This window comes from Lolium rigidum, unplaced genomic scaffold (assembly GCF_022539505.1).
Source record: "Lolium rigidum isolate FL_2022 unplaced genomic scaffold, APGP_CSIRO_Lrig_0.1 contig_11274_1, whole genome shotgun sequence".
NCBI lineage: Eukaryota > Viridiplantae > Streptophyta > Magnoliopsida > Poales > Poaceae > Lolium > Lolium rigidum.
The window spans coordinates 275136-347224 of record NW_025899806.1 but is presented as its reverse complement, the minus strand read 5'-3'; the positions used below and the strand labels follow the sequence as shown (position 1 = coordinate 347224).

Here is a 72089-nt window from a genome sequence, read left to right as displayed (position 1 = left end):
TAAGCTCCTGGAAAAACAAGTCTTTCATGCTTAAGATTGATCTTGCAAAAGCATTTGACAGATTAGAGTGGGATTTTATAGTTGCAGCTCTCGCTCGTAAAGGGTTGCATGGTCATTTCATTAATTTAATCCACTCTTGTGTTTCTTCACCAACCTTCTCTGTGGTAATTAATGGTCAACCATTTGCGAAATTCCGAGGTAATAGGGGCATCAGACAAGGTTGTCCACTGTCTCCTTACCTGTTTGTTCTTGCAATCAATGAATTATCTATTGCTATGCAACAGGCCATGTCCCAAAGCTGTCTCACAGGCATCACTCTCGGACCAAGTTGCCCTCCCATTCATTCTCTCCTTTTTGCAGATGATTTGTTGGTTTGTGGAAATGCTTCACTGCAGGAGGCGGAGAAAATAAAAGATATCCTTCAGCATTTCTGCAATCGCTCTGGTCAAACACCAAATTGGATGAAGTCTGGTATTATTTTTAGCAAACATGTTACCCATGAGATTGCCCAAGCAATCACTCATATTTTTCCTGTCCCTCTAATTGACAGCACTTTCATTCATCTAGGACATCCTCTCATTTTGCCTTCAAAGGATAGAACCTCAGCTTACAACTTTGTGATTGATAAATTCAAAGCAAAACTTAGCACTTACAAAGCGGATAAGCTTTCCCATGCTGCCAGATTAGAACTTATCAAATCTGTTCTTGCCTCTATTCCAGTTTATTATATGTCAAACATTCTCTTCTCTAAAAAGTTTGTTTCAAAGCTCACTGCTATTATTAGAAATTTTTGGTGGACAGGAGTTAGGGAAGAAACAGGTTCTAGATCTCTTTGTCTCAGAGCTTGGAAGGACATCTGCTCTCCAAAGAATGAAGGAGGCTTAGGTATACGAAACTTGCAAGCCATGAATCAAGCTCTTATCCTTATGGCTGCCTGGAGGATTGCGGAACAACCCAACGATTTTCTTCACTCCGTTCTTAAATCAAAATATTTCCCAAACTCCTCTGTTTGGCGCCCAAATTCCAATGCTCCTAAATCTGCCTTCTGGGCCTCCATTCTCAAGATGCTCCCGATTCTAAAAACACATTCGTTCTACCAGATCACCAAAGGTCATATGTCTGTTTGGAGCACACCTTGGTGCAATGATTGGGCCAACCTGTATGACACTCTCATCATTCAACCATCAAATTATTCCTATCCAGCTCAAGTCAAAGATCTCTGGCTTCCCAATGAACAAACTTGGAACACTCAGCTAATTGACACTCTTTTCCAAAATCCCACAGCTGAAATTATAAAATCCACTCCTATTATTCCCACGTCGGATGAAGACATACTTTGCTGGAAACTCACTCCCACAGGTAAATGCAACACTAAAAGTGCATATAAGGCTTGTCTTCAAAATTTGCAGGAAAATGGTGAGCCGAAGCCAAGAGAAGTAGACCAAGATACAGTTCAATTATTAAAAAAGATATGGCAGAGCAAGCAAATCTTACCAAGGATTCAAGCTTTCGGTTGGAGATTCCTTAGAAAGGCCCTTCCTACAGGGGCACGAGCAGGTAAGTATTCTAAACATATAAGAAAATTGTGCTGCAGATGTAATTTAGAGGAGACAGATTGCCATCTTTTCTTTACTTGCAATTATGCCAGGGCTGCTTGGTTTTCAAATCCTTGGTTCATAAGAGTTGATATGCTTATCATAAATGCTCACTCTCTCACAGATATAATCTCCAATCTGATAAATATGAACCACCCGAATGCCACTCTTCCTAATGTCTTAACCTTCATGTGGTGTTTATGGAAATCTAGAAATGATCACCTTTTTAATAGGCAACAACTTCATCCGGCTCAAATTCAGCACATGGCAAATGCTTTAAATCATAACTTGGAATTGAGTAATATTGGGCAGGTTACAAATATGAATAAGAATGTGCAGACCAATAAGACTGTTCTTCAAGACGTACAGGGTAATACACAGGTTACAGGAAGTCAGCTGCCTCTACAAGGTCGGACTCTCAAGACGGACTTGATGATTAAAGGAACAAAAGTCTTCTCGGACGCGGCATGGAAAACTAAGAAAGCTCCAGGACTTTCTTCGGTCACTGGAATTGGTGTATTCATTCAGATTCAGGAAATCCACCGATCGGGGATGATCATGATTCAAGCTTCAACACCCATGGCACCTTCGGTCCTTCAAGCTGAAGCGGAAGCATTGCTTGTTGCAGCTAGAATTGCTTTAGCTCTTCAACTCCAGGGTCATACTTTCCTAACGGACAACAGCACCCTTGCGTCTTCAGCAGCTACACAGTCAACTTCTCTTGAACAGGTACCCTGGGAAATCAGAAGGATCATAGCAGACTATAGAAATCTAATCAGATACTCTACGACTGCAGTTTACCATATTAAAAGAGATATCAATGGAGTAGCTCATAATTGTGCACATCAGGCTCTTAGACAGAATTTGTCACAGCCTATCTTTAGTTGCTCTTCTTCAGCTCATAGATCTATAGATTGCCCCTTTCTGTATGCAGTGCAACAAATGCAGATGTCAAATCTTGTAATTCATGCTGTACAATGTCTATGAGTTGAATGAAACTTTGGCGCCTCCGGCGCCTCAAGTTGTTCAAAAAAAAAAAAAGTAAGAGGATCAACGAATCGAGAAATTCACTAACAGAAAAGGTGGAGCGACGTAGCCTAACTCCAACATAAAGACACCCATGGAAAAATTGGGGAGGATGGAGGACACACTTGCCTATGAATTGGAGCTTTCCCGTGGCGTGTCGACTCTCTGGTGAGATCTGGACAAGATACAATCGGCGTGGACCTCAAGGGCCGCTGCGAAAACCCTCCTTGGCTCACACCAGAGTAGAGCAATGTCATGCGGATATTTTCATGGCTTCTACATGTCAACTTCGGTGGTGTTTGCTCCAACCAGAGTAGAGCAATGTCTTCCTTGGAAGGACTTGGGCGGTCGGTCTTTGGAGCATCAACACATTATGAAGAGCGATGTCTCCCTCCCCTGCTATTACCCAGCCGTCGCCACCAACTCCACACCCCACCTAAACCGCACTGATACAGTCGTGTGTTCCCAAGGCCGAGGTCTAGCACAAACGAGGCGAACCACCATACACAAGGCATGGGACAAGGAGGATGCCTGAAATACAATTATTCGGGTTCACTGGAACGTATGAAATAATAACAATGAATCCAAGGTAATGACCCTTTCTAGTATCTCTTTTGAACAAGGCGGGCGTTGGGAGAAGCTCAAGTTAGCATCTTGACATCAGCTGTGATCGTAGTCGCTCGACAAGCACCGCTTCCAAAGCCGCGCTTGTGGTCTTGAACTCCACTCCCGCGGTCCCACCGCCTGCCAGGCTGCTGCACAGCAGCGGTATCACCTCGCCCCGCTTCAATTGCACTGGCGCCAGTCTCTTACCTACCCCAAAAAATTACACTACAATTTAAATGCAAGTAATCGAAAAGAACATAAACAGTCTAGTAAAATCTGGATTATGATCTCAAGACAAACACAAATAAAAGGTGGACGATGTAGAAGCTAATAATACCATATGTAAATATTCACTTTTACACCATGATCATCTTTGATAAGAAGCACATATCAAGTACTCCCTCCGGTCTCTTTTAATTGACTCGGATTTAGTACAACTTTGTACTAAATTTGAGTCAATTAAAAGGACCGGAGGGGGTAGTATTTTTTCTCCAGTAAAGATGCATCGGGTTCATCACTAAGAAGCACATAACAAACACATATATGTACATAATTTAGGTTTCCGAATTAATGGAAACCTAAGGACACTAAAATTAAATTGCAGTACAACAGATGCAGAAATATCAAATCAAAGTTTAGGGAGGATGATTACAAGAGACTGGCCATACAATTCACGCTCCTTTCCAACCTCTCCAGCTATTGCAGCAATAAGTGACCTGAAGAACCGAGGATGAAATGACCTGTATATACCTCTAAGAATGCGGAATAAAAAGTAGAGCATATGACAATACCAAGGAGAGAGGGAAAACAAATGTGAGTAGGATAAGTATACCTGCGCCACGGTCATAACCGTCATTGAGGCAGCCTGATCAAACATGTGATGGACATGTTGTATGCTGCAAACCCACAATACAAAATGTCATAACTCCAGAAAATAAATCCTCCACAAGACCATAATTAACCAAAAGCATTCACAAATGGCCTGATATTTTATCAAATTAATCAAATATAACCAAGAAGGTTTCACGAATGGAGAGGCATACACACACAATTGTCGACAGTCGCAACCACCGGCACCTGTGCGGAGAAGCATCACTGCGGCAACCAGTACAATGACTGTGATGCTGAAATCTGGTGTACTGACCCTATCTCCTGCAGCTACAATCCTCACAGAAGACCTGCCTCCGCTAGAACAAACGGGACAACCTGAAAGGCAAATATAGGGAGATGAACACGTTGGACACAATCCCAACAGAAGAAATGTTTCGTTTGCCCCGGTTGCAGTGTTTCAGCATTAGTACAAAAAAAGGTGAGAAGAGATTGTAATTAAGCACACAGAAATAGTGACCCAATAATTATTCTAGCACATTAAGAACAACACAGATATCTACATCAAAGACACGTTTACCTCAAGTCATGTAGATGGGCAGCAGCACGTGGATACACAAATCTCATCCAAAAAGGGCATGCAATACTCCAGTGCCCTACAGGAAAATAGAGTGTAAACAACAGACGATATACGACTTCGTATACAAGGCGCTCACCAGAAGGAAAAAAGAAGCCGCACCAGCACAAGGTGCTCACCGGAAGGAAAAAAGAAGAAGCCGCACCGGCACTCGCCCGAGACGACGCTTGCCAAGCCACAACCAACAAGCTGCACCTGTTGGTGCCTCGACAGACACCATCCTCCACCACCCGAGGCCGCTGCTGTACCCCGCTGCCGCCGCCATCACCCGCCTTGATAAATAGTACCAGCAAGCAATCTTACAGTAGTGCATTCATTAAGTTATATGACAATCTGCATGGACAACTGAAGCAAGTGAGTTGCTAAGAATGTTTGATTACGCAACATCTGTTTTGTCTGTTAGAACATGTAGCTCATATGAGGGGGTGGATCCGGAGATGTGTGATACGTCCAATTTGCATCACTATTTTATATCATAATTTGCTGTTATTCATTGATATATTTCATATTGGGGCACAATACTTATGTTATTTCATCTATTTTGCATGTTTCATCATTATTGGAGGATTGAACACCGGAGCCGAGATTACTCGCTGGAAAAAGCACCGTCGAACGCAATATTTCGGAAGATCAACTACGGAAGGAAATTATACTAAAAATCCTATTTTTCAAGATGACGAAGGAAGCCGGAAGGAGGGGCCGGGAGGAGCCGGGGTGGGCCCACATCCTAGGGCGGCGCGGCCCATGCCCCGGCCGCGCCGGCCTATGGTCCGGGGGCCCACGACCCCTTTCGCCTCCTTTTCTTCGCGAAAACCTTCGTCCCGAAAACCTAAGCCGGAAGGGGTACCTCGCGAAGAGTTACAGCCGCCTCGCGGGGCGGAGAACACCGAGAGAGAAAGAGCTCTCCGGCGGGCAGGAATCCGCCGGGGAAATTCCCTCCGGGAGGGGAAATCGACGCCATCGTCACCGTCATCGAGCTGGACATCATCTCCATCACCATCATCATCATCTCCACCATCATCATCGCCATCTCCTCCGCAGCACCTCGTCACCGCCGTAGCAATTTGGGTTTGATCTTGATTGTTTGATAGGGGAAACTCTCCCGGTATCTATTCATACTTGTTGTTGATGCTATTGAGTGAAACCATTGAACCAAGTTTATGTTCAGATTGTTATTCATCATCATATCACCTCTGATCATGTTCCGTATGATGTCTCGTGAGTAGTTCGTTTAGTTCTTGAGGACATGGGTGAAGTCTAAATGTTAGTAGTGAACTATGGTTGAGTAATATTCAATGGTGTGATATTTAAGTTGTGGTGTTATTCTTCTAGTGGTGTCATGTGAACGTCGACTACATGACACTTCACCATTTATGGGCCTAGGGAATGCATCTTGTATTCGTTTGCTAATTGCGGGGTTGCCGGAGTGACGAAACCTAAACCCCGTTGGTATATCGATGCAGGAGGGATTGCGGGATCTCGCAGTTTAAGGCTGTGGTTAGATTTATTCTTAATTACTTTCTTGTAGTTGCGGATGCTTGCAAGGGGTATAATCACAAGTATGTATTTAGTCCTAGGAAGGGCGGTACATTAGCATAGGTTCACCCACACAACACTTATCATAACAATGAAGATTATTTAGCCGTATGTAGCGAAAGCACTAGACTAAAATCCCGTGTGTCCTCGAGAACGTTTGGTCATTATAAGTAAACAAACCGGCTTGTCCTTTGTGCTAAAAAGGATTGGGCCACTCGCTGCAATTATTTCTCTCGCATTTTACTTACTCGTATTTATTTCATCTGTTACATCAAAACCTCCCGAATACTTGTCCGTGAGCATTTACGAGTGAAACCTTCATCGAAACTGCTTGTCAACACCTTCTGCTCCTCGTTGGGATCGACATTCTTACTTATCGAAGATACTACGATACACCCCTATACTTGTGGGTCATCAAGACTATTTTCCGGCGCCGTTGCCGGGGAGTGAAGCGCTATTGGTAAGTGGAATTGGTAAGGAAAACCTTACTTGTTGTGCTGATTTTATTTCTGCTCGCTACTATAAGTCATTATGGAGAGATCTTCTCTTCATTTTCTATTTGGGAAATCTACTACTACTGCAACGGTAGTGGATGAGGTGCCAGGTGAGGAAGTAATACCATATAAAATACCTACGAAAATTATTGAACATGTTATGGATAACCGTTATGAAGGGGATGGAACTGTCCATCCCGGTGATCATTCATCGTTTTTGCATGAATTATGCGGGTTATTCAAATGTGCAGGTATTGCTGTGGATGAAGTGAGGAAGAAATTATTCTCCTTATCGCTGTCCGGTAAGGCGGCGCATTGGTATAAATTACTTGGATAATGGGGATTCTCTTGAATGGAATGATATTGTGCCCCGGTTTTATTCTAAGTTCTATCCTCCAAGTGAAATTCACAAAGATCGGAATCGCATATATAATTTTTGGCCTCATGATGGAGAGAGTATTGCCCAAGCGTGGGGGAGATTGAAGTCTTTGATGCTCAAATGCCCCATTCATGAGCTTCCCGGTAATATTATTATTGATAATTTCTATGCAAGACTTTCTTTTCAAGACAAGACCTTGCTTGGATACTTCTTGTTCTGGATCATTTACACGCAACAAAGAAGAGTTTAAAAGGGACCTTCTTGATCGAATCCAAGAAAATACCGAAGGTTGGGAGAACGACAAAGGTAGAGAATCAGGTATAATTTATGATTATAAATGCATTGAAGCTTTTATGGATACTGATAAATTTCGTAATATGAGTGCTACATATGGTCTTGATTCTCAAGTCTCTGTAAATCTTTATAAAGCTTTTGCCTCTCATTATGAATTGCCAAAGAAGAATTTTGATAAGTATCATGAACCGTATAAAGATAAAATTGATTCATCTATTAATAAGTGTGTTGTAATTGAAACTCGCTGATCGCGTTATTCTCGAAGCTTATATTGAAAAAACTCCTTTTCCTGCTAAAATGAAAGAGTACTCGTTATAAATAGTGCAGTTCATAAAAGTGAAAAGAAACCCGTAGAACCCGAAGAACAAATAAAAGTTGAACTTCGTTGTTGCAATAGTTAAAGATCTTGTGACTGAAAATGTGGAGGATGGTCATATTATTTTCCGTGAAGATGCTTCTAATATTTTTTCACATCCTAATAAACCCAAACAAGCTAGTGTTCCTATGATGTCCGTTAAAATTGGTGATCATTGCTATTATGGATTATGTGATATTGGTGCAAGTGTTAGTGCTATTCCGTATGAGCTTTACACGGAGATTATGCACGAAATTGATTCTTGTGAACTTGAAGATATTGATGTGGTTATTCAGCTGGCTAATAGAGAAACTATTTCACCAATTGGTATTGTTCGAGATGTGGAAGTCTTATGCGGTAAGATTAAATATCCTCGCTGACTTTTTGGTACTAGGGTCCGCTGCTAGTGATTATTGTCCTATTATTTTTGGTAGACCTTTTCTAAATACTTGTGGAGCTATTATAGATTGCAAGAAAGAGAAAATTTTGACTAAATTTGCTGGTGAATCTTATGAGTTTAACTTCTCTAAATTTACTAAAACTCCTTATAAAGCTGATTTGCCTAGTAATGATTTTAAAATGGAGCAAGTGTGCATCTATTGTTCTTGTTCCTAATAATCCTTTGCAAGCAACATCTGGAGGATAGCGAGAGTGAAGTTTTTAGGAAAGAAAGAGAGGAGCTTGAGGAGATTTTTCTTCGCCAACCTATTCTCAAGCATGATTTACCGGTGGAAGATTTGGGTACAACACCGCCACCAAAGGAAGATCCTGTTTTTGATTTAAAGCCTTTACCCGATAATCTTAAATATGCTCATATTGATGATAAGAAAATATATCCTGTTATTATTAGTTCTAAGCTTTCGAGTTTGAAGAAGAAAGGTTATTGGGAATATTGAAGAAACACCGAGGAGCTATTGGCTACACTCTTGATGATTTAAAGGGGATTTCTCCATCTATTTGCCAACATGCTATTAATATGGAAGATGATGCAAAGCCTCGTTGTTGAACCTCAGCGTCGTCTAATTCCGAAGATGAAGGAAGTGGTAAGGAATGAGGTATTACGACTTCTTGAAGCTGGTATTATATATCCTATTGCTGATAGTAGATGGGTTAGTCCCGTGCATTGCGTTCCCAAGAAAGGAGGTATGACTCGTTGTGCCTAATGATAATGATGAGCTCATTCCTCAAAGAGTAGTTGTAGGGTATAGAATGTGCATTGATTTTCGAAAAGTTAATAAAGTTACTAAGAAAGATCATTACCCTTTACCATTTATTGATCAAATGCTAGAAAGGTTATCTAAAAATACTCATTTTTGTTTTCTTGATGGTTATTCGGGTTTTCACAAATTGTCGTTAAAGCTAAAGATCAAGAGAAAACCACTTTTACTTGTCCCTATGGAACTTATGCTTATAGGCGTATGCCTTTTGGTTTATGTAATGCTCCTGCTACTTTTCAAAGATGCATGTCTGCTATTTTTCATGGTTTTTGTGAGAGTATTGTAGAGGTATTCATGGATGATTTTTCTGTCTATGGGAATTCATTTGATAGTTGTTTGCGAAATCTTGATAAAGTTTTGCCGAGATGTGAAGAAACTAATCTTGTTCTTAATTGGGAGAAATGCCACTTTATGGTTAATGAAGGAATTGTATTGGGACATAAAATTTCTGAAAGAGGTATTGAAGTTGATAGAGCTAAAGTTGAAGCAATTGAGAAGATGCCCTATCCGAGGGATGTTAAAGGTATTCGTAGTGTTCTTGGTCATGCTTGGGTTTTATAGGAGATTTATTAAAGATTTCTCCAAGATTTCAAAGCCTCTTACTAATCTCCTTCAAAAAGATGTACCATTTGTTTTTGATGATGATTGTAAGGAAGCTTTTGAAACTCTTAAGAAAGCCTTAACAACTGCTCCTATAGTTGAACCCCCTGACTGGAATTTACCATTTGAAATTATGTGTGATGCTAGTGATTTTGCTGTAGGTGCTGTTCTTGGACAGCGAGTAGATAAAAAACTGAATGTTATTCATTATGCTAGTAAAACCCTTGATGCTGCTCAAAGAAATTATGCTACAACTGAAAAGGAATTGTTGGCTGTAGTCTTTGCTTGTGATAAATTCAGATCTTATATTGTTGATTCAAAAGTTACTATTCATACTGATCATGCTCGCAATTAGATACCTTATGACAAAGAAAGATGCTAAGCCGAGGCTTATTAGATGGGTACTTCGTTGCAAGAATTTGATTTACATATTGTAGATAGGAAAGGTGCTGATAATCCCGTTGCTGATAATTTGTCTAGATTGGAAAATATTGCTTATGATCCTGTTCCTGTTAATGATAGTTTTCCAAATGAACAATTGGCTGTAATAAAGGTGAGCTCGCGAGACAGTCCATGGTATGCTCGATTATGCTAACTTTATTGTTTCCAAGTACTTGCCTCCAACCTTTTCAAGCTCAAGAAAGGAGGAAATTCTTTTATGATTTGAGGCATTATTTCGGGATGACCCACACTTATATAAAGAAGGAGTGGATGGTATTATGCGAAGATGTGTCCCCGAATATGAACAACAAGAGATATTGAGTAAATGTCATGGTAGTGCTTATGGAGGACATCACGCGGAGAAAGAACCGCGCAAAAGGTTTTGCAATCAGGTTTTTATTGGCCAACTCTCTTCAAGGATGCGAGAAAGTTTATTTTATCTTGCGATGAATGCCAAAGGGTTGGTAATATCTCCAGTACGTAATGAAATGCCAATGAATTATACTCTTGTTATTGAACCATTTGATTGTTGGGGATTTGACTTCATGGGACCTTTTCCCTCTTCAAAAGGTAACACTCATATACTTGTTGCTCGTTGATTATGTTACTAAATGGGTGGAAGCCATACCTACAAAAAGTGCCGATGGTGAGACCTCTTTAAAAATGCTTTTAGATATTATTTTTCCTAGATTTGGAGTACCTAGATATATTATGACTGATGGAGGTTCTCATTTTATTCATGGAGGTTTTAGAAAAACTCTTGCTAAGTATGGTATTAATCATAGAATTGCTTCCGCTTATCATCCTCAAACTAGTGGTCAAGTAGAGTTATCAAATAGAGAGATTAAATCTATCTTGCGTAAAACCGTTAATAAATCTAGAAAGAATTGGGCTAGTAAATTGAAGGATGCACTATGGGCTTATAGAACTGCTTATAAAAACCCCATGGGAATGTCACCTTATAAAATGGTTTACGGAAAAGCTTGTCATTTACCTTTAGAGTTAGAACACAAAGCTTATAGGGCTGTTAGAGAATTAAATAAAGATCCTAAACTTGCCGGTGATAAGAGGTTGTTACAATTGAGTTCTCTAGATGAATGGAGAAGCGAAGCTTATGAAAATGCTAAACTCTTTAAAGAAAAAGTTAAAAAATGGCATGATAGGAGGATCATCAAAAGAGAGTTTAATATTGGGGATAAAGTCCTATTGTATCGGTCTCGTCTCAGATTCTTTGCGTGGAAATTACTTTCGAAATGGGAAGGACCATATGTTGTCGAGGAGGTGTATCGCTCAGGAGCAATCAAGATTAGCTCTCTCCAAGGCAATGCTACGCAAGTGGTGAATGGACAGAGACTCAAGCATTATATCTCGGGTGATTCTTATAATGTTGATGTTGATATTATTCAAGTGGAAACACCGGAAGCTTTCATCAAAGGACAAACTGACGATCCGCCGTAACTCGACTTTGAATAGGTAACAAGCATCGGTAAGGAAAAGTACGCAATTTACTTTCCGAACAATATTTTCGCTGTTTTTGGAAAATATGAGAAATTACGAGTTCGAAACGGAGTGGAAAGGACGCACGAGGGCGTGGCACCACAGGCCGGCGCGGCCTGACCTGGGCCCGCGCCGACCTATGGTCCGGCCGCCCGTCGCCCCTTTCCGACTCTGGTTCGATCTGGTACTTTCCTTTTGTCGAGAAAATTTTTGCTATATAATCCCCCGGACCCCTGGAGGTCCGTATATCGTTTTCTCGACGTGTTTTGTTTCGAGCTGCTTCTGCCAGGATCTGTTTTCAATCTAGGAGCACCATGGCCTCCGACAACAAGGGCAAAGGGCCTTCGAAGGAAGAAGTGAAAAGGGTGTCGTCAAAGCAGGAGCAACAAGCTGTGGGGAGTAAGCAAGTCTTGGTGGGATCTGTTGATACTCGTCGTTCTTTCTCTCATAACTTGCAGGGATCCTTACCCCCTGCTCTCGGCCTCGACTCTTTCCCTGCACTGGAAGAAGCTCTACGGACTACCGATGAGTTTTGTGGTCAATACCGGGCTCTAAAAAGAAGTGGAGATACTCGAGGAGGAGAATCACCGACTCCGTAGAATGTTGGGATACTACTTGATGCCCGTTACGAGTTCGCCATCGCCGACTTCGGATAACAATGAATCTCTTCGAGACTTAGTGCAGATTTGCTAAGTCGAGAAGTCGAAGTCGAAGGAGATCCGTAAGAAGCGCATGAGGGATTCATCACCACCATCACCAAAGGAGTAATCCATCATCGGTATTGGCATCCCCTTGGTTTGTTCCAAGCTTGGGGAGTGCCGCGGTATCACATTATCACTATCTTTTACTTTTATTGTCAAGTAGTGTCATATCATGAGTAGGGAAGTTATCATATGAGATGGGTTGCGTTTGGAAGTATCTCTCCTTTAGTTGTCTATGTATCCCTTGGTGCGAGTTATCGATATGGAATATCAATGAGAAGTCTTATCATTTACATATTGCACATCTTATTTTAGTTTGCACTTTCTCGCCATATGATTCGTCTTGTTGTTAGTATAGGTATCACTTTGGGAGCATTGAATAAATCTATTTGGTTTTGGCAAACTTAGCATTGGTCAATAGCAACAACGCTTTGAGGTTTAAATAGAAAAGAGAAATACATGTAGATGTTTCATTGTCTTTCTTGTTAGCTCATAGCTCATTATTCCGAAGTTAAAATTATTTGTGCTTACAAGGAAGATGCATGATTGTTTCTATCATATGTATATTTGTTTGTTTCCCTCGACTCTTATGCTTGCTAATTAACCTTGCTAGCCAAAGACCTCGCACCGAGAGGGAATACTTCTGTGCATCCAAACCTTAACCCAAACCTATGTCATTTGTGTCCACCATACCTACCTATTACATGGTATTTTCTCGCCATTCCAAGTAAATACTTCATGTGCTACCTTTAAACAATTCAAAACTTATTACTTCTTATTTGTGTCAATGTTTTATAGCTCATGAGGAAGTATGTGGTGTTTTATCTTTCAGTCTTGTTAGGCAGCCTCCACTAATGGACTAGTGGCTTCATCCACTTATCCTATAATTTTGCAATAAGAGCCGGCAACGGGGTTCCCAGCTCCCAATTAATTAACTTTCATTAATAATTCTCTTCACATATTTTGCCCCGATTCATCGGTAAGCAACTTAATTTTGCAATAGACACTCCTCCATGGTATGAGATTGTTGGAAGGCACCCGAGGATTCGGTTAGCCATGGCTTGTGTAAGCAAAGGTTGGGAGGAGTGTCAACCCTTAAATAAACTAAAATACATGTGTAAACAAAAGAGAAGAGGGATGATCTACCTTGCTGGTAGAGATAACGTCCTTCATGGGAGCCGCTCTTTGGAGGTTTGTTTGGCAAGGGGTTTGAGTACCCGCTACCGAGTCGTTGACAACAACAAACACCTCTCAAAATGTTACTTTTATTATCTTTATATGATTTCAAAACCGAAAAAGCTCTAGCACATGATTTAATCCCCGCTTCCTCTCGCGAAGGGCCTGTCTTTTACTTTATGTTGAGTCAGTAAACCTATTTCTCTCCATCTCGAGCAAGCATTTGAGTAGTTGTGATCAAACCATTATATTGTGATTTGCTACATCATGTCTTTTATTCTTCCTTGTTTAGTACAAGTTTTATCTCGAATGAATATAGCTTTGCAAGTTATCAATGATTATGAAGAGACCATTATGATTGAGTATGCAAGATTACCATCAGCTGTTAATATGAGAGCACTGCTCAATAGATGAATATAATTTGTTAAATGTTCTCTGACCAAGAACAAAGTTTGCCATCACCAATTATGATTCCTTATGCACCTTTACTTGTGATTACCTTATACTTGTTTCAAGATTGAGTTATATGAAGAAGTTGTTTACTATAATGTCTTGTGAGAATGAATATGATGCTTCTTGTCCGTATTTTGTTTATCGACTCTTCACTCCGTAAACATGTGGTCATGTCTATCGAGTTCGGCTCGCTTGGGGACAAGCGAAGTCTAAGCTTGGGGGAGTTGATACGTCCAATTTGCATCACTATTTTATATCATAATTTGCTCGTTATTCATTGATATATTTCATATTGGGGCACAATACTTATGTTATTTCATCTATTTTGCATGTTTCATCATTATTGGAGGATTGAACACCGGAGCCAGGATTCTCGCTGGAAAAAGCACCGTCGAACGCAATATTTCGGAAGATCAACTCGGAAGGAAATTATACTAAAAATCCTATTTTTCAAGATGACGAAGGAAGCCGAAGGAGGGGCCAGGAGGAGCCGTGGTGGGCCCACACCCTAGGGCGGCGCGGCCCATGCCCCGGCCGCGCCGGCCTATGGTCCGGGGGCCCACGACCCCTTTCGCCTCCTTTTCTTCGCGAAAACCTTCGTCCCGAAAACCTAAGCCGAAGGGGTACCTCGCGAAGAGTTACAGCCCGCTCTCGCGGGGCGGAGAACACCGGAGAGAAAGAGCTCTCCCGCGGGCAGGAATCCGCCGGGAAATTCCCTCCGGGAGGGGGAAATCGACGCCATCGTCACCGTCATCGAGCTGGACATCATCTCCATCACCATCATCATCATCTCCACCATCATCATCGCCATCTCCTCCGCAGCACCTCGTCACCGCCGTAGCAATTTGGGTTTGATCTTGATTGTTTGATAGGGGAAACTCTCCCGTATCTATTCATACTTGTTGTTGATGCTATTGAGTGAAACCATTGAACCAAGTTTATGTTCAGATTGTTATTCATCATCATATCACCTCTCGATCATGTTCCGTATGATGTCTCGTGAGTAGTTCGTTTAGTTCTTGAGGACATGGGTGAAGTCTAAATGTTAGTAGTGAACTATGGTTGAGTAATATTCAATGGTGTGATATTTAAGTTGTGGTGTTATTCTTCTAGTGGTGTCATGTGAACGTCGACTACATGACACTTCACCATTTATGGGCCTAGGGGAATGCATCTTGTATTCGTTTGCTAATTGCGGGGTTGCCGGAGTGACAGAAACCTAAACCCCCGTTGGTATATCGATGCAGGAGGGATTGCAGGATCTCAGAGTTTAAGGCTGTGGTTAGATTTATTCTTAATTACTTTCTTGTAGTTGCGGATGCTTGCAAGGGGTATAATCACAAGTATGTATTTAGTCCTAGGAAGGGCGGTACATTAGCATAGGTTCACCCACACAACACTTATCATAACAATGAAGATTATTTAGCCGTATGTAGCGAAAGCACTAGACTAAAATCCCGTGTGTCCTCGAGAACGTTTGGTCATTATAAGTAAACAAACCGGCTTGTCCTTTGTGCTAAAAAGGATTGGGCCACTCGCTGCAATTATTTCTCTCGCATTTTACTTACTCGTATTTATTTCATCCGTTACATCAAAACCTCCCGAATACTTGTCCGTGAGCATTTACAGTGAAACCTTCATCGAAACTGCTTGTCAACACCTTCTGCTCCTCGTTGGGATCGACATTCTTACTTATCGAAGATACTACGATACACCCCCTATACTTGTGGGTCATCAATGTGACAGGGGACCAAAACTCACATAGCTTGGTGATGCCACCAGAGACCGTGGAGATGGAGAAGCAGGAGCTGTCTAGAGACGAGCACCCTTCCACCAGCTCCTTGCAGAGATCTCTGGAGAAAGAATCCACCGTGTTAGAAAACAAAATGGTAAACGGCAAAATTTACCAGGCCAGGCTTTTCACCAAACACTACCAGCTCATAAGAGCGCGAAGCGAGCGCACCGGACAGACCACGGCTCGCGATTACTCGAAGACCACCAACGCATTTGACCAATGGAAGCAATAAACATTTTAGTCGGACTCGAAGCATTTTAATTGGACCTGAAGCAATAAACGCCATATCTTGCCGACCAATTAACCACCGTGATGTTTGATACCCTAGAAAATGGGAATCAAGGTGGAAATAACAGACCCTACGAAAAGAAAAATCAAACAGAAAATTACAAATTACAAACATTAGGAGAAGGCAGCAAGGATCCAAATCAATCCTCAAAAATTGTATATAAAAAGTGAAAGTAAGAAAATGGGTTGTGGAATCCCGTAGTGTTCCTCACCCAGGCGAGACTATTTATATTTTACCAAATTCGCTGCATGATTGGCCTCCTCATACAGAATTTCGTAACTTATAAAAAGAGATAAAAACTAACAGAATGTGCAGGCAAAAGAAAACACGCAGATGAATTTAGAATATTTAAATGAACCCAAGCAAAATGCTACATGACTTCCTATGAAATTTAGACCATATACCCAAGTCCAAAAGGGAAACCATATGCATCAGGTCTAGGCATCAACAAACATGTTCATCTCGTGAGAAGAATTTTTCACAAATACGTCTCATCCGCTTTGTTCTAATAATCAAAGCAACCAAGTGAGGGGAGAGAGCCGTGGGGAGGCCGCACCCGCAAGCCGAAGCGCATCGTGGAAGGAGGTCCCATGTCACCTCTCTCCGTGGGGCTTCGATTGGTGCTGGCCATCGGTGATGCTCCTCTTGATGCTCTCACCGCCGCCGGTAAAGAGAGAAAAGTCTACAAGAGAAAGAATTCTAATCGAAGTAAATAACACATAAAGGAACACAATTTTGACTACATTTTAGCACTATATTGTCAAATATGAAAATTACTTTCATGACATGGAAGCATGGATGAAAAACAGAGCAAGTTGGAAGTTAATTACTTAGTATACTTCGTAGTTTACTTACTCATAACTTGCAATCTCAGCTAGCTCTATCATTGGACTGAAATAGAGCAAAGAACAAATCCCAAACAAAATGTTCAGGTAGACATTCCAACTAAATTATATGTCTAGGTAAATGTGGGCTCAACTAACTGCCAAGGTAGGCATATGACCGCATATATTCGATATGAAGAAGGAAACAAAAAGATGGATAGATAATTAACTCAATTAATAATATTTGTCTTAACTCTGAACATACATGATTATTTAGATAAAGCAACCACAAGAATTATTGCTGAATGTAAGGCTACCGATGGACCTGAATATACATGGTAGAAACAATATAAATAGAAAGTGTTTCTCTTAAAAAGTTCATGAGTAGTAACATTATTAAGCAAATCCCGAAACTGAAATAATTCACTAAATAAATCAAGACATCTACACTTAAGCTATACTCGGAAATTCTATGGATAGTCACATAACAGCTATGCAATTTTACAGGCACTATCTACTCTGCAGCCCGCATCTATATTGTTACACAAAATTAAAATAATGTCATATATCATAATCTTAAAAAGGTAAAGCAAACACTTTTTTTTACACTAATCTAACCAAAATATGAATAAGTGCCTTCTTCGATATCTCGTATATCAAATCTACATCCCTAAATCCAGAGGGCAGTAATCCCCGGATAAAAAAAGGAGAGATCCATACTTTCATATTTTGTTTCTTACATTCGTAACACACGACCATATTAAGAAAATGCTACATTAGGGGACCTGCTCCTAGACGTGGAACGCACTGGCTACCGGCTTGCCTAATGCAAGCATAACAACTCAATCTATCAGAGGTGACCAAACTATCTCACTCGTATGTTGTTTACCAGGAACAAAACAGGAACCAATAATGCTATACTAATCTAACGTTAACAAGCAAATGGAAGGATTCGGTAGTTCATTTTGATTCTACCGAGTGATGAATGATCAAAATGGGAGGAAATTTATAGTTTCAGTAACTCCATCTCAGCCTATTTGTCCCGCTTTATCCCTACTTGAGGTAGTATTATAATTCTCATGCCCCATAACATGAAAAAGTTCCAAAATGCTTCTTAACTACATTCTATTTATACAAAAAAATACAAAGATAAACATAGATTGGGATTGGGTAGAGGTTGCCTTGAAAACAAGAACACAAATGATCACTATGCAAATGGACTGTCCCGAGACTGCGAACCATTTATCATGTCGAGCAACGGAGAAAGAATGGCTTCTCCGAAACAATGAGCATAGCACAAAAACGGATTCTAACTTAGGCTGGAAAGCTAAACACCATTGTTTTGGGGCAAAATCATGACGATATAAGACTTTCACTGGGGACTAAGCTGACAATTTGTGAGATCCAATTGACAGAAAATTTTAACCTGATTTACACACAACTTAACATTCTCCAAAAGCTATTGATTGGAAACAATTTTTGTTTCAATGATATATGAACAAAGAATACTGGGGTGCTTGATTTTGCATTGTGATGATAAAGATAAATAAAAGGCGAAGAAAGATTCAATGCAGCTGGAAGAACTGAGACTTAATGTAGCTAAAAACAACAAATAAATAAATGCATGCTCCCAAACAACCTTTTCTTAAAATTTTGAGACCATTCCCATTTGAAATTTCTGAAGGCCAAACCGTAAATACTAACCACATGGCAAGTGGTTTAGCTGGTTTAAAGTGTTCTTATGCATGACACATTAATAATAGGCATGATACTATGATCTAGCAGATAAAGCTGAATGGAAAACAATACATGAGTGAAAAAATAAAAATGGCATCTTAATATCCAATGCAACCATTTGTGAGGAAAGGATCACCTTTTCTAGCCACGATACCATTTTTCCGATGGAGCAAGCCTGTTGTCTGGGTTAACCGTGTTCCATTTACCAACTACCTATTAACCGGAAAAATTACTCCATGTAAGAATTTAGTAGTTTAGAGAATAGGCACGGTGAAAAGAAAGTCAAGGTGACGCCTGATGTGCTACGTGGGTCTATATAATCAACTTAAGCTGTCAACATAGACCTCGTAGATATAAAAATATCAATAAATCCCATGGTGTTACTGAAACCAGGAAGAGCATAAAGAAAACCTCGGCAGAAGCTAACTTTAGACCAGATTAATTATAACTTAATCCTTCGAGTTTAAATGTTATGCATTACCACATGAATTCACATTAGCCCTCTATTCTATGAAGTTGAAATCTTTGTCTAGAATGATTACATTAGAGGAGTAAACAATAATTTACGGCACAACAGGGACCATGCGTATATCTAATGCATACCTCAACCTAAACCCTTTTGACTACGAATGCCATTTAGATATAAACAACCGGATTATGCTCTATTATTTCCTCCATGCACATGCCAACACAAACATAAATAAGAGGAAGGGTCAAACGTAAGTACCCGTTAGGAAAAATTCAAAAATGTGCTTTTCTAGGGAAAGAGCAAAGGAAACTTCTACTCGTTAGTAATAAATATACATAAGAAATGAAAGTAACATGTACTATTTTTGAAGTGTACCTTGCACATGCATCAAGTAGGGCCAGATGAAATTGAATCTAGAACTCCATATATTCCAATATTCCATATAGAATTGAGAGGACATTTGTTGTATCGGTTTGACATCGTAAAATCAGTCAATGACAATCATCTTACCAATCGTAATAGAATGAAGTAGTGCCCGCAAGAAAAATAAAGCATACATTATCTTCATCTAAAGGATAGGCAACCGCTATACATGCCGAAGGTAACATGTGCATACAGATGTCCATATTATTATTAACAATATTTTTCTACTTTGCTTTCATTTGTGGCAACTGGCAAGCCGAACAACTTTCTTCTATATCCCAAAGGTTAAAAAACCGCAACCAGCAAGCATCAATGTAATCTTCTAGCATATAAGGAAATCATCTTGTCCAACATGTAGTACTGAACCAAGTATTCTCTAGAAGCTTATAGATCAAATAAATATAGCATGAGACAATGAAGTACCTTCAGTGGCGCTGCATCCTTCCGACACAATAAGTAAAAGGCAGCCTCATCTTTCTTTCTGGAACACATTGAAGACCTTGATTACTTCCTAGATGGTCACTCCACCAATGAAGGTAGCAACAGGGTGAATCAATGTACCTGCAAACTGACACGATTTTGTAATCAGGTCCTTACACAAACATAAGCATACACTTTTCTGCTGAAAGTTACAACTAAGGTCTGAATTAACCTTTACTTTAGAATTAACTCATTTCCAGTGCTCAAGGAACACATCGAGATTACAACTGAAAACGGCCAAACAAATCCAAAATAGGCACAAGAACGCATTAGCTTACAGCCACTGGTATATCCTCAAACAAGTCTTGCACAGGCCGAACACGGATCAAAACAAGCCAAAAGCTTGTATGCCCACACCAATAGGGTATTATGAATGGAACTCCAAATACTTCGGGACAATACAATACAAAAATAAGTAGGTCATGTAGTATAGTAAAGTGAATTATAACAATAATACCTTGATTTCACTCATGCCTAGGACTGTCTCGGTGTTATTTAGCAGATAACATACTCATATGGGTTAACTGCATATACACAAATATATAAAAGTTTTCTTAAAGCAAAACAATACTGCTCACACCGCTCTCTCTTATCATCTTTGAGACAATAAATCTGAGTTAGAGGCATTGTGGTGGAATGGATATAACATATTTTAAAAAATATAGCAGTGGAGTGTATCAGATACAAAGCAAGAACAATCATTCAATCACCATAGAGAAAACATGCACTGAATGGAAGATGCATTCCTAGTAAGGAGAAGGAAGCGACAAACCTCAACACAGAAGAAGAGCACATAACCAGAGCCTAGTACAGGATGAGACAAGAAGCGAGCCTACTAAATCCTAGAACCTGCAAAGTGAAACAGGCCAGGTAAAAAAGGAACTATCAGCCAAAAATCGCACTGGGAAGTTTATCTAGCATAACATTATTATTCTTTGTTATTGCTACTTCTAGGAAGTTCATCTCCTAGCCATAAAGGAAAAATAATTTATTACCAGGTACCACATGTAAGATATGTATGAATTAAGGTGTATAAACCATCCATAATATATCAATGACACTCCTTACCTCCTTCGTGTTATCTGGGCACCATCCGAGTAATCTTTTGATGTATCACTCCAGGGATGAATCCGTCAGGTAATCGCTCATATCGGACGGATGTCAGGTGCCGACGTCTGCATGAGATGATGCCCCAGAAATGCAAGCATTGTTGCGCGTCAGCCTCAGTGTGACTATGTAACAGCTCGCGCAGCAGCAACAACTACAACACAGATCCTATAAACGCAGCCATAAGCATAAGTTTCAACACATATGCAGAGCCCATAATATTGTTTAGAAAATCAGAAGCACCTCAAGATATATCTGAAAAACTAATAAAGAAAAATGAAAAGAAATTGCACTAATGGACATTAGAAAGAAACATTGGCTACTGCCATCAATGGTTGTAAAATCTAGTGGCAGCCCAAACTCTGCCTATGAAACGTGAATGAAATTAGGGCTAATAGAAAAATAAAGAGGAGCTCACTACCGGAAAACTGCCATCGCCATGGCCAGGCTGAACCGTCTTTGCCGCTTGTGGAGGCTGGCGAGAGTCGACATGCTGGCGCGATGACTCCACTGATGCGCCACCCATCCTGCTTGACGTGGTTATTATGTGGTACATATATATCTATATTAAGGAAAGCTTCGGATGTACAAGGATATTCCGAGTAAATCTTAAATTAAGCAAACAAAATACGGTGTGTGTGGTCATCACACTGAGTGGAAATTGCAGAGGAACTCCAGGAAGGTAGTAAAAAGAAGGAGGGAAAATGTCCTGGTTAGGATATTACATCCATCTCCAAACATTTATTGGTGGAAGTAGAAACTATACAAATTGTGCCCAAACATTACAAACCTGCCTCTTGTTTAGAAAGCAACAAGGGCTACAGCGCTACATAGCTGAGTCATCATTATGGTCAGAGAATCGTGCAAGAGAAAATATACTGGGTACCAATCTATAAATTATGTTTTTGTGCATGATAAACTGAGAATAGAGGAAGACTAAATCACGTACAGGAGAGAGGGCTCCATCTCCAACGAGCTAGAACATGATCCATGGCAAAAAGAAAGAGGAGAGGGTACGCACCATGGGCATCGAGCGACGGGGTGCATCCAGGCGACCGGGCCGTTGTGAGCACGCCCTCTTGGGTCGGCGGTCTTGGTGCTTGCCGATGGCTTGAGGAGGCCGGCGGGAGCCGGCGGGAGCCGACGAGCGCGGCGTGAGTGACTCCACCGATGCGCCGCCGCCATCCTCCGGACCCACTCCTTTAGCGCCTCCTTCCGCCCACCACCGTAGCCGTCGCATCCTCGCTCCGTCCGATCTCCGCTCACCCTCCGCGCCGCCAGCCCTCTCCCGGACGCGCTCCTGCCGTCGGCCGCCATGGCCGTCGCATCTTCTTCCCCGGCCATGACCGCTCGCCCCGCCATTCGCCGCGCGCGCTCGCCCCACTGACACCCCGCCCCGCGCGAGCTACTCGTCGAGCTCGCCCGCCTCTGCCCGCCGACAGGAGTGGGGAGTCGAGGCCGCGGGAGAGAGCCAGAGAGGAGACAAGAGGGCGGCGGCTCGGAGCGAGAAGGCGGAGTGGAGGCCGCGGGAGGAGACGATCAAGATCTAGGTTTTCACAGCGGGACATGTGTGCGACATGCACCTGATCGTTAAGCTGGTTCACTGGCTGAAACACTGGCCCTACATGTAAACGGGCCCAGCTGTCATTGACCTATTCAAACAAGCACGAAGTGAACAAAAAATTACCATATCCGACGGCTCGTCGTGAAAAGTGGGGTTGCAAATTTACTGTGTCAACCGGATTGGACGAACAGGATTCATTTGCCCCTCTCAGATGGCTTGGTTGGCTGGGTAGTGTTAGAACATTTATAGGAAGAATGTGTTTTCCCCTAAATGGGGTAGAACCCATGGGCGGACAAACGGGGTGGGCCGGGGCCCACCCCAAAATTTCAGACTTTGTTTTACTACCCTAAGTTTCAGATTTTTTATCGATTGAAACTGGGAAAAGTATCGCACCCGCACGACGCCAGGAGCCAAGGAAACCTTCGACCTTTGTTGACCAGGAAACACATCGCGTCGTCGATCCCCCTCCTGGAGTCCTCCTGCCGGTCCTGGTCAATCCCCCGCCTCCTCACCGGCTCGCCTCCTTCGCCCTCCTGCCGGTCGGTCACTCGGTCGATCCCCTTCATCGCTGGCGCCTAGCCACTCCATGCATCTGCTAATAATTAGTGTGGGCTGTTGGGCCGGCGTCTGGGCAGCTGCCCCCCTTGCCAGCGTAGCTGCTCCGGCTCGGCTGCCCGCCTAGGCCTTACGGTCTCTCCGCTTAAGTGGACTCTAGACTCTGGAGATCCGATCAAGTTTATTTGGATCCAAGGATTAGTACTGCTACGTTTTTCTGTTTTCTTGTGCCCAGTTTTTTTTTTTTTTGCCTAGTATTAGAAACAAATGAATAGTTCACGTCCATGAGACCTAGTATTGGCAAAGGATCATTTTATATTCCGTGTAGATTGTAGAATTAGAATTCGATGATTTCTGTTTAGAAATGGCAATCCATGTCTTATACTCCTTCCGTCTCACGAAACATCTCTAAGATTTGTCAAAATTTGGATGTATCTAATACTATTTAGTATCTAGATACATTCAAACTTAAATAAATTTTCAACATGTTTCATAGAACGGAAGGAGTATCAAATTTGTTTTTTTCTATTGTCATTGTCGAATTGATTATGAAAAGGCACGATGGATAGCCACATTGCGGCACTTTTCCGGAAACATGAGGCAAAGAAGTATTGCAAAGGATGCCGGTTGCTTTGTATGTTATTTGTTCAAAGCGAGATCTTCATTTAGAAAATTTTATCACAATCAGGGAAGCAAAAAAAATAAAAAAAATAGAGGTGTGCCCACCCTCTAGTTTTTTCCTAGTCCGCCACTGGTAGAACCCCAGCCTCTTTGAACACCATGTACAGTTCAGGTGCACACGCTAGAAAATTATAGGATCAGCCGCTGGCTGAAACAATACAAATAAACCCACTGGACATAAAGAGACGCAGGCAAGACTTTATCAAGCTTTTACCAAGTGTTTAGGTGCGCGGCGTGACACGCGCAGAAAGTGGCTTCTTCATCAGTTTTAAGAACCCGTTGAGCTCCGTGACGTCGACGCCGCCGCTGCAGTCTTGAGCCGCCGGTGCCCACTCGAACTCGCCGACGAGCGTGGCCAGGAAGCACTTGATGAGCATCATCCCCATGCCCACCCCGGGGCAGTGCCTATGCCCAGCACCGAACGGCATCATCCTGATCTCCTTGGGTACTGGCAACGGGCCGACGTCCTCTCCCTCGCCTCCGGCAAGGAACCGTTCCGGCCGAAACTCGTCGGGATCCGTCCACGTTGCCTTGTCTCTCCCAATGTCACCGAGATTGAACAGCACCCGCAGGCCGTCGGGTGGCATAGCGGTGGCGCCGACGAATTCCTTGGCGCCCTCTCCATGGGCCCCGCGCGCGCAAGATGAAGCACACCGGCGGGTGCATTCGGAGGCTCTCCATTACCACGGCGTTCAGGTACGGCATGCCGCGGAGGCTCTTGCTGGACAGCATGGCGCCGTGGGTGGTCTCGTCGTCGATCTCGCGGCGTAGTCTGGCCTGGATTTCAGGCTGGTCGATGAGGTGGGCAAGCGTCCACTCGACGCAGGCAGCGATGGTACCCGTGCCTGCACCAAGGAACTCGAACACGAGGCCCACCATCTCGCTCTCCCGGAGAGCCCGCCGGACATCGCCGTCGGCAACGCGGAGATCGAGGAGCGAGTCGACGTATGGGTGGACCATACCGCCGCGAACCTTGGACCGTGACTGCCTCCGTGCGGCGAAGAGAGGACGGTACAGCTCGGCTTGCCTGTCGAACAGGGCGGAGATCCGGAGAAACGCCCTCCAGTTCACAAGCTTGGAAAGCATGGAGCCATCGAACCTGGGGCTGAGCTCCCCGACGAAGTACATGTAGTCCCGCACGACACGCCCCATGGCGCGCCTGTGCTGGCCATCCACCATGTCTCCGAAACACAGCAGGGTGACCAGCCCAAACAGGGCAGTGTTGGTGGGGACACGGACCGCCACCTCGCCGCCGGCACCGGCTGATGCTCGGGCCGACAGGTTGGCGACGAGGTCCTGGGCGGCCTCGTGGAGCAGCGGGGCGAGAGAGGCGACGCGCGACGGATGGAGGATATGGGCGGTGAGGTTGCACCGGAGCGCTCGCCAGTGCGGGCCGTGGTCCGCCGTGGTGATGTTGTAGTTCCGCTCGCCGTTGCGCCACACGGCTAGGGAGGCGGGGAAGATGGACGCCGGCTGGTTTGCGAAGTCGTCGGCGTTCTGGATGAGTGCTTGGTGGGCGACAGCGGGGTCGCCGATGTGGTGGATGGTCGACTGAGCACGGGCTCGCCTAATGTAGCTTCGAGCAAATACCATTAGGCTGGCTAGGAAGCACAATGCAACGGCAAGGAGAACAGAGAGCTCCATTGTCGTCGTCACTCGATCTCCAGCTATCTGTGTTGGTACGTGTAGTATGCTGTATGCACATGCATATGTGTCTCTGTATATAATGTTTCCTCGGACTTAATATAATAAGCCTTTGAAAAAGCTAAACTAGCTTTCAAAAAATGCATACATCTTAGAACAAAGGTAGCAATATAGTATATAGTATGATACCACTAACTGCTTACTCGGTCTATACGTCTGACGTTGCGTCATCCTAATGACCTCATCCACTCCACTCAGCATTTAGAACAAATGCCAAATATGTCTACTCCACTAAGCAACTGGTGTTTTATACTCATCTGTTCCAAAAAAACAAAAGTAATAAATAATATTTAGATACATTCAAATTTAAATAAATATTTTTGGTTGGAGGGAGTACTTCGAACCACCAAACTTGGTTTCAGATACCCCAAAATACGGTTATAATACATTGTTACACCTATCCACAACCTAAGACCCAAGGTGGCGATTTAATTTTCACGATTAATTGAAGATGCCCTTATTTTCCCGTAAGAAAACTCCAGGTGGTAGACCCGAAAGACTTTTCAGATATTCCATCTCTCTACATACCAATGTTGAAAAACCAGGCCGAATCAGCGATTGATAGGCCGATTAATCGCTACTAGGGGTCTGACTGTGTTGATTACCTCTAATTTCCTAATTAATTAGTCCACTTTGGTCAATAAAGTTCCAAAATTATCAATGCAAATCATCCGTCCAGCCGCTACCCTGTCAAATCAAGTAGTTTTGCGAAGCTTTAACTCGATTATCGCCTCCAGGAGCTCGATTCTGGCCGTCACTGAACAATTGCTGACCGTTGCAAACCAGATCTTGGATACATGAGAATGAGAAGAAAAACTTTAGAGGAAAAATGAGGAGAAGCGAAAGGAAGAAACATGGTGGTGGCTAGTCGCTCATTTGTCGTTCATGACCTAAAATATTATGTTACAGAGGATAAGCGTACATATTTTAATGTGATTTTGGGCTCTAGAGAAATAGTGCAGGCATATAGAGACCCATATACTATTTGTTTCTTTTTTATGTAGACATGCTTTGGGTGCTAATTTGTGTAGGTTGCACCTAGCCGACCGATTAAATTAGTTAATCGTTCTAATTCCGATTATTCACTACTCCTAGGCCGATTGATCGAGTAGTTAACGATTATGGATTTTCTTACCATTTATATATACAACGCACATGAATTATTTCAATGTTTTTACCGAGAAATAGTCACATGCATCTTCATCAGGCTGCTCTCTCTCTATGTGCACGTTACATAACTACATACCAATAATCTTCTTTCATAACTTTTATAATTTAGCAAAATTCTGGGACTGCCACGTGGCCACGTTCCTTTATTGGGAAGGAAAAAGTGAAACCTGATGCAGCACTATGCGTCCATGTATTAACTACCTCTGTTTAAAAATGTAAGATGTTTTATGTAGACTGAATATAAACCACAGTGAGTGAATCTACGAACTAAAAATAGATTAGATACAAACTAACATCTTACATTTTCAAATAGAGGGAGTACTAGATAGATTGCTACCTGCTATAAGGCATCACTACGGCACTACCTACGCACTAGCTGCTAACTATGCCGTTTTTAACACTGCTACCATTTGTGCTTAAAGCCTAGTTACGAGAAATAATGCCCACATGGCGAAGCAGGTAGCTAGGTTTGGTATTGCTACCACGTGCTGCAGTGACCACTTTCAAAATTTAAATACAATTCAACCACTCTGTCTGCAAACTATGCACTTTTTGCCATCGGGTGTAAGGGCATCTCCAACGCGACGACCTAAACCGACGCGTTGTGCCATCTGTTTTGGGTTATTTAGGTGGCCGCGCGGACATGTAGACAGGTGGACCTAACTGTTGGTCCGTTTGGGTCGCGCCCAACGCGCGAATGCTCCCAAAAGTGAAATACAATATAAAAAAAAGACAAAACAAAAACAATTAAACCTAAACCATATTTCATTAAACATATGCCCTATTTTCGGCAAATTTAAACTACAAAAGAAAGCCCTCTATATAAACTTTTAAAAAAACCTATCCTAGGGTTTGAGGAGGACGAGGTGGCCGCTGGTGGGCTTCCTAGTCCCTATGAGCCTCGTCGCCGTGGGCATCGACGATATCCCCAGTCAGCGATGCGCTGTTGTGGCTCGACCGCGCCAGGGACTTCGGCCATGGCGAATAAGGCCTCTTCCCAGGCCGAGTGGGGGTCCGGAGCCGCCCGCTGCTCCGCCTCCACTCTGAGGTGAAGCAGCCTCTCCTGCCACGCGAGGCGACTAGCCTCCTGGCGCCTCTCCTGCTCCGCCAGGTGCCTGGCCTCCTCGCGCCTCTCCTCCTCGCACCGGAGCCTGGCCTCCTCGTTCCGCAGCCTCGCTTCCTCCTCCCGGCGGGCCTAGTCGAGCAACGCCCAGGCCTCGGCATCCTCGACCGCCTGCCGAGCCTCCTCCTCCATCGCGGAGGTGCGGATGACCGCTGATACGTCCAATTTGCATCACTATTTTGTATTATAATCTACTGTTATTTATTGATATATTTCATATTTAGACATGATACTTATGTTATTTTACCTATTTTTGCATCTTTGATGATTTTCACGGGATTGGCTGCTGGAGCTGGAATTCTGCTGGAAAAGTGGTCATCAGGGTACCATACTTCGGAAGATCAGAAAATTCCAGAAACTTTCACGAAGATCTATTTCCCGGATGACGGAGATAGGCAGAAGGAGGACCTGAGGGGGGGCCACCATTGGGCAATACAATGCCCAGGTGCGGGCCCTACCCTGGCCGTGCCTAGGGCATGTATGGCCGCCTTGGCCCACATCTGACGCCGCCCTTTCGCGTATAACATCCCCACCAAAACCTAAGTTCGGGGGGCAGCTCGCAGAAATATTCCACCACCGCTACGAGGTGGAAAACACCAGAGAGAGAAAAGCTCTCCGGCAGATAGGAATCTACCGGGGGAAATTCCCTCCCGGAGGGGGAAATCCGCCATCGCCACCGCCAGCGAGCTGGACTTCATCGTGATCATCATCCTCATCATCTCCACCATCAACACCATTATCAGCACCATCTCCACCTCGTCCCACTATAACTATTTGGGTTGTACCTCCCATATTTCGAAGGGGAAACTCTCCCGGTATTGATTACTTGTTGTATTTGATGCTATTGAGTGAAACCATCGGATTAAGGTTTATGTCCAGATTGTTATTCATCATTATATACCCACTAATCCTGTTCCATATGTTATCTCGTGAGTAGTTTATTTAGTTCTTGCGGCATGGGAGAAGTCTTGTGTTAGTAGTGGAGCTATGTGAGTAATATGTATTGATATGATATTTAAATTGTGGTGTTATTCTTCTAGTGGTATCATGTGAACGTCGACTACATGATACTTCGCCTTTATGGACCTAGGGAAATGCATCGTGTATTTGGCTACTAATTGCGGGGTTGCCGGAGCGACAGAAACCTGAACCCCCGTTAGGGAACCATTGCATGAGGGAGCGTAGGATCTCAGAGTTTAAGGTTGTGGTTAGATTTTATGTTAATTACCTTCTTGTAGTTGCGGATGCTTGTAAGGGATTTAATCACAAGTATGTATTATCCTAGTAAGGGTAGTGCATTAGCATAGGTTCACCCACACAACACTTACATACCAATAGAGATTATTCACGGATGCGACACGAAAGCACTTGACATAAAACCTCCCGTGTGTCCTCAGGAACGTTTGGTTGATATAAATAGAACAACCGGCTTGTCCTTTGTGCTAAAAAGTATTGGGCCACTTGCTGCAATTATTATTGCCGCCTTTTATTTACTCGCATTTTATTTATTTGCAATATCAAATACCCCTGAAAACCCGTTTGCTAGTGTTTACAGAGAATCCTTCACTGAAACTACTCATCAACACCTTCTGCTCCTCGTTGGGTTCGACACTCTTATTTATCGAAAGTACTACGATACACCCCCAATACTTGTGGGTCATCAACCGCCGCGAGATGCGGCCACTTGGCCTCCTCCTCCGCAGCGGACAGCGCCAGAGCGGCGCGCATGTCCGGGTCGTCGTCGTCCTCCGTCTTCGGCTCCAGCGCACGGGTTGCGCCAATGCAGCGCCGACGCGGGCGGCCTCTCCGATGTAGAGACCGCCACGGTGTCCCCCATCCCTCAACGCCGGCGGAGGACGGCGGCTGCTGCTAGCCTCGCCGTCGTTGGCGCCGGGAGCAAAATCCCTATTCAGGGCCATGACGGTGGTTGCGCGTGCGTGGGGAGTTGTCGAGTGTAGTGGGGAAGTGGACTGGACAGGGACAGATCCCTGCCAGTCCACATTTAATAGGACGCGTGCCCCCCACCAATAGCTGGGCCCAGGGAGGAGAGCAGGCGGACGCCGCGTGCCATCCGCGACCACGCAAATAGGGCCCAGATTTGGGCCGGATTTGGGTCGTTCCGGACACCGCTGCCATCCGCATTTGCGACGTGTGCCCGTGTTGGGCCACGGTTTTATCTGTTTCGACCCATCCGGACGCGCGAACGCGGGATGGGTCACCGCGTTGGAGATGCCCTAAGGGGTTAGTTGGTTCACGGGATATCCTCAAGTGGCTAGGTGTAGCTAATGAAAAAAGTGAATGCCATCCGTTTGGCTTGGTGGGTGAGAGGGGATAGAAATAACAAGACTCTAGGAATATGCCTTAAAGTGATGGTTGCACTACTAGAAAAACGCTTATAGATAGAAATGAATTATGTGGCCTATTTAAAAAACGTGCTCCACAAAAATATTTATGTGGTGCGTAAAAAAATATGATCCACAAAACTGTTGAGATTTTGTGGGGCATAAAAAAATATGCGCCACAGACAGGGGCAGAGCTACATTGAAGCCGACCTAGGCCATGGCCCGCCCAAGATTTTGTTCATCCTTGGTTATTTTTGCTAGGCCAGCCCAAAAAGGCTCTCCTTTCCAGAAAAATAAGGCCTTTTATGCTGCATGGCCCGCCCATAATTGTTCTTACAGCTCCGCCACTGGCCACATAATTGAGGTTTTCTGTGGCCAATATAGAAATACACATTTCTGTGATGCATATTGCTATATGTGTCACAAAAATTTATTTGGATTTTTAAATTCTAGATTTTTTAAATTTTATATTTTTTTTAGAAATTTTGGAATCTTTTCTAATTTTTGAACTTCTCGGATTTTTTTAGAATCTACTAGTGGTACATGGCAAAGAGATGCCACACGGCAGCTCGACGTTTCCCGTAGTGATAGGTAATAAACCAGCACTAGCCAAAAGTTTTGTTAAAACTCACCTCCAAAAGCTAACCTCCAAACTACAGACAATTTTTAAACTAGAACTACACTAACTCAACTCCAGAGTTGGGAAGCACCGTGAAGCAATCACAGCACCACATGAATCAACTCATCCTCCTCGGGTGCTCCTGCAGGAATGCTAGGGAAATTGGGTGCGTTTTAACTTGGTTGAGATTTTATCACTGTTAATCGGTGTCAAACTCGCCCATTTCCCGTGAAACGAACAATGTCCTAAAGCTTGTTCGGTTAATTAGTCCCCTACACCAAGTGGATTGGTGAAAATTTTGGCCTGTAAGAGATCACTAGTGGAGAAGAGGCATTTCGTCCCAAGCCCCTGGGAGCAAAATATCCCTGTTTTGAACTAAACCAGGTTCAATGGGGGGGGCACTGGTCCCGGTTTGTGATACAAACCGGGTCTAAAGGCCCATCGGCAGGGCGCGGCAGGCTGTGTCAGGGCTCAGATGCCTTTAGTCCCAGTTCGTATTACCAACCGGGACTAAAGGTCTACCCTTTAGTTCCAGTTCGTATTACCAACCGGGACTAAAGGTTTTACTGGGTTTTTTTTGCTCCCCGCGCACCTCCAACCCCCCCCCCCGCCGCCCCCCCTCCCGTGGATCGCCTTTTTCAACACTGTAAAACAGAAAAGAAAATTATAGAAAAAAAAATGTTTTCAGATTCTTGTATGTTATGCAACCTACTATTAGGGAAAATTAACAAATTTTAACTTTCACTTTTTTTGCAAAAAAAAGTTTGAAAAATGGTAAAACCGCATTAACTTTTGCATACGACATCGAAAAAAAAGTGTAATATATCAAAATCATCGTGGGAAAAAGCAGGAAGATTTTAGTTTTTGCCAGAAATTTAGGACTTTATATTTTTAAATTTTTTAAATTAATAATTTCATCATGCATAAAGATTACTATTACTTAACCATAAAGTTAGCCAATTTTTTAGATTTTCAAAATTTAAAAGTTTGGTAAAAAAATTATAAAAAAATTTAATATTAAAGAACAATTATAATACAAATTAAAAAATAATATTTATAAAAAATAATATTATAATACAATTATCACAACATGTTATTACGTCATTAGTTTTGTTTATTAAAATAATTGTTTGGAATTCGAACAATAAATAAGTGTGACATCGACCAACATATTAATAGGATTGATATGATACTAGTATCACAACATGTGCGCGAAGCACTTGGAAGCGGGACAGAAAAGGAACTGTTAAGCGTGCTAGTGCTGGAGTAGTAGGAGGATGGGTGACCGAGCGGGAAGTTGGACCAAGGGTAAGTAATTTGACTAGAGATTAAGCGTAGTTAGAGATTAAGTGTAGTTAGAGACTAAACTAGTTAAATAACTGAAATACTAAAAATTCTGGAAAAAATAGGAAAAAAAAGGAGCGAAAAATAATTGGGCATAATAAAATGGATTAAACAATTTAACGAAATAACCTTTAGTCCCAGTTGGTGTTACAAACCGGGACTAAAGATCATTTTCTCGACGCGCGCCAGCAGCCCACGTGGCGGGACCTTTAGTCTCGGTTTGTTTACAACCGGGACTAAAGGGGAGGGCCTTTAGTCCCGAATAATTGGTCCCGGTTCCAAAACCGGGACTAAAGGCCCTAACCAATCGGGATTATAGGCCCTTTTTCTACTAGTGGATTGAATACATTTTAATCTTATTATTCAATCCATTTTAAATCTCATCTTACCGAACAAAGCCCTAATGGGAAAAAAAACAGAGAAACCTGGGACATGGCGTTTTGGCTCATAGGTGCAAATGCACCTGTTATGAATAATGCATTTAAATTTCTTTTGAAATGTCACAAAATTCAGGAAAAAAAGTTCTAGGCGTATAGCTTGATATGCTACGTTTACACACAAAATTTTGTGAGAAAAGGATAATTTTTATGGGTTGTGCAAAAAAGACAAAACAACATCTCGTAAAAGGCTATTTTGCAGGACCGAAAATTATCTTTTTTTACATAAGTCACAAAAAATGTCATTTTTTCGTGAAATGTTGTGTGAGGCATAATATCCGGATGTACACCTAGATTTTTTTTCAGATTTTTTTGGCATTTTGGAATATGTTTTTAAAATAATAGGTGCATCTACACCTATGAGCCAAAAGTGATATCCGAAAAACCTGATCGATCAAAAAGACATCTGTGGCCGATGGAAAAGTGCACCTGACGTGCGTGTGGTCACCTGCCCAGCAACGTACGCGCGTAGAAGATGAGCGGACGAGCAGTCGATGCCGTGTACGTGGTCGGATCTTCGATTGATTGATTGATATCTCGTCGGCTGGGCACCGCTGTGACGCTGTCGTCTTCCGGCCCTATTTGGTATACCGCACGTGAACCCCCGCTAGCTCGAGTTGGCAAAATACAAGGTGGCAAGTTGCAGCAATCGTCCTTTCGATGGCCCTGGCGCCACTAGTGCCCTCGATCACGACGCGTCGACCCCCGCATTATTGGCACCCTACCGGCGCTGCCAACGCCATTATAAGCTCACGCGCGCACGCACGCAGCGCACAGGTATATAGCTAGCACCATAGGTAGGTAGGCACAGGCAGAGATCGCGCGCCCAACGATCCATGGCGGCCGGCGGCGTGTGGGTGTTCCGGAAGGACGGCGTGATGGAGCTGGAGCGCAGCCCGACGGCGGCGTCAGGCCGGGGAGGCAAGGCGCTGGTGTACGTGCCGGCGAACGAGACGATGCGGTCGCTGCCGGCGCTGGAGCGGCGGCTGGGGTCGCTCGGGTGGGAGCGCTACTACGAGGACCTCGCCGTCGTGCAGCTCCACCGGCGCGACGGTAGCGTCGACCTCATCAGCCTCCCGCGCGACTTCGCCCGCCTCCGATCTACCCACATGTACGACGTCGTCGTCAAGAACCGAGGCCACTTCAAGGTCGTCGACCTCTAAACTGCTCCAAACCATATCCCTCCCTTGCGATCGATGGATATGTAGTAGTAGACTAGTAGTAGCGTTGTCGTGTGTATCATAATGTTTTTTTTTCCTACGTCTGTGTGCTTACTAGCAAAGTGCGGGTCATGTAGTAGTATCTGTTCGATCGAGAGTGGAAAGGCTGGGTTTGCCAATTAAAGCCGTATGTTGACATCACACGCAAGGTGAAGCAACACCATCGGTTCCTGCATACCCCAACGGAGGACTGTTAGACCATCTCTAACAGTTCTCGTATATCACCTAAATTTGTATATTTTTCATGCGTGTACAGTTTTGCGTGAAAAAAGTGGTCAGAGTAGACACCTAAATTCGCTAAATCTGCAAATCTTTTTGCAGGCATTGGCATTCGCGGCCTCCTTGCCTGCACAAAAGGCGACTCGAGGGGCCTTTGCAGGTCAATCCTCATCCTTGCGAGGCGTTGGCGGGAAGGGAAAATGCCCTCCCCTCTTAGGTTGTCGCTGCCGCAGACACACCGTCCCCGGCCCGATTCCCCCCTCGCTGCGGCTTGCTTGCGCTGACGTGGCCGCTCCAAACCCACCGGATGTGCCAAGCACCCTCGCGCCGGTTGAATCGACCACCACGGCCAACCCCGCAGCTTGATCCGCCACCGCCCAGCTCGCGCCCGACGCCATGGCTGATTCAGGCAATGGCTCGGTCAAGCGCAAGCAGCAGGTCACGTACCTGCTTCTAGCGCGGCCACTCCCCCACCAGCTTCCAAGGTGGCGAAGAAGGCGAAGGCGCTGGTGAAGAAGGTGTGTGCCAAGAAGGCGCTGGTGAAGAAGGCTTCTTTGGTGGTGCTGACTGCGGCCGTGGTGGCCGCTCCAGCTGCCGACGGCTCTTATGACCTCGATTCGCTAAGGTATGGTTTTCCCCTTTCCTCCGTGCTGACGGTGGTGAACTTGCATGCCGGTTAATCCTTCGCACTGCAGGCCCATCGAGAACGAGTCATTCATGAACATGCTGAACTCGGCTGCGGTCGTCATTGACACGACGCCTCTCGAAGAGGATTACGATGAGACCGCGGTGGACTATGAGATGGGGGCGGGCGACGGCTCTGACGAGGAGTGCGAGAACGGTGGCTCCGACAAAAGCGGCGAGGAGGTACACCAAAAGGATGCGGCACCGTGTTGATCGATGAGGCTGCGCCCGTGAAGAACAATAAGTTGGAGGGCGCGACGTTGATGAAGGGGTGGGACTCGGTGTCGCGATCGATCCTGTAACCGGCACGGATCCAGTAAACCGGCAAGATGCTCCAAACCATCCCTACGTATAGTGATGTGTTGTGTTGTGTGCGTACTTGCGATCCATGTATATGTAGTAACTAGTAAACATGCCTGTGCGTTGCAACGGGAAAAAAATACGTCAAATATAAGATTTCATGTGTAAAGCCACTATTGCATTATGGTTGTCTATCTGATTGCCATGTCGATGTTACCGACACCATTGACCAAGACCCGACACTGCATGATCCTCCTACGTTGCGGCCAGGCTATGGGACCTAGCAGTAGTCGGGCGGCACGTCACGATGCTAGGATTGATCTCGGACGGCGGGAGTCAAATTTATAATATGATGCTAGGAGAAAATGATCCAGCGTGTAAATAAAATAACGAACTATCCAACATTTTTTGTTTTGAAATTAACTATCCAACTACATGTTAAGGAAATAATGCACTTTGTTGCCACATAATTTAAATAAATGCATTTCAGGTTCTATGTCTCGTAGTACTCCAATTTGGAATTCAGAAATTCTAGTAGCTATATGAGGAAACTAACATACCTATGTGCCTCCATTGACTTGTTCTTTTACCTCTCTAAATGGAAATTTACATAGTATTGAAATCAGCAAGAGATTAGCACATAAGTAGTAAAATTTTGCATTTGAACATTATCAAAGTTACCGATAGCAAATCCGTACTTAGTTAAGAGGAATTAAGACCTTCATTGCAAGCAATGCAAATGTTGCTTAATTATCAGCTTGATGCTATCTCACATGAATTAGCTTTTGTCAACGGTGCACTTTTAAGAAAAAAGCTCGAATTATTGTTGTTTTCTAGAAGTTTAGTTAAAATAACTTCACAAACTAATATCAAGTGCACCAGATTACATTTATGGTACATATTATTATTGACAGTTTTCCTGAAAATTTGTATACATCATGCATGTAGCAGCCAAAAAATGCAGCCAAGATCATCGTGTCTAGTTTAACATGATGTGCGACAGAGTGAGTTACTTTCAAACTTGCTCCTGCGATCGAGCAAGTCCCAAAAAGCAATACTTGTCTGTAAGTTTCTTCAGAAAGTCTCAAATGCCAGGGTTATAGCGCGACGTATTTTCTTAGTTTAGAAGGTGCACGCCACGTCGATCGGACCTCCTCGTCATTGCAGACATCGCTCCGCTTCTCCATGTATGATTTGTACGGGTCGTCTGCGTGGTCTGTCCGGCACTTGGTATTCGTATCTATCGGAAACGCGAATAGCTCCGCCATGGTGACCAGCGCTTTAGCTCCGCCATGGCGACCAGCGTCTGCTCTCGCATGGGAGAATTCGGAGCAAGGGACTGCCACCGTGGGTGGTACCTTCCGCTTCCTCCACTGATCCCGTGCACCCTCGTGGTCACTGTGTAGGAGTCGCTGGCCAGAAGCGGACGGAGGTGTATTGCGTTTTGCGGACATAGACGGTGCGAACCACTCAATGGCGCTCGACGTGGACCGGCCCGCACCGGCGCAACGAACCTAGGTTTTGGCCGTAGTGCTCTGGCCATGAGACCATCCCGTACAACGCCGCACACAGGCTGCTGCCTCCATCCGAGATTGCTATCGATTTGGTACGGTGTGGCTAATCGTGACGTTGTACACACATCTGCACCACCAGTAGGACAGGTCGGAAGCTACAGGAAATATCACCAAGCTGTACAGGCAGCAGTACTGGAATACGACGCTGCACATGAATGGCCATAATACAACGCTGGCAATTTTCACGGTACGCGTTGGTGGCAGCCGCGGTCAAAGCATGCGAGGGAGGTGTGTAGGAAGCTGGATCATTGAGATCTTAAGGAGCGCATTGATGCCATCGAGAGGAGGCCAGCCTGCGTCGGCTAATCAGCAGCACATGAACTCCGATCGAAATCGCCCACGACAAATTTTGATCGAAATCTTCCATGAAGAATCCCCATCGAAATAGAGGGAGAAAGGAAGAAACAGAACGCGGGGAACAGATCGACGGGGTCGCGTCTATAAATACAGCTGGGGTTGCGTGCAGCGGGGCCATATTGAGTCGGTTTGGAGCGCGTTAACGACGTGCTCTCGTGAAACTTCTGTTCGACAAGGATTTGACTCGAGTTTGAGCTGGACTCTACAACCGTACGTACCCATCGGACCAAACGCTCGATGGAGGAAGGAAACAAACGATGGACGAAACGGATCATACCACGGAAACACTTCGTACGTACTTTATTATTAGGTATAGATATAGATGTATCGTATCACAATGATACCTTCCCTACGTCTGTGTGCTCACTACCAAAGTGTGGGTCATGTGTAGTAGTATCGATTGTAGCAAGGACATGTAAAATGTGGTGGTTTCATCATTTACTTAGAGCTTCCACGTATACATATGACACAACAAATGTAACTTTTTTCGAAAATTTGTGTGCCAACATAAAATGTCTAGATATACATGAAAAAATTTATTTCATGTTTTTTTATATTTTGAATTGTGTTTTCACGTAATGGGTTCATATGTACCTATGACCCGAAATGCATTTCCAGATATAGTTCGCAACCTTATGAACAATATTATGTTTTCAATGACTCTGGTGTGTAAGAGCATCTCCACTGGCGCGCTCCATAACGGCCATGATAGCTTTTTTTTTTGGGGGGGGGGGGGGGGTGGTTTTTGGGTTCGCACCGGTGCGCTCCAAAAGGTGCCGGCTATTTCTCGTGCCCAATAGAAGCGCCGGCAACCCCGTGCCGGCACCTTCGTAGAGGGCGAGGATCGAGCGTGCCGGCACCTCGCGACACATCAGAAAACACGCGTGGGCCCGCCTGGCAACCAGACGCACCGCTTTCCCCACCTCCTACCCACGCCACCACCGCACAACCGCCCCACCCGCAAGGTGCTCGTCGGATTGCCGCGATGGACGACGAGATGATCGTGCAGCTGCTCACAGAGGAGCAAAACGCTGAGGCTGTCCAGCGGCAACAGCAGAAGCTGATTCTGGCGAGCTAGCTCCCCGTTCACCAGCCTTTCTTCGCTGTGCCTCGGCGCGGTGGCTCAAAGCCAGGCAAGAGGAGGAACATCAACCAACATCGTCAAGCCGGCGCAATACTGCTTGACGCCGACTACCTCAACGACGACACGACTCAATTTCGGCGCCGGTTTAGGATGAACAAGGATCTGTTCATGAAGATTGTCTATGGCGTCAGGGAGTATGACGACTACTTCATGGCCAAGCAAGATTGCACATGTTTGTGGGGTTTCACCTCAATCCAGAAGTGCACTGCTGCAATGCGCTGTCTTGCATATGGAGCTCCTCTAGATACAGCCAATGACCTACGGATGGCGGAGTCGACATGTTCATAGACTCTCTACAGGTTTTGGCAAGCCATCATAGCGGTGTTTGCCAAAGACTGTTTGAGATCACCATGGGCAGATGATACAGATCGGATACTGGAAAAAATGCAGCATGGGGGTTTCCTGGGATGCTCGGAAGCATTGACTATATGCATTGGGCTGGAAGAATTGCCCTTTTTCTTGGCAGGAGATATACAAGGGGCATACTGGTGAGTACAGTGTCAATCTAGAGGCGGTCGTAGACCATGACCTCTGAATTTGGCATTCTTTTTTTGGCATGGAAGGAACAACAATGATATCAACGTGCTGCAGCGCTCTCCTGTGTTTTCCGGGCTAGCTGAGGGACAAGCTCTTGCCGTGAACTTTGAGGTAAACGGCCTCGCATACAACAAGAGGTACTATCGAGGTGATGGTATCTACCCAACGTATGCTACATTTGTGAAGACAATCCCGTCTCCAGCTTCAGAGATGAACGCTTATTTTAACATGCCAGGAAGCAACTCGCAAGGATGCCGAGCGTGCTTTTGGGGTGCTTCAGTAGCGTTTCGCCGTTGTCAGGTACCCAGCTCTCACTTGGTCTGAGTCTCAGATGTGGGAGGTGAACTCGACGGGCTCGTCCTTCACCACGCCTCTTGGCCCAGCCTCGCCGTCGTCGGTGAGGTCCACGAGCGGCTTCCCGGTGTCGCGAATGGTCATGGCGATTGCTATGTCCAAGTCGCCCCTCCAGGCGTCCTTGTCGTTCAGCGATGCCGCGAACGCCGCGTGCAGCCCTGGGCAGTCATCGGGGTCATCGCTGCTGCCGCTCGTACTCCGCCAGCAGCGCCGCCTTCCCGGCTGCTTCGTCGTCCATCTCCTCCTCCACCCTTTTCGGGATGAGGAGGGCGCCACCGCCGCGCCTTTTGTAATATCCCAGGTAATGGGGTTACAAAAATCGAGCAAACAGATGTGTGCATTGCATTCATGCATAGAAAATCCGGGGAATTTTCGCGCTTTGATTTAAAACACAAAGAGATCAAGGTTTCGCTTGTGTTGATGGGAATTGACTAAGGTCAGCGACACGAGTGCGATAAACTTTGACATGACCTTTGTTGATTTCAGAACTTGTGAGAAAGGCAAGTGAAACTTGACTCAAATATAAATGACAACTATGCAAACCATAATTGGAATTTGGGTTCCAAACAATCCTATACAATAAAATATAAAAGAAATTCAAATAAGTATTTGAATTCAAATTTGAATTCAGATTATGACTTTTCAATTATAATTCAAACAATGTTGAATTAGGAATATGACAATAATAAGAAAATAATTAGAAACTTAAGAATAGGGAAATTACATTTCATTAATTGAATACACATTTACAAAGTCATTTACAATATCCAATATTAATACAACTTACAAATATTACAAGAATAAAATACAGGAAGAAAAACTAAGCTAATCCTATCTAAATATCTTCTATTTTTCTTTTGTCTTGTACCTGCAAAACAAACAAAGAAAACATAATAGAAGTAAAGCAAAGTGGCTAGGTTAAAATAAAAAGAGAGAAATGGAAAGGCTAGATCTTTTCATGTGCCGAGCTGATCCACAAGGGGAGATGTATCTACCCAACACTTGCACCATGCAAGCAGGCAGCACACTCACAACATTGCATGGTATAGGTGTCGGCTAAGCACCACTCCAGGACACCATATAAAAGGAAATTCCTTCACCTCAACTCCTTCCCCTGTTCATTCAAGAACATCACCCTCAGATCATCAGCAGTTCTTATAGAACCACCAAAGGATCATTAGATAGATACACACACCACCATCAGGCCAACCGGCCACAAGTTTAGAAGATCAAGATCTATAATCGGGAAGAAGCGTAAGCCGCAAGGAGGAGAAGTTCATCACAAGCAGTAAGGATTATTTCAGTATTCCATAGCAGATCAAGCTACTCTCCAACAAGCAAGTTGTTAGGCAACAATTTAGCATAGCATCTGCTTTCGGTTTTGCATAGTCCGATGGGAGGGGATCAAAGAAAAGAGACACAATCATTCCATCTCACTACACCTCGTCTAGGTTTTCACCTAGGAGGATGGAGAGATGGATTTCTCTCGATCCGGCATAGAAGTGCTATGCCCAGCTTCATCACAAGAATTTTATAAAACCATACATAGTATATCCGTTCTTATCAAAAGGAAGTGCCTCGACCTTTGCATCATTGGCAAGACTCGCTAATCCAGAGATGCATTCGCTCATATCAATAAGAGCCCACAGAAAATTGGTAGGAGGGATGATTCTCGGAATAGCATAGAAGTGCTATGCTAGTTCATCATAGAATTGAGGAAACCAACATAAATAGTATCTGTTCTTAAATAAAACATTTAGCCTCAGACTTTTGCATCACTGGCAGGGACAATAGCATCACTATATCTTTAGTAGATCATCTTGATTAGGCATCAACGATCACAGCAATTAGCAACCATCCAGCTTAATCATCAATCAACAATACCTTTATCCTCAGTTACTTAGAGTTAAATGGAGCATCAAATTATTACAAGCAAGAATATATGCCTGGATGAATGAATCATCCAAACAAGGGCATAGAATCTACACAACCACAATAGAACAACCAGATCCATACATGTAAGCTTCAGAGAATTACTTAGGGCCCAAAGAAATTAACCAGGCCAACCAAGTAGTACCATAGCAGCTATATTTAGATATGCATATCAGCTCACCATTAAGTTACAAGCATTTGCAAGCAAGCATACTTATCTCTTGAATATGAAAAATATGCCTGGACGATTAAATCATCCGAACAAGGGCATATTAGAGATTCAAGTTATAAGCACAGCAACCTCTCATACAAACCACAAGTGGTTTGATGCCAAGCTAGAGCATACAATCAACATATTAGTCACCAAATTTTAAGTCCACCAATCTTGTTTCCTACTATAGGTGCTCCAAAGTTCAGTACTTGACTCAATTAAACAGTAGTAGCAGCAGTATTAAAATCATCAACATGCTTGAACTCAAAGAAGATTAAACATCAGTAAAACTGAAATTCTTTAGTTAACAATACAATATATATATGCAGTAGATAGTAGTTGCAGGTCCCATCTTAAGCATATAATGTAATTCACTAGAATCAAGCACTTGGCCGACAAATTTACAAGACATATAGCACCTCGAATAGTACTCCCCGAGCATCTGCAATAATCAGGCCATGCACACACAAGTTGCTGGCCAACAAATTCATCGATGTACAGAATACAGAGAGAGAGGGAGAGAGGGGAATAGCTCACAGTGGTGCGGGCGAATAAAGGGAGAGACCGGTGCCGAGGTTGCGTCCGTGGCACCGTCCCACCGTCGTCGAGGTCGAGGATGCGGCGGGAACAAGCAACAAGACCACCAAGCACACCGACACCGAGGTTGCGCCTATAGCGCCGTCCATCGATGTCGAGCGTCGCAGCTCACGAAGCACCACCTCACCGTCAATACACTACCACGACAAAGCAATGTCACAAGGCAGTGAGATCAATGGCGTTCGGGTTGCGCAACGCTGCCGTCCAGCGATCATCGGAGAGGAGGAGGTCAGGGTGGTGCGGGGACGACCGGAGCCAGCCGGAGTAGGGGCGTCGACGGCCGAATCGGCTGGCAGTAGCTAGGGTTCCGGAGGTGAGCATGAGCGCGAGAGGCAGGATTGACCAGATAGTTTTGGGGGAAATATAGAGCTCGGTGGAGCGCACCAAAGCCCTAACTCGCCGGAGCCGGAGAGGGCCGGGAGCGGCCGAGCACGAGGCGGCGGCTCGGTGGAGCTTTGGGGCGAGCGTGGGTGACGGCAGCGCCGCGGTGAGAGACCGTGTCTAGAGGAGAAATAGGAGGGGATGGCGATACTCTAGTCCGTGAGGAGCGGCGCCGGGTTGGCCGTCTGGCTGGCCGGAGCGGCGCCGGAGGAGCACATCTGGCGAGCCAGAGGAGGGTCACGCAGGAACGACCGAGGGCGTGCGAGTATGAGAGATGAGCGAGAGAGGGGTTGGTCGGGCCTGGGTCTTGACCCGACCTAGGGCAGGCCGACCAAGCCAGTTGGGCCTGGTCTGGTTGGACCAGTTGGGCTCAGCCCAAATGGCCATTTAGTCCCATTTTTCTTTTTATAGTCAAAATATTATAGAGTAAAATAACTTCCTAAAGTTAAAATAATAATTAATACCAAACATGTAATTTCTTGTTTCTATTTTGCACATAAAGAAAGTATTAAATATTACCTTGCATCAAAAGGTCATATAAAACAACAAACATTTCTTGATAGTTATGTTTCATTATCTGAAAATCCTAATTGATCATAACTTCAAATATTGTTTAAAACCCTAAACCCTAATAGTATCTATCATATTTTACTTAAGTTTCGTAAAAATAATATAATGTTAAATTCCTTATTAATCTTATTTGAAAGTAAGTAGTAACTTAAACTCTGTTTCCAGTTATTATGATAAGGATAGCATCACAACTTAGAAACCTAGTGCTAATAGGAATAAAAACCTTAACCCTATCATTTTATGTGGAACCCTAAAAACCCTAATCCATTCAGGAAGCCTAGGTCCACTATTTCATGTGAACCTTAATTTGCTACTAACCTAAACCCTAGGTTAGAACATGTGATCATGGTACTTTCTTTTCATTCATAGCTCCATAGTAGCAACTAAATACATACCTATGTCCACATAAAATGTAGAACCCTATCACTAGCAATGTAGTATTCCATGTATGCATACACTTACACCAAGGTGATCAAGTAGGGTTAACCAAGTGTAAACCATAGATCCTATTACCAAAACAATCATCCTTAACTATCCATGCTTAGCATCACACCATTGTGATGAACCCTAATAGCAACTATGCCAGATCCTGAGCTTTACCTAACCATATTCCACTAAACCCTACTAATGTTGGATACTTATCAACCATCCTATTTAGGAACCAACCATTCCTTACTTAGTGAATTCAAATGTAAACCCTAGGAAACCTCAACCTTAATTGTAATACTTCTTATTACTTAAGAAGTATGTTCTTCAAAAGTTATTCTTTTGAAGAAAATAAGGAATCATCATCAATTCTGCCTAATAGGACCTATAGCCAATAACCAGCTATCACCAGCAAGGTATACCAACCTTGATAACAATTATTTATAATAAATCGCTCAAGATGCTTAGGCTCAACTCAAACCCACAAGCTCTAGCTATTGATGAAACCAACATGGTTGGGATCCATCTAATACCGACTCCTAGAAACTAGTTGAAAACCATAGTAAACCCTAGAACCCACAAACCTAATTATTATACTTGTTCTTCATTAAAGAACATGTTCTTCAAAAGTTATTCTTTTGAATTATATAATAAGTAACCATCAATCATACATTATAGGACTTAAAATTGACAACTGCTTCTTTACTTATTGTACAACTACTATTCATGGGTGTGTATGATTGTTACTATGAATTTTACCACCTCGCCTATGATTCTAAAACAACACAACTCCGAATAAGAACCTTGTTTGTGAATCACTCTAAAAGTGCAACACACCCCGAACTAATCATTACCATTCACTAATCCTAAATCATCGGGTTAGGTCACGCTTAGAGCAATTGCATCTCATACTTATGCATTATTGCATCCTTGCCAATTTTAAACATCGTCCTTACTGACGATGATGTCAGTTTCAGAATTTGGAGTTATTGCGTATTGAAGACCTTGCCTCGCATAATCTTGCAGTCAAGAAAGGCAAGTTCATCACTTGCTCATGTCATTTGAGTATTTCTATCAAATTAATTGCAAAGTACTATGGTTATCACTATTGCATAAAAATCAAAACCACTACTTTCATAACTATGAATATGACTATGTGGTGGGCAATGGAACCATGGATTGTGTTGATATGGTGGAGGTTCCATTGCACGGGTTTATATCCATCTAGGATTAAACAACAAATGTCGCCAATGATTCTTGTGCCGTAATATCCGTGTTAACCATAAGATCCGGAGTGGGACTGGAGTAGTCAAAAGTGTTTCCACCTCTCGTTCATCAACGGATGCGCTTTACCGTAGTACACTTGTAATCCAAGGGGGCAAGATGGTGAGGCTGGGGAGTCCTAAGTCCCCACGGCATAGTCCGTAGTACACTTGTCGCCCGAAGGAGCAAGATGGTGAGGCCGGGGAGTCCTAAGTCCCCACTGGTATTGCGGTCTAGGATGGGTTGCAGCTCACCGGCGTAGGAGTGTATGGTAGAGCCCAAGACCGTTGTCGTGGTCGGGGTCCACCTTGAAATCTACAGGAATAATGGGACCGACGTGGACCCAGGGTCGGCGCATGCAACAACGGGTGGGTGTTCGAGGTAGCGGAGGAACATGATTGGCTAGACCATATACCGGGCCTCACACCAAAGGAAGTGTGGACGAGCACGCGGCTCGGTTGGCACCAAGGTTAAGATCTCTTATGGGTAAAGCAACACACCTCTCGCAGAGTGTAAAGAACCGTGACTCGTCACTCCTCGTTCCGGGATATGGAATCGCGAACGCCGCCGAAAGGAACTCCATGAAGTTCTAGTAAACCGGTGAAGGCCGACTGGACATAGTTCTTCCGAATAAAAGCAACCTTTTGAAGAAATGATTATGAAAACTTGCATTGGTATTAGACTTTCGGTCTAATGCCGTAGCTAGTGCATTAAACACCTCTTTCCTATAATGAACTTGTTGAGTACGCTCGTACTCATCCCACTCTTAAATCCCCGCTTAGATATGGAGGCCATGAAGGAGGATCTCCAAGTACAACTCGAAGACCGAGGAGTCAACAACTACTTCAAGGAACAGTAAACCTGCCGGAAGAGTCATATACCACATCCACCATGGAGAAAACCTAGATTAAGCAGTAGAAGGGAACTAGATTCCTAAACCTAGCTCCTAATTAGCTAGAATCTATTCATAGCCTCAGTAGCTAGTTAAATACTCTACAAATAGAGTTCGTGTTAGGATTAGACTACGAGTCGTTCTTCTGGAGTTATCTGCAGTTTTACCTCATTGTAAAGTAGGAGGCTGTGCTGATCTTATGTAACGAGTCGATGTTGTAATTCTATAGACATGCCTTGGACCCGCATATGTTTCTGTTGTACCACTCGAGCGATATAATACCCGTGGAACTCGTGTTTCGTTGGTGTTATATCGGACTTGCATACTACACCATGCAAATGGTATGCCGGGTCACCACAGCTTGGTATCGAAGCAAATGCTTTGACCTTAGGATTAAAACCCTTTAAAGGAGACCTATAGGATTGGTAGTGTCTATAGGAAATTATCCCAGGTAAACCAAATACTTCTTATGACTTGAGATGGATATTCACTTGAGAATAATCCTGACACACTTAAGTCTATGTTTCTTCCTTAAGTTAGTTAGCTAAACATAGAGCACACCATTAAGTCCCTAAAACAATATATGAGTAGATCACAGTTGGTATACAATACATGGTAGTCCAAAGAGAGGATACAACCATAAGGAAGCTATCCTATTGGAAGATGTGTACCAACACAAGTCATGATTAAGTAAGAATTATTCAGACATGTAATCGGAGTAAATCAAGTGATGAAGATAATTAAGAAATCCTAATAGAAGATGTAGACCAAGTTAAGTAATGGGTAATTAAAATTATCTAGACATGTGAAACAATTGATAGTAAGTGATAACTCTGAGTTATATGAGGTAGTATAGACCATGATGAGTCAATCATGGGAGGTAAGGAGGAGAGATAGGAATAAAACATGTCTACTTACAGAGTAGAGGTAGTAATCATATAAGATTCACCTGAGAATCACTATGTGATGGATTAGAACATCATAATTATTTAGGAGAAGTACAACAAGAAGTCAGGTGTTCACCAATAGTGCAAGAGTTGTGTTCCAAAACCATGGGAAGTGTGCCAAGCACATCATGACCATAGGTTTATGGTAGAAACACTTGAAAGGATAGGAGATATATTCCAATAGCTATGTGTTTAGAGTAGCTAGGTTAGAACCAAAATACATCATGTGAGGTAGTCCTCAACAAAATAGAAGTTAAGTAGTACTTCCAAAGAAAAAATAGGTTAACCACAACTATCTTAGACCACTTTGTTTCAAGTTTATCTCATTGCAAATGTGCAATTAAGGTAAAGGTTGAGACAAATAGTAGAATTCCCTATATTCATGCTAAGTATCACGATATAAACCTATATTATGTGGTGTTCTATACTACACATCGAGCCCGATGTTTAGAGATGTCTTACTCAACAATCATATTCAGGCTTATGATGATGTGTATTATAAACACAAAGCTGAATCTTCTTGGATTTTATTGAATTTTCATTGTTTGACTAGATCCATACATGAAGTTTGACTTTGATATGCAAATGCATGTTGCAATATCAAGATCTTACTTGATGCTATAGATCTAGAGGGTGATGGTAAACGTGTGAGGAAGTGACGAACTCTGAAGATCTTAAAGACAAGATGAAGGTTCATCAGAGAAAGGAAGTAAAGTTGTGGGAAGTAACCACAATACTCTGAAGGAAGTACAATCAGAAACTTATGCTTTACCTCAATAGAGGAGTACTTTAGTACGAAAGAAGCATGAAGGTGAGAAATATAATGATTATGGTGAAGCTGAAGCAGATCCATAGTAATATAGAAGAGGGAATGCATGGGAAATCACTTAAGATACTATATTCATAGTGTCAGCTAGTGGATTTCATGCAAAATAAACCCTGAATGAAGGAAGCTGATTTATGAACCCATAGCAGATATAAGAAGACCATAATTGATATCAGAAGACCACAATTGGTATAGGATCAATACTGCGAGATAAAGCAGAAGATGTCTCGTCCAGTTGATCAGAACCTATAATAGAATCCATTTTTAGATATCAAATAGCCACAGTTGGTATAATAACCATAGCTGGTATCAGTTGGTATTACAAATAGTCCACGATTTAATTAGTTGTAACAAAAGTTTGTGAACAAATAAAAATCTTGTCAGCCAAAGAGCTAGATCTATAAACATTTAGTCAAAGGATTCACATTGGATGTCCACAATTGAGTGGATACAACCCAAAGTTCTTCGCAAAACCCTCGAGGAATATAAATTATAAACAAGACCTATACCAATATTCTAATCATAAGTCCAATAGTTGGAAAAAAAGGAGTTGAAGACCTTAAGCAAACTCTAAGGGGTAGAGTAAAGATTGAGTTGGATGTACAGTAACTCAATACTTTAAGCTATATTGAAGCAGAAGGTCTAAACTGAGAGGAAGTTCGATCTTATTTTCATAAGATTGTTGAACACTACTTTCAGAAGTATATCAGACCAGAAGCCGAGGTTTATACCTCGAGGAAGTAATAAGTGGACTATAACTTGAGAAAGTGAGTAATATTTACTCGGGAGTACGATAGCTCAAGTCAGCTAAGGTTAATGAAGTTGGATGAAGGAAATACCGGAGACCAAATATAGCTCAAGAAGGTCAAAGACTGAAGGAGTTTAACAATACCAAAATCAGAGACTAATAGAAGGATTCCTTTCATGGAAACTAAATAGCCCAAAATAGTTATAGGTATCAACTATAAACCATGATTGGATGGACTAAATGAGTCTAATCCATTCTTAGGAATAAACCATCACGACCATTTCCATGGTAAGTACCTTACAAAGTCCCAATATTGAAGTTTTGGTGGTAAGGGAAAAACAAAGACCTATTTTATCAAATAGGAGAATGTTATTCCATTAGTCCTCAATAAAGACTGCCAGGACAAGAAGAAGTCCCAATCATTGAATCTTCAATGAGATAGGAAACAAGATTATAATAGTTGGAAGAAATCAATGAATCAAAGTAAGAGCCATGGTTCAGAGACAAGTATTATTAGATTCCAGAGAAAAATCATAGAACTGGAGTAAGAACTAATGTTCGGAGACAAACCCTAATGGATTCCAGGAAGAATCTGGACAAGGGATATATTCAATTATATCAAGTGAGATCAATATGGAGTTCGAGAAAAGTCGTAGTCTGCACAAGTCAGAACCACACTTCGGAAACGTGAGAGAGTTCAAACTTCGAGGACGAAGTTTAGTTTAAGGGGTAGAGACTCGTAATATCCTGGTAATGGGGTTACAAAAATCGAGCAAACAGATGTGTGCATTGCATTCATGCATAGAAAATCCGGGGAATTTTCGCGCTTTGATTTAAAACACAAAGAGATCAAGGTTTCGCTTGTGTTGATGGGAATTGACTAAGGTCAGCGACACGAGTGCGATAAACTTTGACATGACCTTTGTTGATTTCAGAACTTGTGAGAAAGGCAAGTGAAACTTGACTCAAATATAAATGACAACTATGCAAACCATAATTGGAATTTGGGTTCCAAACAATCCTATACAATAAAATATAAAAGAAATTCAAATAAGTATTTGAATTCAAATTTGAATTCAGATTATGACTTTTCAATTATAATTCAAACAATGTTGAATTAGGAATATGACAATAATAAGAAAATAATTAGAAACTTAAGAATAGGGAAATTACATTTCATTAATTGAATACACATTTACAAAGTCATTTACAATATCCAATATTAATACAACTTACAAATATTACAAGAATAAAATACAGGAAGAAAAACTAAGCTAATCCTATCTAAATATCTTCTATTTTTCTTTTGTCTTGTACCTGCAAAACAAACAAAGAAAACATAATAGAAGTAAAGCAAAGTGGCTAGGTTAAAATAAAAAGAGAGAAATGGAAAGGCTAGATCTTTTCATGTGCCGAGCTGATCCACAAGGGGAGATGTATCTACCCAACACTTGCACCATGCAAGCAGGCAGCACACTCACAACATTGCATGGTATAGGTGTCGGCTAAGCACCACTCCAGGACACCATATAAAAGGAAATTCCTTCCAGCACATAGTTGCTTAGCTCATCACAAAATCAATACCTCAACTCCTTCCCCTGTTCATTCAAGAACATCACCCTCAGATCATCAGCAGTTCTTATAGAACCACCAAAGGATCATTAGATAGATACACACACGACCATCAGGCCAACCGGCCACAAGTTTAGAAGATCAAGATCTATAATCGGGAAGAAGCAGAAGCTGCAAGGAGGAGAAGTTCATCACAAGAAGAAGGATTATTTCAGATTCCATAGCAGATCAAGCTACTCTCCAACAGCAGGTTGTTAGGCAACAATTTAGCATCTGTTTTCGGTTTTGCATAGTCCGATGGGAGGGGATCAAAGAAAAGAGACACAATCATTCCATCTCACTACACCTCGTCTAGGTTTTCACCTAGGAGGATGGAGAGATGGATTTCTCTCAGATCTGGCATAGAAGTGCTATGCCCAGTTCATCACAGAGAATTTTATAAAACCATACATAGTATATCTGTTCTTATCAAAAGGAAGTGCCTCAGACTTTGCATCATTGGCAAGACTGCTAATCCAGCATGCATTCGTTCATATCAATAAGAGCCCACAGGAAAATTGGTAGGAGGGATGATTCTCAGAATAGCATAGAAGTGCTATGCTAGTTCATCATAGAATTGAGGAAACCAACATAAATAGTATCTGTTCTTAAATAAAACATTTAGCCTCAGACTTTTGCATCACTGGCAGGGACAATAGCATCACTATATCTTTAGTAGATCATCTTGATTAGGCATCAATGATCACAACGAATTAGCAACCATCCAGATAATCATCAATCAACAATACCTTTATCCTGTTACTTAGAGTTAAATGGAGCATCAAATTATTACAGCAAGAATATATGCCTGGATGAATGAATCATCCAAACAGGGGCATAGAATCTACACAGCCACAATAGAACAACCAGATCCATACATGTAAGCTTCAGAGAATTACTTAGGGCCCAGCAAATTAACCAGGCCAACCAAGTAGTACCATAGCAGCTATATTTAGATATGCATATCAGCTCACCATTAAGTTACAAGCATTTGCAAGCAAGCATACTTATCTCTTGAATATGAAAAATATGCCTGGACGATTAAATCATCCGAACAAGGGCATATTAGAGATTCAAGTTATAAGCACAACAACCTCTCATACAAACCACAAGTGGTTTGATGCCAAGCTAGAGCATACAATCAACATATTAGTCACCAAATTTTAAGTCCACCAATCTTGTTTCCTACTATAGGTGCTCCAAAGTTCAAGTACTTGACTCAATTAAACAAAGTAGTAGCAAGCAGTATTAAAATCATCAACATGCTTGAACTCAAAGAAGATTAAACATCAGTAAAACTGAAATTCTTTAGTTAACAATACAATATATATATGCAGTAGATAGTAGTTGCAGGTCCCATCTTAAGCATATAATGTAATTCACTAGAATCAGCACTTGGCTGACAAATTTACAAGACATATAGCACCTGAATAGTACTCCCCGAGCATCTGCAATAATCAGGCCATGCACACACAAGTTGCTGGCCAACAAATTCATCGATGTACAGAATACAGAGAGAGAGGGAGAGAGGGGAATAGCTCACAGTGGTGCGGGCGAATAAAGGAAGAGACCGGTGCCGGGGTTGCGTCCAGGGCACCGTCCCGCCGTCGTCGAGGTCGAGGATGCGGCGGGAACAGCAACAGCACCACCAGTACACCGACACCGAGGTTGCGCCTATAGCGCCGTCCATCGATGTCGAGCGTCGCAGCTCACAGAAGCACCACCTCACCGTCAATACACTACCACGACAGCAATGTCACAAGGCAGGAGATCAATGGCGTTCGGGTTGCAGCAACGCTGCCGTCCAGCGATCATCGGAGAGGAGGAGGTCAGGGTGGTGCGGGGACGACCGGAGCCAGCCGGAGTAGGGGCGTCAACGGCCGAATCGGCTGGCAGTAGCTAGGGTTCCGGAGGTGAGCATGAGCGCGAGAGGCAGGATTGACCAGATAGTTTTGGGGGGAAATATAGAGCTCGGTGGGGCAGACCAAAGCCCTAACTCGCCGGAGCCGGAGAGGGCCGGGAGCGGCCGAGCACAGGCGGCGGCTCGGTGGAGCTTTGGGGGCGAGCGTGGGTGACGGCGGCGTCGCGGTGAGAGACTGTGTCTAGAGGAGAAATAGGAGGGGATGGCGATACCTAGTCTGTGAGGAGCGGCGCCGGGGTTGGCCGTCGGCTGGCCGGAGCGGCGCCGGAGGAGCACATCTGGCGAGCCAGAGGAGGGTCACGCAGGAACGACCGAGGGCGTGCGAGGATGAGAGATGAGCGAGAGAGGGGTTGGTCGGGCCTGGGTCTTGACCCGACCTAGGGCAGGCCGACCAAGCCAGTTGGGCCTGGTCTGGTTGGACCAGTTGGGCTCAGCCCAAATGGCCATTTAGTCCCATTTTTCTTTTTATAGTCAAAATATTATAGAGTAAAATAACTTCCTAAAGTTAAAATAATAATTAATACCAAACATGTAATTTCTTGTTTCTATTTTGCACATAAAGAAAGTATTAAATATTACCTTGCATCAAAAGGTCATATAAAACAACAAACATTTCTTGATAGTTATGTTTCATTATCTGAAAATCCTAATTGATCATAACTTCAAATATTGTTTAAAACCCTAAACCCTAATAGTATCTATCATATTTTACTTAAGTTTCGTAAAAATAATATAATGTTAAATTCCTTATTAATCTTATTTCAAAGTAAGTAGTAACTTAAACTCTGTTTCCAGTTATTATGATAAGGACGGATAGCATCACAATTTAGAAACCTAGTGCTAATAGGAATAAAAACCTTAACCCTATCATTTTATGTGGAACCCTAAAAACCCTAATCCATTCAGGAAGCCTAGGTCCACTATTTCATGTGAACCTTAATTTGCTACTAACCTAAACCCTAGGTCAGAACATGTGATCATGGTACTTTCTTTTCATTCATAGCTCCATAGTAGCAACTAAATACATACCTATGTCCACATAAAATGTAGAACCCTATCACTAGCAATGTAGTATTCCATGTATGCATACACTTACACCAAGGTGATCAAGTAGGGTTAACCAAGTGTAAACCATAGATCCTATTACCAAAACAATCATCCTTAACTATCCATGCTTAGCATCACACCATTGTGATGAACCCTAATAGCAACTATGCCGGATCCTCGAGCTTTACCTAACCATATTCCACTAAACCCTACTAATGTTGGATACTTATCAACCATCCTATTTAGGAACCAACCATTCCTTACTTAGTGAATTCAAATGTAAACCCTAGGAAACCTCAACCTTAATTGTAATACTTCTTATTACTTAAGAAGTATGTTCTTCAAAAGTTATTCTTTTGAAGAAAATAAGGAATCATCATCAATTCTGCCTAATAGGACCTATAGCCAATAACCAGCTATCACCAGCAAGGTATACCAACCTTGATAACAATTATTTATAATAAATCGCTCAAGATGCTTAGGCTCAACTCAAACCCACAAGCTCTAGCTATTGATGAAACCAACATGGTTGGGATCCATCTAATACTGACCCTAGAAACTAGTTGAAAACCATAGTAAACCCTAGAACCCACAAACCTAATTATTATACTTGTTCTTCATTAAAGAACATGTTCTTCAAAAGTTATTCTTTTGAATTATATAATAAGTAACCATCAATCATACATTATAGGACTTAAAATTGACAACTGCTCTTTACTTATTGTACAACTACTATTCATGGGTGTGTATGATTGTTACTATGAATTTTACCACCTGCCTATGATTCTAAAACAACACAACTCTGAATAAGAACCTTGTTTGTGAATCACTCTAAAAGTGCAACACACCCTGAACTAATCATTACCATTCACTAATCCTAAATCATCGGGGTTAGGTCACGCTTAGAGCAATTGCATCTCATACTTATGCATTATTGCATCCTTGCCAATCTTTTAAACATCGTCCTTACCGTACGATGATGTCAGTTTCAGAATTTGGAGTTATTGCGTATCGAAGACCTTGCCTCGCATAATCTTGCAGTCAAGAAAGGCAAGTTCATCACTTGCTCATGTCATTTGAGTATTTCTATCAAATTAATTGCAAAGTACTATGGTTATCACTATTGCATAAAAATCAAAACCACTACTTTCATAACTATGAATATGACTATGTGGTGGGCAATGGAACCATGGATTGTGTTGATATGGTGGAGGTTCCATTGCACGGGTTTATATCCATCTAGGATTAAACAACAAATGTCGCCAGTGATTCTTGTGCCGTAATATCCGTGTTAACCATAAGATCCGGAGTGGGACGGAGTAGTCAAAAGTGTTTCCACCTCTCGTTCATCAACGGATGCGCTTTACCGTAGTACACTTGTAATCCAAGGGGGCAAGATGGTGAGGCTGGGGAGTCCTAAGTCCCCACGGCATAGTCCGTAGTACACTTGTCGCCCGAAGGAGCAAGATGGTGAGGCTGGGGAGTCCTAAGTCCCCACGGTATTGCGGTCTAGGATGGGTTGCAGCCCACCGGCGTAGGAGTGTATGGTAGAGCCCAAGACTCGTTGTCGTGGTCGGGGTCCACCTTGAAATCTACAGGAATAATGGGACCGACGTGGACCCAGGGTCGGCGCATGCAACAACGGGTGGGTGTTCGAGGTAGCGGAGGAACATGATTGGCTAGACCTTATACCGGGCCTCACACCAAAGGAAGTGTGGACGAGCACGCGGCTCGGTTGGCACCAAGGTTAAGATCTCTTATGGGTAAAGCAACACACCTCTCGCGAGTGTAAAGAACCGTGACTGTCACTCCTCGTTCCGGGATATGGAACTGCGAACACCGCCGGAAAGGAACTCCATGAAGTTCTAGTAAACCGGTGAAGGCCGACGGACATAGTTCTTCTCGAATAAAAGCAACCTTTTGAAGAAATGATTATGAAAACTTGCATTGGTATTAGACTTTCCGGTCTAATGCTGTAGCTAGTGCATTAAACACCTCTTTCCTATAATGAACTTGTTGAGTACGCTCGTACTCATCCCACTCTTAAATCCCCGCTTAGATATGGAGGCCATGAAGGAGGATCTCCAAGTACAACTCGAAGACCAGGAGTCAACAACTACTTCAAGGAACGAAACCCGCCGGAAGAGTCATATACCACATCCACCATGGAGAAAACCTAGATTAAGCAATAGAAGGGAACTAGATTCCTAAACCTAGCTCCTAATTAGCTAGAATCTATTCATAGCCTCGAGTAGCTAGTTAAATACTCTACAAATAGAGTTCGTGTTAGGATTAGACTACGAGTCGTTCTTCCGGAGTTATCCGCAGCTTTACCTCATTGTAAAGTAGGAGGTCTGTGCTGATCTTATGTAACGCAGTCGATGTTGTAATTCTATAGACATGCCTTGGACCCGCATATGTTTCTGTTGTACCACTCTGAGCGATATAATACCCGTGGAACTGTGTTTCATTGGTGTTATATCAGACTTGCATACTACACCATGCAGTGGTATGTGATGGCGTGTATTTCACACGTTCGTTGGGCAACCCCAAGAGGAAGGTATGATGCGCACAGCAGCAAGTTTTCCCTCAGAAAGAAACCAAGGTTTATCGAACCAGGAGGAGCCAAGAAGCACGTTGAAGGTTGATGGCGGCGGGATGTAGTGCGGCGCAACACCGGAGATTCCGGCGCCAACGTGGAACCTGCACAACACAACCAAAGTACTTTGCCCCAACGAAACAGCTGAGGTTGTCAATCTCACCGGCTTGTCGTAACAAAGGATTAACCGTATTGTGTGGAAGATGATTGTTTGCAGAGAAAACAAGTAAAAACAAGTATTGCAAGCAGATTTGTATTTCAGTATTAAAGAATGGACCGGGGTCCACAGTTCACTAGAGGTGTCTCTCCCATAAGATAAAAGCATGTTGGGTGAACAAATTACAGTCGGGCAATTGACAAATAGAGAGGGCATAACAATGCACATACATGACATGATAAGTATAGTGAGATTTAATTGGGCATTACGACAAAGTACATAGACCGCCATCCAACCGCATCTATGCCTAAAAAGTCCACCTTCGAGGTTATCATCCGAACCCCTCCGATATTAAGTTGCAAAGCAACAGACAATTGCATTAAGTATGGTGCGTAATGTAATCAACAACTACATCCTCGGACATAGCGCCAATGTTTTATCCCTAGTGGCAACAAGCACAACACAACCTTAGAACTTTCCGTCACCGTCCCAGTGTCAATGCGGGCATGAACCCACTATCGAGCATAAGTACTCCCTCTTGGAGTTAAAAGTAAAAACTTGGCGAGAGCCTCTACTAGTAACGGAGAGCATGCAAGATCATAAACAACACATGTGTAATAACTTGATAATTAACATGACATGGTATTCTCTATCCATCGGATCCCGACAAACACAACATATAGAATTACAGATAGATGATCTTGATCATGTTAGGCAGCTCACAAGATCCAACAATGAAGCACAATGAGGAGAAGACAACCATCTAGCTACTGCTATGGACCCATAGTCCAGGGGTGAACTACTCACTCATCACTCCGGAGGCGACCATGGCGGTGTAGAGTCCTCCGGGAGATGAATCCCCTCTCCGGCGGGGTGCCGGAGGAGATCTCCGTAATCCCCCGAGATGGGATCGGCGGCGGCGGTGTCTCAGTAAGGTTTTCCGTATCGTGGTTTTTCGCCTCAGGGGTTTCGCGACGGAGGCTTTAAGTAGGCGGAAGGGCAGAGTCGGGGGCCAGACAAGGGGCCCACACCACAGGGCGGCGCGGGCCCCCCTGGGCCGCGCGGCCCTGTGGTTTGGCCACCTCGTGGCCCCACTTCGTATGTTCTTCGGTCTTCTGGAAGCTCCGTGGAAAAATAGGACCCTGGGTCTTTGTTTCGTCCAATTCCGAGAATATTTCGTTACTAGGATTTCTGAAACCAAAAACAGCAGAAAACAGAACCGGCACTTCGGCATCTTGTTAATAGGTTAGTTCCAGAAAATGCACGAATATGACATAAAGTGTGCATAAAACATGTAGGTATCATCAATAATATGGCATAGAACATAAGAAATTATCGATACGTCGGAGACGTATCAGTATGCCGGGTAACCACACCTTTGCAGCGGCCGGCTGCCGTTGCCGCCGCGCCTTGGATTGATGGGTGGCATCGCGAACTCCGGCTGCTCGCGCTTGGGGATGGTGTAGGGTGTGGTGCGGTGCAACGAGGACGGCGTCGATCGCACCGGCCGTGGCGAGGAAGAGTTGGAGGAGGACGAGTACGTCCTCCTCGGCTGCGAGCGCGCTGCGGGAGATGGTAGCGGCGATGACGGCATCTCCAACCTTGGAGCGCCCTTGCGGATGCCGTCTAGGACGTTCTCCAGGGTGCGCCCTGGAACGCCCTAGAAGAGGACACGCACGTCCTTGTTCCAGCTGTTCCGCCGGCCGATGAGGCCGGCGGTGCTATTCATCTCGCCGTCGTGCTGCATCTGGAAGTAGGCGACCCACCAGGCGTCGTTGCCGGTGGCCGCCCAGGTTGGATCCGCTTGCTCCTCGGCGGTGAGGTGAGATCGCCAGGCCCTGATCGCGTCCCTCTAGCGCCCCGTGCCCGGCGACGGCGGTGGCGAGATGCCTATGCCATTGACGGCCATGCTCCACCCACTGCTGCTTGGCAGGCGCATGTCTGGCAAGACATGATATCCCGCGCGGTAAAGCGCTCACGCCTGCGCCACGGTGAGGCTGCCGCAGCCGAAGCCGTTCGCCGCGGCGATCTTGCGGGACGACGGTGACGACATTGGCGAGGGAGGAGGAGATTTGGGAGCGGCGAGAGGTTGGAGCGGCGAGAGATTGGGATGGGGAAGGAACCAGGGGCGCTCTTAATGTACATCGGCAGCAGGCGAAGCGGCAGCGGGGCGTTGGACGCAATGAACGTCGACGCGGATGGCCACGCGGCCATGCACGACGAGACGTGTCCCTGCGTCGCCTGGAAAATCTGGGATGCCATTAACGTTGCTTGACCAAAGGTAGGTGACGGGGTTTTAGGCTCCCGACCAACTGACGCGTCGGGCCTGCGCCTCCTTGCCTCACATTTCGTTGTGTCCGGCGTGCCCGGAGCGTCCCCTATGTATAGCAGGGACGGGCTCAAGGCGCCGGACACCGTATTGGGCCACGAGGTTTCACTAGTAGAAAAAAGGCCTTCCATCCCAACCCATTAGTCCCCAAATACTTTGACCCGGGACTAATGGGGAGGGTACCTTTAGTCCTGGTTGGTGTCCCCAACCGGTACTAAAGGGTACCCCTTTAGTCCTGGTTGGTATCCCCAACCGGGATTAAAGGTTTTTTCTGGTTTTTGGCTCCCCACGCACCTCCACCCCCAACCCCCCTGGATCGCCTTTTTTAGCAATGTAAAATAGAAAATAAAATGATAGAAAATTCAAAAAAATAAAATGTTTTCAGATTCTTGTATGTTATGCAACCTAGTATTAGGGAAAATTAACAAATTTGAATTTTCACGTTTTTGCAAAAAAGGTTTGAAAAATGGTAAAACCGCATTAACTTTTGCATAGGACGTCGAAAAAACACGTATAATATATCAAAATCATCGTGGGAAAAAGTTACATCCGAATTCACCTGGGTTTACCGGGTTAGCCAAATTTTAGATTCTAAAAATTCCAAATCAAAATACGAAAGCAGGAAGATTTTAGTTTTTGCTATAAATTACGGATATATATTTTTTTATTTTTTAAAAAATTAAAATTAATAATTGCATCCTGCATAAAGATTACCATTACTTTTACCCGATTTTTAGATTATCAAATTTTTAGGTTTTAGGTTTGGCAAAAAAAATTAAAAATAATACAAATAATACAATTAAAGATTTAATGTTTATTTATTTATTCAAGATTATTATTACATGATTACTTTTGTTTATTAAAAAATTATTTGAAATTCAAACAATAAAGAAATATGACTGTTGCGGTCAGAAACCCACCGGCGGGCAGCGACGGGCAACACCGTAGAGCCGGGAATCTCCCAGGACTGCGGCTGGCCCTGGTCCCTCCGAGTGGCGGCCCGCAAAGCCTTCGGCACGCACGTCCGATGCTGATGCAAGGGCGTGCCACCTGACCTATACCTGGTCAGGAAGGTGTTGGAGAATGCCTCGCTTAGTTTCCTGCATGGCATACACGTAAACGTTAAATACGAGCCTCGATCGGCTCTCGAGTTGTCTCCGTGAATCGGCTCAAAGAGCCGATCCACCCATGATGCGTACGAGGTGTACGATCGGATGGTGGTCCTGCTTGATCAAGATAAAGCTAAAACGACCTACTACGATTTAGGGTTTTCACCGCATAATCGGAACATCCTGCTCGTGATCGAGCCTCGCGGCCACGCACGGTGATCGTAAACCGACCCTAGACAAGGCCTAAAAACCAACACGAGGTTGATCCTCGGAACATCCTGTCTAGGGCTAGCAAACTACACCCTACGCGCCACTGGATTCTTCGACCCGTTTGTAAGGTCTAACAATGCAGATATTAAACTAATCCTTGAAGAACAAGGAGCAATCATAACGGATCGGATCTACTAGATAATGATCAAGCGGGGTGCCGTCCTTACACCCAAGATAGGTGTAAGGGCGGCTAGATGTCTAAGGGTCGCACGACGATAGCATATGATACGAAGAACAATGCTAACCCTAAAACATCTATGATAACTACGTTGCTCGCCATCAAAAAGGCTTCAGCACAAGCAACGCATGGACGACGAATAAACGTGTGCTGCCTAGATCGCAAGATGCGATCTAGGCAGCATGGTGCTTACCCGGAAGAAACCCTCGAGACGGGGGAGTTGGCGATGCGCCGAGATTGGTTTGTGGTGAACGTTGATTGTTGTTTATTTCATAAACCCTAGATACATATTTATAGTCCGGGGACTTTCTAATTCAGGCGTGCACCTAATCGTGCACGGGTTAAACTCTAACTTCTAAACGACACGTATCCTACTATGTTACAGATACACGGGCAAACTAGCCCAAACTTGGTATACAAGGCCGATTCATGTATTTCTTCTAAGTATAACCTTCAAGCCCATCTCCAATCGCGGCCCACCTCTGATCCGGTCAAATTCTGGTGATAACACATGCCCCCCTGGTTTTGGAAATGACATTTCCAAAATCATTACGCTTTTCCTTCGTCGGGTCATGTCGTGGCAGAGCAGAACTGTCGCAGTACCCTTCATCATGATGCCTTGCCTTCTTGACTTCTATGCACGATTCGACAATTCTTTGGCACCATTTCCTCCGAAACTGTTGTAGCATTAACTCTCCCCTATATCCCGTTATTTAACCGCGTCGAGCAGTTCGCCCCTTCACACTCCTGCTCCGTACTAGCCATCGGCGAAAAAAAACCCCCATTCCTCCGTAGCCATGTCTTCTTCCTCCTCCTCCTCTTCTGCCGCCTCAAACCTCTCCTATGTATCATCTCCCTTCCGTGAGCCGACGCTAGAGTGGGGCTCGTTGGCGGCGCACGACATCTTCGCCCCAACGACGTGGGACAAGGAGGAACACGATTCCTCCATCTGGTCCGAGGATGACAAATCCTTGACTGACGGAGAGGACGACCTTCGATTCCTCGTCGACGGGGAGGAGGAGGCGGAGAGCGAGGACGACCGCTTCTCCTGGGACGACTTCACCTCCTCCGAGGAAGAGGCGGAGGACGACGACGACGACTCCCTCGAAGGTTACCCACCGGCGAAGCGCCTCCGCGCCTGGTGGGACGACGACAGTGATGACGACGATGAGGAAGGCGAGGCTCCCGTAGAAGGCTACGGGAGCAGCGATGAGGAGCCTATCAGCAGCTGCGCCGGCGGCAGCGATGACGACGACGAGGGCAGCAACGGCCCTTAGATTAGGGACTAGTAGTAGTAGTCGGCTTTTGTTCTTTCTTCCCCGAGCAATCGGCTCTTTCTTTGTAAGAAATCCCACTATTAATGAAGAGAATATTCCCCAATCAGTCTTGCTTTCTTGTCAACTTGTCGATCGTCGAACGAAGTCGCTGTACAAAGAGCCGATGGCAGGGCACCAGCTTGTATTATAAACGCGATTCGAGGCCAAGCCGTTGCCTATCCACAAGGTTCAACAGGTCTAGATTCCGCCCAAATCCATCTCAAACGTGCAGATTGAACTCCTCAACAAACCACTAGGACGACTTTTCCCAAATATTATGATTTCTGGTTTGAAACCGATCTGTCAACCTGCTTAATTGAGCTTGCTCCTCTAGAGTCGATGGCAATGCATCGGCTTTTATTATTCTGAAGTCGATGCCCGTGCATCGGCTGTATGCATACTGTTGTCTCCACATGTTTGTATATTGAAGTCGATGTCTGTACATCGGCTGTGAACGTGATTTTTTTTTACTGGCCGATATTAAAATCGGCCTCCATATCTCAGTGCCCATCCTCCCACATGCTTGGGAAATACTTCTTGAGATGTTGGACATTGACGGCCACTGGGAACTTCACACCATCCAACTGTTCAAGCATGTAGGCATTGCCCTTCAGAACCTGGATGACTTTGTAAGGACCGTGCCAATTAGGAGACCATTTGCCGTATGCTTTATCCCTGGTTCCTAGTGGCAACACGGCTTCCCATACTAGATCACCAACTTGAAACTCCTTTGGTCTTACCTTTTTATTGTATGCCCGAGCTACCCCGGCTTTGTTCTCTTTAATCTTCTCTAACGACCAAAGTCTAAGTTCCGTTGCATCCTCAACGGTGTCACTCATCGGGGTGGCATATTCCTCGAGTGCCGAGTCATTCGAAACGTGACACGTCTCGATCCGGCCGTAATTTCCCAAGGTAATACGGCCTCCTGCCCATAGACAAGCTGGTACGGCGAAGTCTTTATAGCTCCATGGCATGACATGCGATAGGCCCACAAAGCCTCTGACAACGTCTCATGCCACACCCTGGGGTTCTCCTCAATCTTCCTCTTAATCAGCTTGATCAGGCTTTGATTGGATGCTTCGGCTTGCCCGTTGGCTTGAGCGTAGTATGGAGATGATCGGATTAGCTTAATCCCCATGTCATCGCAGAACTTTCTGAATTCTTTAGAGACAAAGACCGAATCTCCATCGGTCGTGATGGTTTGGGGAATCCCGAACCTATGAATGACATGTTCTTTGACAAATTGGATAACATCTTCCGATTTTACTTTCTTCATGGGAACGGCCTCCACCCATTTGGTGAAATAATCCGTAATGGCCAGAATCCACTCGTGGTTCTTGCTTGACGGAGGATGTATCTTGCCGATCATATCCATACCCCAACCTCGAAATGGCCAAGGTTTGATGATGGGGTTCATCGCTGATGCGGGTACCATCCGGATCTTCCCGAACATCCGACACGCTTGGCATCCCTTGTAGTAGTTGAAGCGGTCTTCCAAGCATGGTAGGCCAATAAAACCCCGATCGCCTAATTAACCACTTCATCTTATGGGCCGATTGGTGAGTTCCACAGGCGCCTTCATGCACCTCATGTAAGAGCCGATTAGACTCAGTTGGTCCCAGGCATTTGAGTAGTAACCCTTCCAACGTCCTGTAGAACATGTCATCTCCTATAAGGGTATATTTCATAGCCTTGTATCTTATCCTTTTGGGTGCCCCCCGAGCCGAATCCTTCAAATAATTGAAGATATCGGTTCTCCAATCATCCTGTTCCAGGAACTGCACCTGAACTTCTGACCCGTTGGGTATGTCCTTGTATCCTGATGCCATTTGTGCGAGATCATTGGCGTCGGTATTCTGAGACCTTGGGACCCAATTGAAATTGATGTACCGAAAATGTGTCATCAGCTCACGACACTCCATCCAATACGGAAAAAGTGACTCACTCTCGCACTTGTATTCATCCGTGAGTTGAGAGATTATCAACTTCGAGTCTCCAAAAAGCTCCACCGCCTCTGCCCCGGCTTCTAAAAGCAACTCCATTCCCTTGCGCACTGCCTCATACTCAGCAACATTGTTGGTGCAAGGGGTAGATAGCTCGATGGCGAAAGAATATGTTGCCCCCCGAGGCGACACGAGCAGGATGCCGATGCCACAACCATCGTCACAAGCCGATCCATCGAAGAACATAGCCCACGCACGTACGGATAGTGCCGCTATATTAGTATTAATCCGTTCAGCTATGAGATCGGCCAACGCTTGTCCCTTGACTGCTTTCGCAGGCTGATACCGAAGATCGAAATCCGTCAACGCAAACATCCACTTCCCAAGCCGGCCTTTCAAAACAGGGGCCGACAGCATGTGCTTGACAACGTCTGACTTGCATATGACGATGATCTCTGCCATCAAAAGGATGTGATGAAGCTTGGTGCAGGTGAAGAACAGGCAAAGGCAAAGCTTCTCGACCTCAGTATACCTTGTCTCCGCGTCCAACATCCTTCTGCTGAGGTAGAAAACGACCTTTGCAACACCCTCATCGAGTTGCACCACCACCGAAGCAATGGACGTGTCAGCTACTGACAAGTAGATATAGAACGGCCTGTCTTGTTGGGGTGGAACTAGCATAGGCGGCGTTGTCAGATACCGCTTAATCTCGTCAAACGCCTGCTGCTGTTCTGCCCCCCAGTGAAACTCGTCATCAGATTTAATCTTTACTGCGAGCCATGAACGGCTCGATTTGTCCTGACAGGTTAGAGATGAACCGTCGGACGAAGTTGATCTTGCCGATAAGTCGTTGGAGCTCTTTCTTCGTGGTGGGCGGCTGCATGGTACGCACCGCCTCCTGGCTTTTTAGGCCGATCTCAATTCCCCGTTCATGAACCAAAAAACCTAGGAACTGACCGGCCGTCACACCAAAGGCACACTTCTTCGGATTCATTCTCAGTCCGAACTTCCGGGTTCGGTCTAGGATGCGTCGCAAATCATCCAAGTGTCCCTCCATGGAGACAGACTTGACTACCACGTCATCGATGTAGATTTCCACCAACTTGCCGATCAGATCGTGAAATATATAATTCATGGCTCTTTGGTACGTTGCACCAGCATTCTTCAACCCGAAGGTCATGACTACATATTCAAACAAGCCTATCGCCCCGGCACTCCGAATGCGGTCTTGTGTATATCTTCCGGAGCCATGAAAATTTGGTTATAGCCGCCGTTGCCATCCATGAAGCTCAACACCTTATGGCCAAGCAGTTCGCATTGATCAACGTTTCTGCCACAGGCATCGGATATTCATCTTTTGGAGTGGCTCTATTGAGATCTCGGAAATCGATGGCCACACGCCATCGGCCATCTTTCTTTTCTACAGGAACGATACTGGAGACCCATTCAGCATACCTGCATGGCCTGATGAACCCGGCGGCCAACATCTTCTCGATCTCTTTCTTAACTTCTTCCAGAATTTCGGCCTTCATCTGACGTGCTCGTTGTTGGAACGGCCGAAACCCTTTCTTAAGGGGAAGCCGATGTTCAATGATGCTCCTGTCCAACCCAGGCTGTGTAATCCCACGCAAAGCAATCTGGGTATTCTTTTAGCAGAGCTATCATCTGACCCCTCAGATGTGGATCTAACTTCTTGCTGATGAAAGTCGGTCGCGGCTTATCCCCAGGACCGATGTCGACTTCTTCTAGCTCATCAGCCGATGTAAACCCATATCCTAGCTTTCCGTCACATGTGAGGTCAACACCAAATACAGGGAGAGCGTGTGGTACGGATAATGCGGGCCGATCGCTGGAATCGGCCTTCATCTTGATTGCAACCAGGACTTTTTGGAGGTGTTGGGGCCGATCGCGTGGAACAGCTTCCTCCTTGCCCTCGCTGTGAGAGCAGCTGCCCTCGTCGCTGTCCTTACCAGGGTGGTGCCCGAGCCCTATCATGTTGATGTTGAACGAGAATCTTGGCTGGCACCCTCCAGGGTAAGTGAGCCCCACCATGTTAACGGCGGATGCCGGTGAACTCGGCACTTCTAGTGCTACCAACGAGTATTAAAGTGAAACATAGGTATGCCTGATGTCACACGTCTAGAAAATTACATAACTGATGCCACTCCACCACTTCCTTTTCCTAAAAAGCTCCACACCTCGTTCTACCTAAAAACGTGCTACTTAACAAACTCACCCGCAGCTACCACGGAGGTTGTTAGGATGACAAACAAGTACATGTTCCTCCAACGATCAACCCACATCGCGATGCCATCTCACCGGCAAGAGGAACGGAATCACCCCATGCCGATCCGTTGTCAGCTTTGGTATGTCACTCTCCCAACGTGGCTGATCTGATCCCCTTGTATGAGCGATTCTCCCCGCCATTCCATCGCCAGGATCTCCGTCTCCTTCATCCCGTGGGAGGAACGGAACCACCTTCCGCCGACCCCCTCGACCCCGAGATTTGGGTTGTCCCACAGCCATGCCCCCGTACCTGATGACTTCCTAGCAAAGAACGCGGCATGGGATGGGGAGGATGACACAACGGATGTCCGTGATAGAGAGGCTGACATTTGAGCAATTCAGGGCTGCCGGCCACGACAAAGATGAGTCAACGTATAAGAAGCCGCTGAGGTCTATGTTCCCCAACATTGCGTGGGAGCCCTGTTCTGTGTGGCTGCCCAACAATCCAGAGTTTAACGTATCTGCAGTCAGATCGAGAAGCAGACCATGTAGTTTTGTTTTTGTATTTGGCCCGTTTTCTGGGAGCACATCGTGGTTGAATGCAACCTGAGCTATAGCAGATGAAATATGTACTACTACCATAGATAATCTTTATGGTCAAGGCTACAGTAGCAATATTATTTTATAACATCTATGATGCCAGATTCCTTTCAGTACTATTGCATTCAAACACGAATCAAGAATTTGGGTCATAAGCACTCTTGAAGAAAAAAAACGTACTGTCCCTTCATAGGTATGTATTCTCTTCAAATCATCAGTTTTGCTCCTAAACAACAGCTATGGACCAATGATTAATACACCAATTCTTTTTAGTCTAATCAATGAATCAATCTCAGGAATGAAGAGTTTGGATGTACTGACAACAATTTGAAGAACTGGTATTGGCCATCGTGGAGTAACTATGGTGTGATGGTTCACCTATTCCACTCCAGATGCAAGTCCACTATATCTCTACTGATGTGTCCTCCATCATGTTGAGTTTATCAGTAAACACCTAACAAACCGGCTACATCCCTAATGTTTGATTAATCATAACTTTTTCTACACATGTCTATTTGTGTGCACTGATGATCTAGACACTATTATGTCATGTAGGTAGTGGAGGAAAACAAGTTGGTGTGATCTTTTTTGTGCACCAAGCTGTGTCATTGTCCTTTGACCTAAGCTGGAGGCTAAATTTACATGACATTGTCCATGTGACCCAATATTAGTCAACAAAATTATTTGATGAGAGCATGGAGGTTAAACCTTCTTCTACAAATTAAAATAATTATGTCCTCATGTTTATATTCCATTTGTTGCTAATAGCATGCATAGTGTTTATAAAATTGTATTTTTTTTACTCTCATGTGCAAAATATACACTCCAGTTAGAGTTTTGTGTTGCTGACCATGGTCATTGCGTAAAATTTTCATGTTCAGTTCTCCTTCTAACTCTCTTTATTGCCTACCAGCCATTTTATTCGGATTCTACTATTTTGCCTAACCACAAACTCAAATGATAGCATGCTGCTGTGCTAAATAACTTGCCCATGTACCCATGTACCAAACATGTGTAACTTAACTTCAAAATCATGCTTATAGTTAAAAGTTTATTAGCATTGTGGTGTACATTACTTTTCTTGAACATGGATCGCATGAGGAATTAAGAGAGGGGACAATAAACAAAGGTTCTTGCGCATAATATTCTTATGATTGCTCCTTTGCTGCATTGTGTAGTATCCTTCGTTAGTGCGTTCTCGGATTGGGACTTCAGGAGAATGTAATTTGTGAACCTTTCTGTAAGTTCACCAGTCGAGTCCAATCTTGCAGAATAGTTGAAGTGAACATTAATCTTGCATTTGATGACTGAGTTGATGTTCTAAGGAAACATTAGTTAATCTTTAAAGAGGTCTCTGAAATTTTAGATGGGCAAGGTATATTCATCATTATTGCCTTGTTAGTAGAGGACCAGGGAAGATCTGCAACTGGGCTGTTTGTAAAATGTTACTGACGTGGGTGTTGATTTTCCTTTGCAAAAAATATTTGTTTGATCTTTTGCTCCCTGGAATTATTTACTCATCATGAATTGTTTCCATCTTCTTTTTTACATACTCATCATAGATTGTTTCTATCTTATGTTTACATGATTGATCGTAGATATCTTCAATTCTCAGAGATGCTATGATGAATTCATGTGAGTCTCTGGTAAGGTGAAAGACAAATATTGTTAGTGTTCTTAAATTTGGCATGTTCCAATTCATGTATACTTATGAAACATGGATAATAATTATTAGACACCAAATCTTATGTTTGCAGATGATGGCCTGAAGATGTGCAGAAACAAAGGTGAGCAACATAGATGATGGCTGGACAATGGCTATTGGTGGTCAAAAACACACTTTTTCAGTTTTCTGTAATTAGAATAATAATTCGGCACCATGTACCCACGTAGTTGCATAGATCCTTGGTTGCACAAATATCCAACACCTACATATATGAACTAATACTTATTGATCGGTTTAAGCTCACATTTTGAGTCATCTATTAAACATAGTCGGGGATAATTTCTTGCACTGTGAGTATTCTTTGTAACCATCATGCACAAGCTGTCATGGTATGGTAAAAAATGTGTCCATCCAGTTTGCACCGTGAGTATTCTTTGTTCACATTCTTGCATTTTTGTGGGAAAACTTCATGTGCACATGATAGATTGCTTGTGCATGATGGTTACAACTTGAGGAAGAAACTTTTGATACGCGTGCTCAAATGCCATGCAAATGAAGTTGAGGAAAACATTTAGGATGTTGTGCGAAAATACATTAGGTGCGTCGAGGGAGAATGGCTATTAAAATGAGGGATAATGTGTCCGTCCTCATTTTATACACATTGCATTAACTTATGTGAAGTAAACTTTTACATTTCTAAATACTATGTGATTTTTATGTATTACTTAAATATTTATGTGCATTGCTTGCCCATTTAACATGTGTGACACTAGACATAAGGTAGGGAGCCGTGGCGAAGCACGGGTATTCCACTAGTTATCTATAGAGGCTGTGATCACCTTGAGCTTGGCATCATTTTTTTTCTTCTGAAAAGTACTAGCATATTATGAACCTCGGTCCAATTTATAGCAGGAAGGACGCCTTTTGGTAATAAACGTTGGGGGAAGATTGTGTGATTTTCAACAGAGGCTGGATTGAAAGAATATAGGACCATGCTACACAGCGGCGCCGCACAAAGGCAAAACCGTGCGGCGGCTGCTAGACTGTGGACCCACGCAGGTTTGACCATGCGCACATGGTCCCCCGTCGCACGTTAGCCACTGGAGCACATGGTCCTCCTAGCCCCTATCGACATGACATGCCGTAGCTTGCTTCTATCTTGTCCGCATAGCTGCTTGCGAGCAAATGTGGTCCCCGATGTCCACCTCCAAAAGTCTTGTTTTCTGCATGCAACATCATACTCCTATGTAAAAAATTATTAGATGCTACATATATGTAATAGCATACTATTAGATGCTACATGTAAAGGTATAATACTTTATCTCACAATTTGTGGTAACATTCACTGGACATCATTTCTTCACTCTGTGGATCGTGATGATTACCAGCTTTTCGGTAGCAGTAACCTCATTACTCCAGATTTCAGTTAATCTAATTCCTACATTACTTGCTGATGATTATCAGATTATCACCTACTAACTGCCAGGTTATTATAGCCATGACCAAGTTAACCCTTAACAACAGCCAGGTTATTACTTAGCCATGACCAAGTTAACCATTAACAACTGCTAGATTTTTTTATGAGTGTTACTGCCAGGTTATTACTTAGCCATGACCAAGTTAACCTTTAACAACTAACAACTACCAGGTTATTACTTGGCCATGACCAAATTAATCCTTAACAACTGCCAATCTATACATGGACTTGTGCAGGTTATTTATCTTGCAAATAACTACCAGATTAGCACTTCCTAATTATCATCAGTAGCAAAGTCTGGTACTAGAATCAGAAAAATCACCAAATTGCGATGCAGAGCCGGCGAGAAAACTCATGCAAATCGGCCGACCGGCCTCGTCGCGTACATGCATGCCTCCTTCGGCATGTCGACGGCGGCCTCCTTGCGCTTGCCGGGGCAGTCCTCCTCCGAGTATTTGTCGCTGGCGGCCTCCTCGCGCGCATGTACACATGTGCTCGGCGGCCTCCCCCAATCCCCGATCTATGGCAGCAGCCTCCCCCGATTTGTGCTCTCCGGCGACCTCCCCACCGTGTGCTCGTCGTGGATGGCGTCCTCGCCCTAGGAGCAGACGTCCCCTCGTGCCCGTCGGCAACGCTCTGCCGCAGTCATCTGTGCGTCGCGCCGTCCTAAAAAAAAACCAAAAGATAAGATGGGGTGGACAGAAAAATCTCAAGCAAGCATCAGCGCTGGCCTCATGCACGTCGAGGTAGCCTGCTGGCGCTTGCCGGCAGCGCCGGCCTCCTCGCACCCATCGCCGGCGACCACCAGCTGCATGCGCATCAACGGCCCCGCCTACGAGAAGAACGCTCCTCTTCGCACGCATGTCGACGGTGGAGGGCTTCCCTGGTGCGTGCTCGGCGATGGCGGCGGCCTCCCCCGTTGGTGCGTGCTCGCGCGGAGGCAGCCTCCTCGATCCGTGCTAGGCGGCGGCCTCCTCCGATGTGTGCTCGGTGGAGGCAGCCTTCTCCTCTCGCGCCTCTCCGGCACGCCGCTCCTCGAATCCCCCGGCGCGAAGCTTCTCAACCATCCCACCACAGTTTCCCATGGTGATTTTGAAGAGAGATGGTTCGTATAGAGGAGAGATAGAGAGCGATGTTGTGTGGCTGAGAGAGAGACTCGGCATGAGGAGGGGATAAAACATGTGGAGTCAAAGATGTGGTAGACGTGAAGCGTCCTTTTCTAAACGTGGCGGGCCGAACGGATAAGAGAGCGGTGCGGCGATGTACTCGGTCCCCTAGGGAGCGATGCGTTTTTTCCGCCGCACGGAAGCCTCCTCGGTGCGGCGCCTCTCCGTAGATTTTTCCAAGAATATACTACTAGATTACTTGGGTTTTGTTTCACGGTGCTTTTTGATTTACCTACTACAACTATAGAATTCTAATATCTACTCCCTCTGGTCTCTTTTAATTAACTCGGATTTAGCATAACTTTGTACTCCCTCCATCACGTAAAAGATGTCGGCACCCATCCCCACGCTAGTTCATTTTCCAATTTGCAAAAAACCCCTGACTTCGTTCTAATCGATTCAGATTTGGACAAATCAAATTGACGACTTTGCGATTCCCCGCAGTCCGCCGCCGACCCCGCAAATCCCGGCGTCCCCGGCGTCCGCCGCTCCGGTCGCTGTCTCCCCGCAGTCGCTGTCTCCCCGCGGTCGCCTCGCCTGCCCCTGCTCGCCGTTGGATGGATCCCACGGGGTTCGCCGTCGAAGGAATCGAGCAAGGTCACGCTCCGCTCCCCGACGAAGGGAGCAAGGTCGCGCCGTCGTAGGGCTAGCACCAGCGCGGCGGAGGAAGACCGCGCCACTCCCGCTCCGGTCTCCTCGGCATGTTCCCGTCCGCGAAGCCGAGCTCGCCTCGCCGCCGCGGCCGCCGCTCAGGAGGATAAGGACGAGGAGGACAGCAGCAGCAAGGCCTCCGCCACCAAGACGACCACGAAGACGCAGACGGTGGAGCTTTTTATCTTCGCTGCGGTCTGCTCGAAGATGTTGTCCATCTGCCGGTAGTACAACATGATGCGATCAGGGAAAAATAAACAGAAACATGGAATCAAAATCAGCACACGCACATAAGAATCTTAGTGCCTGAATGGTAGCGAAACCAATTTCTTGCGGAGGAATAAGAATCTTCAGTCATTGAAAATTTGATTCAGAATTTTTGCCCCTGAACAGCACACGCACATAGGACAGTAATCTCTGGCTTGAGCAAGCAGGCTCATTTACAAGGCACACAGAGCTGGCACCTCCCCCTTCCAGTGGGCACAAAATACACGCACATAGCACAAGAACAATTTTTTCCTGAACTTTGTGAATAAGAGGATTCATATTGGAGGATACCTTGAGAAAGCTTCTCTGGAGATGTGCAGCAGCGGCGATGTGGAGAAGTGAACTGCATCTGCACGCTCTGGTGGCCGGCTTGCAGCAGCATCGGAGAAGAAGAACCATACCCAAATCACACCGCCTAATTAGCCAGGCCAAGAACCATACAACACTCAGAATCTTGCCAGGAAGAAAACAAAATCCACAATCTCGACTGATCTGCGCCTGCCACTGCGAGCGAGGAACATGGCTCTTACCGGTGGGAACGGAAGAGGGCGAGTAGGCAGCCTTGCCCTGGCGCACGCACCTCTCGTAGGCGGACGCGCAGGAGGCGAGGAGCAGCAAGATGAGGCAGGATTAGGGGGCGGGGAGAAGAACGAGGATGGCGACCTGGATCTTCTCGAAGATCTAGCAAGGCGGCGTAGTTGGAGCAAGGCGACGGCGGTGTATCGGACAAAAAATTCCAACCTTGGCCGGCGGTGTCTTCCCAGCCGGCAGCGCGGCACGGGGAGCTAGAAGACGGAGAGGGGCAGCGCGGGGGAGCTAGACAACGAAGCGGCAGGAGCGCTGGCGAGCTCAACGGCGGCGCTAGACGGCGGAGGGGGAGCTGCGTGGCGGACCTGCGGCGTGCGAGCGGAGCGCACGAGGAAGAGGGAGGCTGAGGGAGAGGAGCATGTGGACTTTGGGTTGTGTCGGGATTTCCCCAAGGGGTGTTTTGCAAAATAACCCGTCCGACATCTTTTCCGTGACGGAGGGAGTACTAAATCTGAGTCAATTAAATAGGATCGGAGGGAGTACCAGTATAGTAGCATATTCCCATATTGCCTCGTGATCTGACATCAGAGTCCTGACATCGAGTATAATTTTTTCAAATACTTGACTCAAGATCCATAGGAAGCCACTTTTCAGGAGAAGTGCACGTAGGTGCGTTCCGCAGAATTGCTCATTCAGCGAGAGGCCGGGTTGACGACATGGCCAAGGAACAGCACCGCGCTGGTTTTCTCCTCGACAATGGCGAACAAGAAGGGCCGATCCGCCACGAAATCCACCGGAGGCAGCGCGCTTCCACTCTGCTGCATGACCACGACCGTTGCTGCGGCGGCGACGGTGCCCACCTCGTCCACCTCGATGGTGGCCTTATGGTACACCCCGGAGATGAAGAGCCCATCCCCGCCGCTCACCATGGCCGAGAAGTCGCCGCCTCCGAAAGCCCTGGCGACTCCAAGCTTCTGCATGTCCTCCGACGCCTCGAACTCGAAGGTGAACTTGAACTTCGGGACCATGAACCGCCCGGCCGGGACCTCGTATGCCGGCGTGTGGCTCTTGATGAACTCCGGCGTCGCGACCGCCTGGTCGTAGAGATCGGCAAGGCTGTCGCCATCGTCCGGGAGAAGGATGAGCATGTAGAATGCAGCTTGCGCGGGCGGTGCGTGGTGGTCGCCGTAGTCGATCTTGTAGGGCAGCTTGAGGGCCCGGAATCCAGGGTAGGCGGCGACCTGCCGCTCGAAGTCGACCCGTCCCGTGGTCATGAACGGCACGCGCACGACGCTGCCGTCCGGGGTGTGGAACGGCGCGGTAAAGGTCGCCGACTGGTCGAACGGCT

The 72089-nt window shown here is 44.6% G+C and overlaps 3 protein-coding genes and 2 long non-coding RNA genes across 5 annotated transcripts in view; 1 reads left to right on the top strand and 4 right to left on the bottom strand.

Moving 5' to 3' along the window:
* Positions 1 to 3185: 3185 nt before the first annotated feature.
* Positions 3186 to 4843, bottom strand: LOC124680271. The gene is made up of 6 exons (XR_006995467.1): positions 4795 to 4843; positions 4636 to 4711; positions 4271 to 4433; positions 4060 to 4123; positions 3880 to 3943; positions 3186 to 3434 (listed from the first exon to the last, which is right to left on the bottom strand). It is a non-coding gene; the product is annotated as an uncharacterized LOC124680271 (long non-coding RNA).
* A 19137-nt stretch (positions 4844 to 23980) lies between these two features.
* LOC124680278 (cytochrome P450 89A2-like) lies at positions 23981 to 25403 on the bottom strand. The gene is made up of 2 exons (XM_047215353.1): positions 24400 to 25403; positions 23981 to 24296 (listed from the first exon to the last, which is right to left on the bottom strand). Exons 1-2 carry the CDS (start codon positions 25401 to 25403, stop codon positions 23981 to 23983), a joined length of 1320 nt encoding a protein of 439 aa, XP_047071309.1.
* Positions 25404 to 33334: 7931 nt separating this feature from the next.
* LOC124680272 (flowering-promoting factor 1-like protein 5) lies at positions 33335 to 33661 on the top strand. Its single transcript, XM_047215349.1, has one exon. It carries the CDS (start codon positions 33335 to 33337, stop codon positions 33659 to 33661), a length of 327 nt encoding a protein of 108 aa, XP_047071305.1.
* Positions 33662 to 48841: 15180 nt separating this feature from the next.
* On the bottom strand, positions 48842 to 51368 carry LOC124680280. Its single transcript, XR_006995468.1, has 2 exons — positions 50835 to 51368; positions 48842 to 48997 (listed from the first exon to the last, which is right to left on the bottom strand). It is a non-coding gene; the product is annotated as an uncharacterized LOC124680280 (long non-coding RNA).
* A 20065-nt stretch (positions 51369 to 71433) lies between these two features.
* The window catches only part of LOC124680276 (putative serpin-Z12), a 1427-nt gene continuing 771 nt past the window's right edge, over positions 71434 to 72089 (bottom strand). The window contains 1 exon segment of the mRNA XM_047215350.1: positions 71434 to 72089. This exon segment is cut by the window's right edge and continues 160 nt beyond it. Coding sequence (XP_047071306.1) covers positions 71434 to 72089 — 656 coding nt within the window.

What these genes read in the sequence shown, in the direction of transcription:
- LOC124680278 (XM_047215353.1), bottom strand. Translation starts at nt 25,403, where the DNA reads ATGGAGCTCTCTGTTCTCCTTGCCGTTGCATTGTGCTTCCTAGCCAGC. An exon ending in CCGCCGGTGTGCTTCATCTT is followed by an intron (nt 24,297 to 24,399) that starts GCGCGCGCGGGG and finishes TGACATTGGGAG; the next exon opens with AGACAAGGCAACGTGGACGG.
- LOC124680272 (XM_047215349.1), top strand. Translation starts at nt 33,335, where the DNA reads ATGGCGGCCGGCGGCGTGTGGGTGTTCCGGAAGGACGGCGTGATGGAG.